The sequence below is a fragment of the Arachis hypogaea genome, chromosome 13 (genome assembly GCF_003086295.3).
Source record: "Arachis hypogaea cultivar Tifrunner chromosome 13, arahy.Tifrunner.gnm2.J5K5, whole genome shotgun sequence".
Taxonomy (NCBI): Eukaryota; Viridiplantae; Streptophyta; class Magnoliopsida; order Fabales; family Fabaceae; genus Arachis; species Arachis hypogaea.
Window position 1 is genome coordinate 85,088,869 of NC_092048.1, and position 72,089 is coordinate 85,160,957.

At 36.5% G+C, this 72,089-nt stretch overlaps 2 protein-coding genes and 2 non-coding genes across 5 annotated transcripts; 3 read left to right on the forward strand and 1 right to left on the reverse strand.

Moving 5' to 3' along the window:
• The first annotated feature begins 23,052 nt into the window (after window positions 1–23,052).
• Window positions 23,053–26,770, forward strand: LOC112732318 (probable prolyl 4-hydroxylase 3). Of its 2 annotated transcripts, XM_025780993.3 has the most exons (8): window positions 23,053–23,444; window positions 23,540–23,624; window positions 23,964–24,061; window positions 24,184–24,281; window positions 24,901–25,030; window positions 25,405–25,592; window positions 25,736–25,850; window positions 26,439–26,770. In XM_025780993.3, exons 1-7 carry the CDS (start codon window positions 23,242–23,244, stop codon window positions 25,804–25,806), a joined length of 873 nt encoding a protein of 290 aa, XP_025636778.1. In that variant the 5' UTR covers window positions 23,053–23,241; the 3' UTR covers window positions 25,807–25,850; window positions 26,439–26,770. The 2 variants fall into 2 exon arrangements, with proteins under 2 accessions (XP_025636778.1, XP_029147478.1); XM_029291645.2 differs by lacking the exon at window positions 24,901–25,030 and having other exon boundaries at window positions 25,410–25,592.
• LOC112732319 (uncharacterized) lies at window positions 26,771–29,929 on the reverse strand. Its single transcript, XM_025780996.2, has 5 exons — window positions 29,462–29,929; window positions 28,701–28,812; window positions 27,968–28,033; window positions 27,671–27,868; window positions 26,771–26,929 (listed from the first exon to the last, which is right to left on the reverse strand). Exons 1-5 carry the CDS (start codon window positions 29,655–29,657, stop codon window positions 26,899–26,901), a joined length of 603 nt encoding a protein of 200 aa, XP_025636781.1. The 5' UTR covers window positions 29,658–29,929; the 3' UTR covers window positions 26,771–26,898.
• Window positions 29,930–47,956: 18,027 nt separating this feature from the next.
• Window positions 47,957–48,064, forward strand: LOC112738630 (small nucleolar RNA R71). Its single transcript, XR_003169579.1, has one exon. It is a non-coding gene; the product is annotated as a small nucleolar RNA R71 (small nucleolar RNA).
• A 17,338-nt stretch (window positions 48,065–65,402) lies between these two features.
• On the forward strand, window positions 65,403–65,510 carry LOC112738590 (small nucleolar RNA R71). Its single transcript, XR_003169543.1, has one exon. It is a non-coding gene; the product is annotated as a small nucleolar RNA R71 (small nucleolar RNA).
• The last annotated feature ends 6,579 nt before the right edge of the window (window positions 65,511–72,089 follow it).

A 72,089-nucleotide genomic window follows, 5' to 3' on the forward strand; every position in this document is an offset into this window, starting at 1 on the left:
GGCACGCGTTCATAGGTTGAGAATGGTGATGAGTGTCACGGATCATCACATTCATCACGGTTAAGTACAAGTGAATATCTTAGAACAGAAACAAGCGTGATTGAATAGAAAACAGAAGTAATTACATTAATTCATCGAGACACAGCAGAGCTCCTCACCCCCAACCATGGGGTTTAGAGACTCATACCGTAGAAGATACAAATTCAGATGTAAAATGTCATGAGGTGCCAAATAAATCTCTAAAAGTTATTTTTATACTAAACTAGTAGCTAGGGTTACAGAAAATAAGTAACTAAGTGCAGATAGTACAGAAATCCACTTCCAGGGCCCACTTGGTGTGTGCTTGGGCTGAGCATTGAGCTTTACATGTGTAGAGGCTTTTTTTGGAGTTAAACGCCAGGTTGTAGCCTGTTTCTGGCGTTTAACGCCAGAATAGGGTAAAGACTTGGCGTTAAACGCCAATTTGCGTCATCATAACTTGGGCAAAGTATGGACTATTATATATTGATGGAAAGTTCTGGATGTCTAATTTCCAACGCAATTGAGAGTGTACCAATTGGGTTTCTATAGCTCTAGAAAATCCACTTCTAGTGCAGGGAGGTCAAAATCCAACAGCATCTGCAGTCCTTTTTTAGCCTCTAAATCAGATTTTTGCTCAGGTCCCTCAATTTCAGCCAGAAAATACCTGAAATCACAGAAAAACACACAAACTCATAGTTAAGTCCAGAAATGTGATTTTTATTTAAAAACTAATAAAAATATAATAAAAACTAACTAAAACATACCAAAAACTATGTAAAAATAATGCCAAAAAGCGTATAAATTATCCGCTCATCACAACACCAAACTTAAATTATTGCCTGTCCCCAAGCAACTGAAAATCAAATAGGATAAAAAGAAGAGAATATACTATAAATTCCAAAATATCAATGAAACTTAGCTCCAATTAGATGAGTGGGACTAGTAGCTTTTTGCCTCTGAACAGTTCTGACATCTCACTTTATCCTTTGAAGTTCAGAATGGTTGGTATCTATAGAAACTCAGAATCCAGATAGTGTTATTGATTCTCCTAGTTCAGTATATTGATTCTTGAACACATCTACTTTATGAGTCTTGGCCGTGGCCCTAAGCACTTTGTTTTCCAGTATTACCACCGGAGACCTAAATGCCACAAACACATAACTTGGTGAACCTTTTTAGATTGTGACTCAGCTTTGCTAGAGTCCCCAATTAGAGGTGTCCAGGGTTCTTAAGCACACTCTTTTTTCTTTGGATCACGACTTTAACCGCTCAGTCTCAAGCTTTTCACTTGACACCTTCACGCCACAAGCACATGGTTAGGGACAGCTTGGTTTAGCCGCTTAGGCCAGGATTTTATTCCTGTGAGCCCTCCTATCCACTGGTGCTCAAAGCCTTGGATCCTTTTTACCCTTGCCTTTTGGTTTAAAGGGTTACTGGCTTTTTGCTCTTGCCTTTTGGTTTAAAGAGCTCTTGGCTTTTTCTGCTTGCTTTTTTTTTCGCCAATTTTTTTCGCAAGCCTTTGCTTTTCACTACTTTTTCTTGCTTCAAGAATCAATTTTATGATTTTTCAGATTATCAAATAACATTTCTCCTTTTTCATCATTCTTTCAAGAGCCAACAATTTTTAACATTCATAAACAACAAATTCAAAAGACATATGCACTGTTCAAACATTCATTCAGAGAAACAAAAAGTATTGTCACCACATCAAAATAATTAAACTAATTTCAAGGATGACTTCGAAATCATGTACTTCTTGTTCTTTTGTGATTAAAAATATTTTTCATTTAAGAAAGGTGATGGATTCATAGGACATTCATAGCTTTAAGGCATAGACACTAGACACTAATGATCATGTAGTACAGACGCAAACATAAATAAACATAAAGCATAGAGAACGAAAACAGAAAAAATAATTAGACAAGAAGATTAAGGAACGGGTCCACCTTAGTAAGGGTGGCGTCTTGTTCCTCTTGAAGAACTAATGGTGCTCTTGAGCTCCTCTATGTCTCTTCCTTGCCTTTGTTGCTCCTCCCTCATAGCTCTTTGATATTCTCTAATTCTCATGGAGGGTGCCATATGGTTATGGAAAATTAAAAAGCGGGGCTTTTTCCACACCAAACTTAAAATGTTTGCTCGTCCTCGAGCAAAAGAAGAAAGAAAAGAGGAGGTGGAGATGTGTGGTGGGTTTGGAGTATGGAGAAGAGTGTTATGGAAAGGTGTGAAGAGGAGAGAAGAAGAGGTGGGGTAGGTGGGGATCCTGTGGGATCCACAGATCTTGAGGGATCAAGGACTTAGCATCCCTGCTCCATTGAGGCGTGTAAAATGCCCTTAAAGTGCAATCCTGGAGTTTAACGCCAGACTGCTGCTTGTTTTTGGCGTTAAACGCCAGCTTTTTCCCCTTTCTTGGTGTTGAACGCCAACTTGGTGATTGTTTCTGGCGTTTAACGCCAGCTTGATGCTTCTTTCTGGCGTTAAACGCCAGTCTGATGCTTCTTACTGGCGTTTAAACGCCAGTAAGCTCTTCCCTCAGGGTAAGCTATTTTTAATTCTGTTTTTGACTTTGCTTTTATTTCTGTGACTCCACATGATCATCATCCTAAAGAAAACACAAAATAAAAAAGGAAAACAGAAAATTAACATAGATAAGTAAAAATTGGGTTGCCTCCCAATAAGCGCTTCTTTATTGTCTTTAGCTGGACCTTGCTGAGCTTTTAATCTAGTCTCAGCTTTGAGCATTCTTTCCCAACATTGCCTTCAAGATAATGCTTGACTCTCTATCCATTAACAATGAACTTCTTATTAGAATCAATGTCTTGAAGCTCCACATAGCCATATGGTGACACACTTGTAATCACATATGATCTCCTCCACCGGGATTTCAGTTTCTCAGGGAATAATCTGAGCCTAGAGTTAAATAGCAGAACTTTCTATCCTGGTTCAAAGACTCTAGATGACAGCTTTCTGTCATGCTACTTTTTTGCTTTCTCTTTGTAGAGCTTAGCATTTTCGAAACCAGTGAGTCTGAACTCCTCTAGCTCATTCAGCTGGAGCAATCTTTTTTCTCCAGCTAATTTGGCATCAAAGTTTAGGAATCTGGTTGCCCAGTAGGCCTTATGCTCCAGTTCCACGGGCAGATGACAGGCCTTACCATACATAAGCTGGTATGGAGAGGTCCCTATAGGAGTCTTAAATGCTGTTCTGTATGCCCACAGGGCATCATCCAAGCTTCTTGCCCAATCCTTTCTATGGGTATTTACAGTCTGTTCCAGGATTTTTTTAGTTCTCTATTAGAGACTTCAGCTTGCCCATTTGTCTGTGGATGAGATGGAGTTGCCACCTTGTAGCTAATTCCATATCGGACCATAGCAGAGTAAAGCTATTTGTTGCAGAAGTGAGTGCTCCCATCACTGATTAGTGCTCTAGGGACACTAAACCTGCTGAAGATATATTTCTGGAGGAACTTTAGCACTGTCTTAGTATCATTGGTAGGTGTTGCAATGGCCTCTACCCATTTGGATACATAGTCGACTGCCACCAGAATATAAGTGTTTGAGTATGATGGTGGGAAAGGCCTCATGAAGTCAATACCCTATACGTCAAACAACTCAATCTCTAAGATTCCTTGCTGAGGCATGGCGTAACTATGAGGCAGATTACCAGCTCTCTGGCAGATGTCACAGTTATGCACAAACTCTTGGGAGTCTTTATAGAGAGTGGGCCAGTAGAAGCCACATTGGAGGACTTTTGTGGCTGTTCGCTTACCTCCGAAATATCCTCCATATTGTGATCCATGACAATGCCATAGGATCTTCTATGCTTCTTCTCTAGGCACACACCTACGGATTATTCCGTCTGCACATCTCTTAAAGAGATATGGTTCATCCCACAGGTAGTACTTTGCATCAGTAATCAAATTTTTCTTTTGTTGCCTACTGTACTCCTTGGGTATGAATCTTATAGCTTTATAGTTTGCAATGTCTGCAAACCATGGTGTTTCCTGAATGGCAAATAATTGCTCATCCGGAAAGGTTTCAGAGATCTCAATAGAGGGAAAGGACGCCCCTTCTACTGGTTCTATCCAGGAGAGATGATCAGCCACTTGGTTCTCTGTCCCTTTTCTGTCTCTTATTTCTATATCAAACTCTTGCAGAAGCAACACCCATCTTATGAGCCTGGGTTTTGAATCCTGCTTTGTAAGTAGATATTTAAGAGCAGCATGGTCAGTGTACACAATCACTTTTGATCCTACTAAGTATGATCTAAACTTGTCAATGGCATAAACCACTGCAAGCAATTCTTTTTCTGTGGTTGTGTAATTTTTCTGGGCATCATTTAAAACACGGCTAGCATAATAAATGACATGCAGAAGCTTGTTATGCCTCTGTCCCAATACTGCACCAATGGCATGGTCACTGGAATCACACATTAGTTCGAATGGTAATGTCCAGTCTGGCGCAGAAATAACTGGCGCTGTGACCAGCTTAGCTTTCAGAGTTTCAAACGCCTGCAGACACTCTGTGTCAAACACAAATGGCGTGTCAGCAGCTAGCAGATTGCTCAGAGGTTTTGCAATTTTTGGAAAATCCTTTATAAACCTCCTATAGAATCCTGCATGTCCCAGAAAGCTTCTGATTGCCTTAACATTGGTAGGTGGTGGTAATTTTTCAATTACTTCAAATTTAGCTTGATCCACCTCTATTCCCTTGTTTGAAATTTTATGCTCAAGGACAATCCCTTCAGTCACCATAAAGTGACATTTTTCCCAATTTAAAACTAGGTTGGTCTCTTGGCATCTTTTCAGAACAAGTGCTAAATGGTTAAGGCAGGAGCTGAATGAGTCTCCAAAGACTAAAAAGTCATCCATGAAGACTTCCAGAAATTTCTCTACCATATCAGAGAAGATAGAGAGCATGCACCTCTAAAAGGTTGCAGGTGCATTACACAGACCAAAAGGCATCCTTCTGTAGGCAAACACTCCAGAAGGACATGTGAATGTTGTTTTCTCTTGGTCCTGAGGATCTACTGCAATTTGGTTGTAACCTGAATAGCCATCCAAAAAGCAGTAGTATTCATGACCTGCTAGTCTTTCTAGCATCTGGTCTATGAATGGTAAAGGAAAGTGATCCTTCCTGGTGGCTGTATTGAGCCTTCTGTAATCAATACACATATGCCACCATGTAACTGTTCTTATAGGAACCAGTTCATTTCTTTCATTATGAACCACTGTCATGCCTCCCTTCTTGGGGACAACTTGGACAGGGCTCACCCAGGGACTATCAGAAATAGGATAAATAATCCCAACCTCCAGTAACTTGGTGACCTCTTTCTGCACCACTTCCTTCATGGCTGGATTTAGCCACCTCTGTGGATGAACCACTGGCTTAGTATCGTCCTCCAATAAGATCTTGTGCATGCATCTTGCTGGGCTGATGCCCTTAAGATCACTTATGGACCATCCAAGAGCTGCCTTGTGTGTCCTTAGCACTTGAAGTAGTGCTTTCTCTTCCTGTGGATTTAAAGCAGAGCTTATGATCACCGGAAAAGTGTCACCTTCTCCCAGAAATGCATATTTCAGAGATGGTGATAGTGGTTTGAGCTCGGGTTTAGGAGGTTTCTCCTCTTCCTGAGGAATTTTCAGAGGCTCTTTTATTTCCTCTGATTCCTCCAGATCAGGCTGAACATCTTTAAAGATGTCTTCTAGCTCTGATTCGAGACTCTCAGCCATGTTGATCTCCTCTACCAGGGAGTCAATAATATCAACACGCATGCAGTCTTTTGATGTGTCTGGATGCTTCATTGCCTCAACAGCATTCATCCTGAACTCATCCTCATTGACTCTTAAGGTCCCTTCCCCTTTTTGGACATCAATGAGGGTTCGTCCAGTTGCTAGGAAGGGTCTTTCTAGAATGAGAGTTGCACTCTTGTACTCCTCCATCTCCAGCACTACAAAGTCAGTGGGAAAGGCAAATGGCCCAACCTTGACAATCATGTCCTCAATTATGCCTGATGGATATTTAATGGTGCCATCAGCAAGTTGAAGACATATCTGGGTTGGTTTGACCTCTTCAGTCAAGCCAAGCTTTCTGATAGTGGATGCATGGATTAGATTGATACTTGCCCCAAGGTCGCATAGAGCTGTCTTGGTACAAGTACCCTCTAGTGTGCATGGTATCATAAAGCTTCCGGGATCCTTAAGCTTCTCTGGTAAGCTTGTTAGGATGACTGCACTGCATCTTCAGTAAGAAAAACTTTTTCTGTTTCTCTCCAATCCTTCTTATGACTTAAGGTCTCTTTCATGAACTTAGCATAAGAGGGTATTTGCTCAAGTGCCTCTGCAAACGGAATCTTTATTTCAAGAGTCCTGAGATAATCTGCAAAGCGAACAAATTGTTTATCCTATTCCGCTTGGCAGAGTTTCTGAGGATAAGGTATTTTGGCTTTATATTCTTCAACCTTAGTTGCTGCAGGTTTAATTCCTACAGAGGCAGGTTGAGAAGCCTTCTTGAGGGAGTTAGCATCAGCACTTGCAGGTGTCTGATCCCTCACTGGCGTTTGAACGCCAGAACTGGACATGGATTGGGGGTTTAACGCCAGATTCCTACCATTTTTTAGCGTTTGAACGCCAGAACTGGACGTGGAATTGGAGTTTAACGCCAGTTTTTCACCTGTTTCTGGCGTTTGATTGCCAGACATATTCCTCTCTGGGCTCTTACTATCCTCAGAAGGATTTTGGGTAGCAGGTTGCTCATCCTCTGTCAATTGTTATTTTCTTGGCTTTCTGCTGCTTTGAGTTAGAGTATTTAACATTTTTCCACTTCTTAATTGAACTGCTTGGCACTCCTCTGTTATCTGTTTTGATAACTGCTGTTTTGTCCGATTCAATTGTGATTCCATATCCTTGTTAGCAATTTTGGTTTCTTGTAGCATCTCCTTAAATTCTGCTAACTGCCTTGTTATAGAAGATAGTTGCTGATTGAGTTCAGCAACTTGTTCCTGAGGACTAAAGTCAGTTGATACTGCCTTAGCTTCTTTTCTCATGGAGGACTCATTACTTATGTACAGATGCTGATTTCTAGAAACTATATCAATAACCTCTTGAGCCTCTTCAACAGTCTTTCTCATGTGTATAGATCCACTAGCTGAGTGGTTTAGAGATGTCTGAGCTTTTTCTGTTAGCCCGTAGTAGAAGATGTCTAACTGCACCCACTCTGAAAATATTTCAGAAGGGCATTTCCTTAGCATCCCTCTGTACCTCTCCCAGGCGTTATAGAGGGATTCATCATCCTCTTGTTTAAAGTCTTAGATGTCCAGCCTTAGCTGTGTCATCCTTTTTGGAGGGAAATATTGATTCAGGAATTTGTCTGATAACTATTTCCATGTTCTTATGCTTGTTGTGGGTTGGTTATTAAACCACCTCTTAGCTTGATCTTTTACAGCAAACGGAAACAGTTATAGTCTGTATACATCCTGATCTACCTCCTTGTCACGCACTGTGTTAGCAATTTGCAAGAACTGCGCCAGAAACTCAGTAGGTTCTTCCTGTGGAAGACTGGAATACTGGCAATTTTGCTGCACCATGACAATGAGCTGAGGATTTAGCTCAAAACTGCTTGCTTTGATGGGAGGTATACAGATGCTACTCCCATATGCAGCAGTAATGGAGTTAGCATATGACCCCAGAGTCCTTCTGGACTGTTCATTTCCACTTAGATCTATAATGGAGAAAGGGAGATGATGTGGATTGTAAAATATTAAAAAAAATTATTATTATTTTTTTTAAATTTTTTTTTAATACCGAAAATTAAAAGGAAAATAAAATAAAATAAAATAATTAAAAAAATTAACTATAATTTTGAAAATTAGAAAAATAGATAAAAAGGAAATTGAAAATTAAAATAAGAAATAAATTAAAAAGATTTGAAAAAGGTATGATTTTAAAATTTGAGATTGGAAAAGATAAGATAAGATTTTGAAAAAGATATGATTTTAAAAATTTTGATCAAATCAACCTAATGAATTCGAAAATTATGAGCAATTAAAGGAAAGGATATATTTATTTTTTTATTTTTGAATTTTATGAGGAAAGAGAAGAACACACAAAAGACACAAGACTTAAAATTTTTAGATCTAATGCTCCTTGTTTTTCGAAAATTTTGGAGGGAAAACACCAGGGAACACCAAACTTAAAAATTTTAAGATCAAAATACAAAGACGACTCAAGAACACCTTGAAGACTCACAAGAACAACAAGAATAAAATTCAAGGACTCAAGAACATAAAAAGAACACCAAACTTAAAACTTTTAGAAAACTAAAAATAAATTTTCGAAAATTAAAGAAAAATAACAAGAGAACACAAAACTTAAAAGTTTGACACAAGATTTAATCAAAAAAAAATTATTTCTGAAAAAGTTTTAAAAGGAAGATACCCAATTACCAAGAACATAAGCACAACGCTCTAGCCAACTGAGCTATAAATTTAACGTGTTTTAAAAAAGGTATTTAATGTATATAAATTTTTTGAATATTGATAAATTGAAAATGCACAAGAAAAACAAGAAAAAGACACAGAACAGGAAAAACTAAAGATCAAACAAGAAAAATAGCAAGAACAACTTGAAGATCAAGAAAAAAAACAATGAACACAAATTCGAAAAATTAAAGGAAAATAAAAACATGCAATTGACACCAAACTTAAAATATGAATCTAAACTCAAACAGAAGACTCAAAGAAAAATTAAAAATTAATAAAGAAAAATAGTATTTTTGAAAGGAAAATAGCAGATGCAATTCTAGTGACTCTAAACCAACAAAAATTAATTATTCCTAATCTAAGCAACAAAATAAACCGTCAGTTGTCCAAACTCAAACAATTCCCGGCAACGACGCCAAAAACTTGGTGCACGAATTGTAAATCACACTTTTCACAACTCGTACCACTAACCAGCAAGTGCACTGGGTCGTCCAAGTAATACCTTACGTGAGTAAGGGTCGATCCCACGGAGATTGTCGGCTTGAGGCAAGTTATGGTTATTTTGTAATTCTTAGTCAGGAAATTAATAATAAAAATGATTGGGTTTATGAAGAGTAAATAACATAAAATAAATACTTGTTATGCAGTAATGGAGAACAGGTTGAGGCTTTAGAGATGCTCTGTCTTTTGAATCTCTACTTTCCTACTGTCTTCTTCTTCACGCATGCAAGGCTCCTTCCATGGCAAACTGTATGTTGGTGGATCACCATTGTCAATGGCTACCATCCGTTCTCTCAGTGAAAATGGTCCAAATGCGCTATCACCGCACGGCTAATCATCTGTCGGTTCTCACTCATGTTGGAATAAGGTCCATTTATCCTTTTGCGTCTGTCACTACGCCCAGCACTCGTGAGTTTGAAGCTCGTTACAGTCATCGCATCCCAGATCCTACTCGAAATACCATAGACAAGGTTTAGACTTTCTGGATCTCAGGAATGGCCGCCAATAATCCTAGCCTATACCACAAAGACTCTGATCCTGAACCAAGAGGCTAAGAGATACACACTCAATCTAAGGTAGAACGGAAGTGGTTGTCGGGCACGCGTTCATAGGTTGAGAATGGTGATGAGTGTCACGGATCATCACATTCATCACGGTTAAGTACAAGCGAATATCTTAGAACAGAAACAAGCGTGATTGAATAGAAAACAGAAGTAATTGCATTAATTCATCGAGACACAACAGAGCTCCTCACCCCCAACCATGGGGTTTAGAGACTCATGCCGTAGAAGATACAAATTCAGATGTAAAATGTCATGAGGTGCCAAATAAATCTCTAAAAGTTGTTTTTATACTAAACTAGTAGCTAGGGTTACAGAAAATAAGTAACTAAGTGCAGATAGTGCAGAAATCCACTTTCGGGGCCCACTTGGTGTGTGCTTGGGCTGAGCATTGAGCTTTACATGTGTAGAGGCTTTTTTTGGAGTTAAACGCCAGGTTGTAGCCTGTTTCTGGCGTTTAACTCTGGTTTGCAACCTGTTTCTGGCGTTTAACTCCAGAATAAGGTAAAGACTTGGCGTTAAACGCCAATTTGCATCGTCATAACTTGGGCAAAGTATGGACTATTATATATTGCTGAAAAGCCCTGGATGTCTACTTTCCAACGCAATTAAGAGCGCGCCAATTGGGTTTCTGTAGCTCCAGAAAATCCACTTCGAGTGCAGGGAGGTCAGAATCCAACAACATATGCAGTCCTTTTTCAGCCTCTAAATCAGATTTTTGCTCAGGTCCCTCAATTTCAGCCAGAAAATACTTGAAATCATAGAAAAACACACAAACTCATAGTAAAGTCCAGAAATATAATTTTTATTTAAAAACTAATAAAAATATAATAAAAACTAACTAAAACATACTAAAAACTATGTAAAAATAATGCCAAAAAGTGTATAAATTATCCGCTCATCATACACCCTCCTCAACATTAATTTCAAACGTCTTTGAAAGAGGCTCTATAACTTGACTTTCCCATGGAGGTTCAGCATCTCCTAAGTCTTCAACCACTTCCTCCTCTTTAGTAATTACTACTTTATCCAGTTGTTTTAGTATAAAATCGTACTCATCCTTGATGATTTTCTTTTCAACTATTCCTTCATCTTCAAGTACAAAATCTAGCTCCTCCTTGTTGTCTTCCTTCACTAATTCTTCAACCACTCCTTCGACTCCAAGGGTCTCTACTACCTTCACCTATAGGGCCTCCTCTAGCTTCTTATGAAGTATGGATTCGCGAAGATGATTCCTTCTTTCTTGTTCCATATCAATAGCATAACTGGGATCATCTTGCTCTTGGATTGATGGATGTGGGTGCTCTTCCATGGAGGGTGGTGATGGGATGGGAAGATTATTATGTGGTTGAAAAAAAAGTGCACTAAAGCTTGAGGGTTGAATATTGGAGGTAGAGGGTTGGTTCATGCAGGATATAAGATTTTGGAGTGTATAGGTGAGACCAATGATATTAGAGATGAGTGTGTTGTTATCCAATGGAGGTTGGGGTGGATAGGAGGGTTCATTTGTTGGGAGAAAGGGCTCATAATACGGAGGTGGTTCTTCTTGATAAGGATATGGAGATGGTGGATATTGAGGTGGTGGTTCTGAGTGTAGTTCATGTGGTAGTTGGTGTGGTGAATGTGGGTTAGGGTCATATGGGGGTGTTTGGTGGTAATGTGCTTGTGAGTATGGTGGTTCAAAGGTATGTTGGGGAGGCAGTTCATAAGCATATGGCGGGGCTTGTTGGTAACTACAAGAGGGTCCACCATATTCATCATCTTGGTACGCTCCCTGGAATGGCTCTCGACCATAGTAATTTGGTGGAGGTTGGTTGTCACGAAAAGGTCCACCATAACTATTGTCTTGGTATGCATCATATAATGGTTGTTGTCCATGGTATCTTGGAAGGTGTTGTTGTCGAAAGGGTTGATCAGATCCTCGTGGCTCCTTCCATCTCTGATTGTTTTGACCTTGATGCATGTTCCTGTTATAATTTCCATTCCTTGCAACAACATTGGAACCAAACTTGAAACCAGAGGGGTGAGAATTCATAGTAGCTAATAAAAATTAAAAATAAAAACAAATAAACAAGCAAAGGAAAATAAAATAAATAAGAAAAAAGGTTTGAAAACGATTTGATTTTTAATATTAGAAAAGATAACATAAGTTAGGTAAGAGAATATAAGTTTTTAAATTAAAAAGTTTTGTAATTTAATTTTTTTGAATTTGAAAATTAAATTTTGAATTTTAAATTTTGAAATTTGAATTTTGAAATTTGAAATTTGAATTTTGAATTTAAAATTTTGAAATTTGAATTTTGAAAAAGTCAACAATATAAGATAAATATTTGAAAAAAAAGATTTAAATTTTGAAAAGGTTTGATTTTTTAAAAATTTAAATTTAAATTTTGAATTTTGAATTTTGAATTTTCGAATTTAATCGAAATTTGAAATTTGAATTTGAAATAAGATAAGATAAGATTTTGAAAAAGATATGATTTTTGAAAAAGATTTGAATTTTGAAATTTAAAACTAAGATAAGATAAGATAAAAATTTTTAAAATAAAAATCTGAAATTTTTTTTTCGAAAAAATAAATTTAAAAGTAAATATTTACAATAACCAATAATAAGGCACACCTTTGCAATTTCCCGGCAACGGTACCATTTTGACGAACAGATTTTCTATCGGTTTAGAATTTTTATAAAATTAATCGCGTTGTAAGTATAGTTTCTAAACCAACAGAGAATCCTTTCGTACAAAAGTTTGGTTGTCACAAGTAACAAAACCTAATAAAATTTATAACCGAAGTATTCAAACCTCGGGTCGTCTTCTCAAGGAATTGCAGGGAGGTATGATTTATTATTGGTTTTGTAAAAAGATATGTTTTTGGGTTTTTTGAAATAGGGAACAAGTAATTTAAATAACAAGAAAAATAAATTAATAATTAATAAAATCTCTTGGCAAGGTATGAGAAATGAAGTCCTATCCTAGTTATCTTTATCAGGTGTGATGAAAATTAGATTTTGCTCCCACTTTTAATTAATCCTTGCTAAACAAAGGAAAGTCAAGTGGACAAATTAATTTGATCCTCAGGTCCTAGTCAACTCCTATGGAGAGACTAGAGTTATTGGAGTACAAATTAACCAGCAAAGAATTCCAATTTCAATTTCAATCAATAGTTGAGTTGATAACTCAAGTGTTATAAATTACTTAACCAAGGCCAAAAGGGAAGAAAATCTACTTGAATGAAAATAATTTGGATACATAAATTAAAGAAAGCAATCATAAGTCTGAAATACCTCAAATAATAGTAAATAGAATATTCAAATCTTAACATGAAAAGGTTCATAAGCCAATTTAGGAACATTAACAAGTAAAAGCATTGGAATAAATAAAAGCAAAAAATAAATTAAAGGAACTTTGAACCTGTGATTGTAGAAGCAATCCTAAAATAAGAGAAATCCTAATCCTAAATCCTAAGAGAGAGGAGAGAACCTCTCTCTCTAAAACTACATCTAAAGCCTAAATTTTTTGTATATTAAAGCTTGATTTTATGAATAAATGGATTTCCCCACTTTATAGCCTCTAATCTGTGTTTTCTGGGCCAAAAACTGGGCCAGAAACAGCTCAGAAATTGCTGGGGGCGAAATCTGCCACGCTGATTTTCGTCACTACGACGTGTCTGTGTGGAGCACGCGTTCGCGTCACCTAGCTGTACGGCCAATATGGCAGATTATATATCAAATCGAAGCCCCAGACGTTAGCTTTCCAATGCAACTGAAACCACGTCATGTGGACCTCTGTAGCTCAAGTTATGACCGTTTTAGTGCAAGAGGGTCAGGCTGGACAGCTTAGCAATTTCTTCAACTTCTTGTATTCCTTCCATTTTTGCATGCTTCCTTTCCATCCTCTGAGCCATTCCTGCCCTGTAAATCCTAAAATCACTTAACACACTTATCAAGGCATCGAATGGTAATAAGAGAAGATTAATATTAGAAAATATAAGGCCAGAAAAGCATGTTTTCAATCATAGCAAAAAATCAGGAAGGAGAATGTAAAACATGCATTTTGTATGAACAAGTGTATGAAAGATTGATAAAATCCACTCAATTGAGTACAAGATAAACCATAAAATAGTGGTTTATCAGTCATTCCTCTTAACAAACTGGATGAAGAGGAAGAAAGCCATGAACAACATGTCAAGCTATTGACATTAAAAGAACACTTGTTGGGAGGCAACCTAACCAAAGGTAGTTTTCTTTTCCTAGTTGTTTCAATAAAAGAGTTAAGTAGACTTCTCTGTATTGCAAGGAGCTAAGTTTGGTGTTGCACACCAAAGTAATTCAAGGGTAAATGTGTAATGCTAAGTTTGGTGTTCCACCATAGATTTTACTAAGAACACATTGTATCCCTCAGCATAATTAGTCACTAGTTCCAAACAATCAGAGAAACTACCTAACAATTGTTTAATTTTTAGTTCATAGTTTATTTTCTTAATAAAATCACTTGATGTTTCCTGTATGTATTCATTCTGCTGCATATAGAAGTAGGCAAGGAACTAAGTTTGGTGTTCTCACACCAACTTAAGTCTAGAAAATCACAATCGTACATGCATGCTAACCATCTCTCAAGTGCTTGGGGAATAAGCAACTTTTAATATCTTTGTAGGAAGTTATTCAATCTCTTGGAGGGTAAGATGCATCATCATGTGGAAAGACAAAGAAAAGACAAGAAAGCCAACAATGATGATGACACAGAGGAAGCAAGAAGACACCAAGAGGTTGTATCTTTACTTGCCTATCTATAGTTTAGATGTGTTAATTGAAAGTGCAATTGTGCCCTTGTTGATTAGTGTCCTATTAGTTATGAGTCATTGACTATTTTTTTGTTTTCAAGCTTGCTAGTCTAAGTGCTTTTATCATCTCATCTTACTTGAACTGTCTGCATTATTCCTCATGCTTGAAAAAAAATTGTTGTGAAACAGAGAAAGAGTAGAGGTCTATTTTGATAGAAGATAGAATAAGGTTATGTGGTGGTATGTGCTAGTTCATTAGTTGATTCATGGATAAGGCTAAAGGTTGGCATGACTTTGAGATATGAACTTGAGCTACATTTCATGAGACTTTACAAATGAAAGAGGTCCATAATAAAAGGAAAAAAAATGCAAGAGAAAGAAACAAAAAGAAATAAACAAGGCTGGGCACCAATGGCTTGAGGTTTTGGATATATGCTTGTGATGCTCTTGTACGAAGATAAGCTTGGATAAATAGGTTCTAAGGGGTGCTTCATCACCTTTCAACTTGGGTTAACTAACCCGGGATTGCCAACCGAAAATCCACTATCAAGAGCTACTTTGAGACAGAGCATTTAGTGACCCAAAGAGGTGCTAGGCATCAATGTCCAAAGAATAAAACAAGCTAAATGCCTGTGATGTGTGTGTGCTAAGGAGAGGCTTGAGCAAGTAAGCCCTTAGGGGTGTTTCAACACCTAGCATCTTGAACGAACTGGGATGGGAATGCTGGCTGAAAACTTACTTTAAGGAGCTGCCTTAACACATAGCATTTAGCCTCAACAAGCAATAAATCTCAATCAAAAGAAAGAGAGCAAGAAAAACTGAGGACCAAGCAATAACAAGTCTCATTTTTTGTGTAACTCAAGTAAGGATCCAAAAGAGTATCAATACTTCAACCGCAAATAAAAATCACTAAGATAGCATGCATGAAAACCCCATTAACCAGAATTGAATGTCTTCCAATAAAGGCTTATACCTCTCTCTGTTTTCATTCATTCTCCTTATGTTTTACTGCTTGCTTGGGGACAAGCAAGATTTAAGTTTGGTGTTGTGATGACAAGTCATCTTAGGCTAGTTTCACAAGTCTTTTTCATTAGTTTTTACTTGGTTTTCATGCATTTCTTAGACAATAAGTAGGTATTTGGATGACAATTTCATGCTTGTTTTGATTCAATCAAACATTGTTAAATTGGTGCATTTTCATGAGATTTATGCAAGATTTACTTGATTATTATGAATGATACAAAATCTTGTGATTTGGCAAGGCATTGATGCATGTGTTTGGTTGATGATAGGTGAAGAAAAGCAGAGGAATGGCAAGGAAGAAGCAGAGAAGGTAACGTTAGAGCCAAAGTTGGTGGTCCAACGTTACCTCAAACGTTGATGAAGAAAAAGAGGTGCATAGTTGGAGCCAAAGTTGGACCTCCAACTATGCCTCAAACATGGCCAAGAAAGATGCATAGTTGGACCTCCAACTATGCCTCAAACTATAAGAAAGAGGCAATGTTTGAGCCCAAAGTTGGACCTCAAACGTGGCCAAGAAAAAGGAGCATAGTTGGAGTCAAAGTTGGACTCCAACTATGGGTCCAACGTTGAGGAAAAAGGGTGCCAACGTTAGACCTAACGTTGGTGGTCCAACGTTGAGTCCAACATCTTCGATAAAATCTCAAAATTTGAAGTTGGAAAAATCGCATCGACGCGCACGCGTGGGCGACGCGTACGCGTGAGCTTGGAAAACTTGCAATCCACGCGTACGCGTGGGTGACGCACACGCGTGAAAATGCCAACGTTGGAGGTAACATTGGTGATCCAACGTTAGATCCAACGTCTGCGATGCCATCCTCGGAAAAATTTGATATGACACGTACGCGTGGGTGACGCGTACCCGTGGAAATGGAAAAATGGCAAGGGACGCGTACGCGTGGGTGACGCGTACGCGTGGATTGGCAAAATTTCAGCCTTCACGCGTACGCGTGGGTCACGCGCACACGTGACTAAGCAAACGTTGGTGCTCCAACGTTGAGTCAAACGTCACTGGCAACATCCAGAATTCAATTTTTTAGTAACGTTTGACTCAAACGTTGGTCACTAACGTTTTCACCAACTTCAATTCAATTTGGCACCCATGCAAGCTTATGAACATTAGTTTGCCAAACGTCTTCATCAACGTCAATTAGAGCCACTCTCAACTAGCTTTAACAGAGGCCAAGGCCCACATCCAAGTACTTGAAGACCCATTTGGGGATGAGAAGAAAAGTTTAAATAGAGAAGTTTTTGAAGATGAAAGGAGCTCTGTTGGTAGGGGTGGCAAGCGGGGAAGCCCGCCCCGCCCCGCCAAAAGCCCGCCCTTTGGCGGGCTGGCCCGCCCCGCCCCGCCCAAAAATCAGATTCAGAGGTTGAAGAAGGACTGCAGATGCTGTTGGATTCTGACCTCCCTGCACTCAAAGTGGATTTTCTGAAGCTACAAAACTCTAAATGGCACGCTCTCAATTGCGTTGGAAAGTAGACATCCAGGGCTTTCCAGCAATATATAATAGTCTATACTTTGTTCGAGTTTAGATGACGCAAACTGGCGTTCAACGCCAGTTCCATGTTGCATTCTGGAGTTAAACTCCAGAAACAGGTTGCAAAGTGGAGTTAAACGCCAGAAACAGGTTACAACCTGGCGTTCAACTCCAAGAGAAGCCTCTACATGTGTAAAGCTCAATGTTCAGCCCAAGCACACACCAAGTGGGCCCCAGAAGTGGATTACTGCATCATTTACTCATTTTTGTAAACCCTAGTAACTAGTTTATTATAAATAGGACTTTTTCCTATTGTATTTACATCTTTGGATCATCGGGGGATTATCTTTTGATCCTTTGATCATGTTCAGGGGGCTGGCCATCCGGCCATGCCTGGACCTTGTTCGTATGTATTTTCAACGGTAGAGTTTCTACACACCATAGATTAAGGTGTGGAGCTCTGCTGTTTCTCATGAATTAATGCAAAGTACTATTATTTTTCTATTCAATTCAAGCTTATTCCTATTCTAAGATGTTCATTTGCACCCAAGAACATGATGAATGTGATGATTATGTGACGTTCATCATCATTCTCACTTATGAACGCGTGCCTGACAAACACTTCCGTTCTACATGCAAACAAGCTAGAATGAATATCTCTTAGATATCTAATATAGAGGACCGAGTCCGAGATATTAGAATCTTCGTGGTATAAGTTAGAATCCATGGACGGCCATTCCTGAGATCCGGAAAGTCTAAACCTTATCTGTGGTATTCCGAGTAGGATCTGGGAAGGGATGGCTGTGACGAGCTTCAAACTCGCGAGTGCTGGGCATAATGACAGACACAAAAGGATAGTAAATCCTATTCCAGTATGATCGAGAACCGACAGATGATTAGCCATGCAGTGACAGCGCATTGGACCATTTTCACAGAGAGGACGGGATGTAGCCATTGACAACGGTGATGCCCAACATACAGCTTGCCATGGAAGGGAGTAGGAATGATTGGATGAAGACAGCAGGAAAGCAGAGGTTCAGGAGGAACGAAAGCATCTCTATACGCTTATCTGAAATTCTCACCAATGAATTACATAAGTATCTCTATCCTAGTTTATATTTTATTTATATTTTTATTATCAATTCACCATAACCATTTGAATCCGCCTGACTGAGATTTACAAGGTGACCATAGCTTGCTTCAGGCCGACAATCTCCGTGGGATCGACCCTTACTCACGTAAGGTTTATTACTTGGACGACCCAGTGCATTTGCTGGTTAGTTGTGCGAAGTTGTGACAAAGTGTGATTCACGTTTGAGAGAACCAAGTCTTTGGCGCCATTGTTGATAATCACAATTTCGTGCATCACCCGCCCCACCCCGCCAAAGCCTGCGGTTTAAGCGGTGCGGGTTAGGCGGGCTTTTGCTATTCGGCGGTCCCAATTTTCTAGCCCAGCCCACTTTTTTGGCGGGTTACGCGGACCGGCCGGGCGGGTTTAGGCCCGTTTGCCACCCCTATCTACTGGTAGTAGTAGAGCACTGGTAGTAGGAGTAGGAGTAGAGGCTGGAGGATTAGAGACTCCACATAGCTTAGCTTAGAATTTTAGTTTGATAGACTTTTTCTCTTCTGCACTTTTACATTTCAGCTTGTATTGAACTTCATTTACTTTATGCAATTTCAATTTCCTGCACTTCTATTCCTCTGCAATTTTACATTTCCGTTCATATTGAGCTTGATTTACTATTCATGCAATTTAAATTTCCTGCAAGTATTCTTAGAGCTATGATCCACTAAACCCCAATTCATTAGGGGGAGGAGCTCTATTGTGATTCTAATGGATTAATAAAATTCTTCTTCTTCTCAATCCGCTTGGGTAGCTAAGAGATAAATTCTGTTTTGATTTGATCCATTCACTCCGGAAGGGGGTTTGGATCCATTGAATTTCCATGTGAGCCTCGGAAGGGGAATCATGGAAATTAGAACTGAAGCTCCATCTCTCACAACTCTCTTGATCAACACTATTCGGGAGGAATTGAGATCTTGAGAATTTGTGTGGCTTATGGATGAGAGACATGCGCTTAACCTCTTTTCATGACAATTGGATCAAGAAATTGAAAAGATTGATTGTGATTAGAGAGATTGGATTGCCAAGGAATTGGGATCCAATCAATTCCAATCCGCCATAGATCTACTCATATGATTGAGAAAGAAGTTGAGACCCATTTGATTCATGATGGACTATGATATCTCCAATCCCTGATGAATCTTGTTCTCTGTTATTTCTCACTTACTTTCAGCACTTTAGATTTCCTGCAATTTATTTTCTGTTGATCCAATTTCACTCAATTCATCACTTGTTAGCTTGACTAGACTAATCATTTCACTATAGTTACTTGATTCATCAATCCTCGTGGGATCGACCTCACTCACGTGAGTTTTACTACTTGATACGACCCGATATACTTGCTGGTTAGTTTGTGCGAAATTCAATTTTCCTCCATCACCCATTAGAGATTTAATAATAATTATTATTATTATTTTACATTTACCCTAAATATTTATTAAATTCATAAGGAATAATCTTAAATTTTTTTTTATCAGTAACTTCATTGCCTTTCTATCCACTAAGTAGGTTGTGGTGATTCAGTGGATACAGGTAAAAAAATTTATGGTTATTCCTTATGAATTTAAAAAATATTTAGGATAAATATGAAATAATAATTATTATTATTAAATTTTTAATGGTCATATTTATAAATAATTTATTGTGCACATAAAAAAACCTCAAAAGACTTGCACTTATTAAATACAAACTCAAATCAACTAATTACATTTTTAAAATTAATATTCAATTTAATAAAACACCCCACATTTGTAGATTGTATCTTTAATTTGGTGTATTGATAATTTTGCATTTTCAAAGAGTGCGTTTGAAATTTTTTTTTAATATGAGATAAGGATTTTATTCTATGAAAAAAAAATTTACTTTTATTTGGAATTCAATTTTTTGATTTGGAATGATCTTAATATATAAATAAAATTGAATTCTATTTGTTGGATTGAAACTATTGTTAAATATGTTAAATTCTTATTTAATTTGTAAATAACTGTATTTGATAAAATTATTTTTGTTAGACACTTATTTATAAAAAAAAAAGATATTTTTAACATTTTATTGTTAAATATGTTAAATTCTTATTTAATTTGTAAATAACTGTATTTGATAAAATTATTTTTGCTAGACACTTATTTATAAAAAAAAAATATTTTTAACATTTTATATTTTTAAAAAAATAAAGACAAGTGAATTGAAATTCTTAAATAAAATAAAATAATCTATTTTATGTATTTCAACGTAAAAAAAAGTGGGGGAGACTCACATCAAGAGGCATGAAACAACTTTTTTTAAAGTTGATAACGTGTCACTCTGTTATTGGTAAATTTTTAATAACCAATTAATAAATTATTCTCCAAACCCAGTTTTTTAAATCCAGTTCGACGCCATTCGGTTTAAATAAACCAGTCCTTGGCATGCTTAATTTTTTTTTTTACCAACCCAGAAAGCAACCTGAACCCCACCCAACCCAACCCACCAGCCAGAAGATCTGCATCGATCTCCTTCTTCCTCGAGCTAGAGGCGTTGGTTGCCTGGTTCCGTTGATCGGTTCTTCTCCCTTATCGCAGATGCCATCCAACTTCTACTCTCTTGCAGTTTCTCGTGCCCCAAATGGTCGTCTCAGGTCTCATTCTTCCTTTCCGTAGCTTCACTTCTCCTTCTCTTGCTTAGTTTAGTTCGTCTTCTTTCCACGGTTCTGTCCGTGTTGGTGCTCCGGCGACGCAACTATTTGGATGAGGGACCCAGCGATGCGATGAGAGAACTCCATTTTCCAATATGCGACTTGCCTCCTCGCCATTTCCCATCCAGTTGCTGCCTCCGTTAGCCTGCTTCCTCGCCTTTGCCTGGATCTTCGCCGACAGTGATGCTGTTTTATCCGAGGCCCATCACCATTTTCGGAGTCTAGTTAACACTCTCAGTTTCTCAGCGGCATCATAATTCCTCCCCTTCTGTGTCGATTCTTCTTTCTTGCTGCTGCTACCGATTTCATCTTCTCCAGGAAGCTCTGCTATGCTGCAATTTACCGATTTCATCATAATTTGCTCTGCTCTGTAATGCCATTTTTTTCTTTCATCAGCTGGCATATCCAATGCATAACCAATAGAAGCAGCAACCTCTGTGACATTCCATGGATTTACCAACACCAACAGCAAAAAACTGTGCAGCACCTTTAAACTGAGAAATAATAAGGAACCTGCAAACTGATGCATAATTTGTAATGAATTTTTTTTGTGAGATGTAAGGATCAATTATGGCTCTTTTCATTGTTTTTTTAACATAAACTTTCCAAGCCAAATATTGTATTTGTCCAAAAAAATCTTATTTTTAATGTAAAAGTAAAAAAATCGGTTAAAATGAACCAAATTAATCAATTCTATCTATAAGGTTTGGTTATAAAATTTGGCTTTTTTTTTATAATAATCGGTTCAAATAAACCAAAACACAACTGAGGACACTTGTCATATTCTCATGCATAATCTTAAAAAAAAGTTATTTTGTGCATCTTGATGTGAGTAGTCCCCAAAAAAAGTTCTATTCTTTAGCAAATTTTAATTATTAAACAAATAAAAAGAATTTATATTTTTTATTTGGGATAATGTTTTCTTATTTTATTGGGAATGGTATGAAATATTATTCACTATGGTCTATTATCAGCCCACAAACAAAAAATATTTAACAATTTCATTAATCATAACTAAACAAAGTGATGGGAACGGAAAATAAACAACATCAACAAAAAAAAGAGCTATTAACTAAGTGTCATGCTCCCAAGTCGTCACGCATTATCATCATCCCATGCTGATAATATAGGTCAGAACGGTAGAATCTCCCTTAAAAATAACGACTAGGAACTTGTGAACTACTAAAAAATGGGTTCGACAGTGGCTGAATAAACTCTGTGGATATCATAGAACCTCACAAAAATTGATTTCTGGGACAAATTTTATCTCTCTGCCACCATCAATATTAGAACTAGCTTTGATTACTCCTCTTCTGTCTTTGATAACTGGTTAATTATTGGTTCTAACAATACCACACTTGGGCCATTAGTATTGCAGGGTTTGTACCTGTCTCAGAATTGCGGTGTCGTCGCCTGTGATATTCGACTAAATTTTTGTGTGTTTCTAACTAATTTACCATGCTATTATTTTTTTTTTTTCATTCAATTGATAAATATACATATTTCAAAACAATGTTAAAATAAATAAATAAATAAAAATTAAGAAGCAGGAGAAAGAGAGGCTAATATTGAAGTCACCATATGTTCTTCAAGTCGCTGCCATTTTCATCTCTAGCGTCAGGAAGTGAGTTTAATTGAATTTTGATATATAAAATCGTTCAAAATATATAAGCCAATTTTCTTTAGCTCTCGTCACAGTAAAAAATCACTAAACAAAGAGAAAATCATTAAAAAAATAAATCTTAGCACTCATAAAAATTTTATTATATTCTTAAAGAATCTTAGATTTATGCAAGTTAAGAAGTCGTTGTACGAGTGAAAACAGAATAAATGGATAAAAAGAAAACAAAGTGACACATAAAAGCAACATATTCTAGCATGGCATTGACCCTAGCAACTTTTAATTTTAATTCTTTCCTACTAATTAAAAATTATTAGACTGCCTCCTCAGAATTATCAAGAAACTAACATGCCGAAAATTTCATGTATGCTCTCAACAAGTGAATACTCTTATTCTATGTTGAATTTAGTTTTTATTGTATTAATATTTTTAATTTGATACAAAAGACAATTAATTATCTTGTTATTCTTTAAGGGTTATAGGATTCAATATTTTCTCACTTTTTTATAAATAATACTACATAACCAATAAATATTATTATTTTTATTAGTATTTAATTACTAATAATTTGTGTTAATATTTATAAAAATTTTATACAAAAAAAAATATATAATTTATATTTATATTTTTTATAAATTACACATATAAATTAATAAATTTATTTATTAAAGATAATTTAAAGTGTATATTAATTAAATAATAATAAAAATATTAAAAATTACCGACATGAAGATGGTTTTTTTTTTTTAACTAAAAATAAAATAAAATTAATAGCAAATACCCTGGTTGCAACTCCCAAGTATTACCGTACCACTCACGCCAACAACGCTTCCAAATTCTGATTTCGTATTTTGAATTTATTTTCATGCAAAAGACGCAAAACAGTGTTACAGATTAAGCTTTTTGGCCTGAAGAAAGGGTAGCGATAGAACTATGATGAAGCGTATATATTCACAAACACCATTCAATTCTACATTATTTGAAGCATGGCGAAAGCAAAATACACGAATCCGAAGGCGCAGTTGAAGAAATGGATCTCGTTGAGGAAGCTGGTTTTGCCGATGCTTTTGATTTTCACGATTGTGCTTCTGGTGTTACTTTCTATCGGAGTTTTTAATCTTCCTATTACCGCTAATGATTCTCCGATCAAGGATCTCGGTGCTCTTAGGCGGCGCAGAACATCTGAGAGGTAGCTTCCACCGCTAACGATTCTGTTTTTCTTTTTCTAGTTATAAGGCGAAAATGCGATTAACATTACTACTTTATGGTTGTTGCTTTTGGAAGAGGTTACGGTTTGGTAGAGCAAAAGAAAAAATGGACCGAAATTCTTTCGTGGGAGCCAAGAGCTTTCATGTACCACAATTTCCTGGTTAGTTTTCCAGATCTTTTAATTCACCTGTTATGGATTAGGCACTGATTTTTTTCATGTACACACCTGTTTGGTGCAACGTGGCGGTTACCAGCTCAGTTCAGATCTAGAATTTTCCTTCAAAACGTGTTATAAGGATGTCTTTTAGGCGAGGCTCAAGAAAATTAGTTATATTCATGAATGGAATACCGAATTGTGACTGAAAAGGTTCAACAGCTTGAGCGTCATGTTTTATTTTGCGATATTAGATTCATGTAGCAGTAAACTGTTGAAAGTGAAGCTCATCTATTTTGTATTAGAATATTAATACTAATTAATTCTGCCTCTCATTTGGATCAGTCCAAAGAAGAATGTGAACACTTGATTAACGTTGCCAAACCACATATGGAAAAATCACAAGTTGCTGATAGTGATACTGGACAGAGTATAGATAGCAGGTTTGCCTCTATTTTGCGTGTTCATTTATGGTAACAATAGTTGTAAGCTGTGTTTTGGTTTAGATACTTGCTCCTGAGAGACTAGTGGTGGTAATGCAATTCTATACAATCCATGCCTCCAGTGATCGTACTAGCTCAGGAGCGTTTCTGAGAAGAGGATTGGACAAAATTGTCCAAAGCATAGAAAAAAAGATTGCTGATCTTACCTTCGTACCAATAGGTATGACTGTATGATGAGTTCCTGTATGCGTCTGCTTATCTCTTTCTTTTGTCTTTCTAAGTTTGATATAGGATGATGTCAGGGACACAATAACCTAAAAGTATCTTATCTAATTTAATGTTTATAATTTTATAAATATAACATCTATAATTATAGACTTATTATTCAGTTATTCCAGCAGTAATTAAAGATTGAAAAATAAAATAATTTTTTATTGTTTTACACTGATTTTCTATTGCTTCCTGAATATTTTTGTTGGTTAAACTAAGAACATTTTAGTGTGTCCGATTCCTTTTTGCTTACTCAGGGTCACTTTATAAAATGCGAGGGTTCTTTCTTGCTCAGTCATATCTTGCTCAGTCATATGAGGCAGTATATGATGAAGTTAATGTAATGAGTTTGTGTCATTTTAATATTTTTGTAGATCCCACTAGTATTTGAATTGTTGTACTTTGGATCTCACTATATGTGATATGGTGGTTAAGCCGGAAATGGAATACAATTTGAATATATTAAACAAGAATGCAAATACCTCCTAATATAGTATACTTATCGTCTGGTATGAATGAATTACTTCAAAAGTTTTTGAGTTAGTAATGAATAACTCATAAATATGTAGAGAATGGAGAAGGACTTCAGGTTCTTCACTATGAAGTTGGCCAAAAATACGAACCTCACTTTGATTACTTCTTAGATAAGGTCAACACTAAGGACGGAAACCACCGTGTTGCTACAGTTCTTATGTACCTGTAAACACATGTCTCTTTTCAATTATAGTTCTATTTTGCGTTAGTTAAATTTTAAAGTAGTCTTTCAAATTGGTCCCGTGCACTAGAATAGTTTCCTAAATTCTAATTGTACCAATTACGTTTCTAAAATCGGCAAAAATGTACAATGTTAGTCCTTATCAGTATTATGAGTTACGCTAAGAGACGAGCGCGGTACACTTTTGCCACACTTTTGCCACTTTCATGGACGTAACTAAGCAATTAAGAACCCAAAGACTATTTTAGTATAAGCGGCTGATCTCAAGTACTACTTTGGGATTTAACTCACTTGTGCTTTATGGTGGATTTTCTTTGGAAATATACTAATTGTTTAATTTTTTATGTGTTTTGTGCAGTTCAGATGTTGAAGAAGGTGGCGAGACCGTATTTCCTGATGCCAATGTAAGTTTTAGTTCTGTTCCATGGCAGAATGATTTGTCTGAATGCGCTAAAAATGGTCTCGCGGTGAAGCCAAAAATGGGTGATGCTATATTGTTTTGGAGCATGAAGCCAGATCTCACCCTAGATCCTTCTTCTCTACATGGTTACAAACTTTGCAAAATTTAATTTAGACTTTGTTATGGTTAATTTTCTAATTCATACTGACCCCAATTTGCAATTTTGTTACTCTACTATCTGTTTCAAATTGGTTAATATTTTTTTTTTTTTTTTGTTTAATGCTTCCAGGTAGTTGCCCTGTTATTAGAGGAAATAAATGGGCTTCAGCAAAGTGGCTACGTCTTGGGGTGTTCAACTAATAAAGATATTATTAAGCCATCTCGTGTGCAGATACCTGTAGAGAGTAAGGATCATTCCAATGCACTCTTACAAGAATTCAAAAATGATTTTTATCTTAAAGTATAAGCGACAATTTCATCCGTTTCGTGCAACAATTTCCTCGCTCAACATATTTGCATCGGATTGCATTATAAAAATATTTTAATTTATTAAGAACGGTACAACTAAATATCCTTTAAATATAATATTTTATTTAGTTTTAAAAAAAATAAAAAATAAAAAATAAATAAATTTTCTAATTTTTTGAATAACCAGAACTGTAAAAGTATTTAAATTAATTAAATAATAATAAATGTTTAAAAATAAGAGACATAATTAATTAAAAAATTAAAATAATATATTATTAAATTTAAAGACTGAATTTTAAAGAATAAATAGTATTTTTCTATTAAAAATAAGACATCAAATTAACAATTATATATTTATATTTATATATGCATATTAATTTATATAATTTTCTAATTAATCAACTTTATTATAACAATAATTAAATCTACAATAGATGAATAATTAAATCTTCTCTCTGTCAAAATACTTTTATTTATGTGATAATATACTTTTTTTTATTCCACGGTATCTCCCAACCCGACAGGTCAAGGACTAATCCGTCGCGGTACTGAGCTCCATTTAAAGGTTTGTCGCTGGCCAATGAGTTGCTGCATGCATAAGGCGGGATGATAATATACTATTTAAATATGTGTGGAAGTGTGGAACAATATTTTTTTAAAATTTCTTTTATGCTGACCATCCTCTATATAAAAAGCACGGGGAAGTAATAATAGATCAGTTTACAAAAGAATTTTAGTGACATCGATATACTAATTTTTCATCTCTGTTTATACCACAAAACTAATGTATTTGGTATTGAGGAACAGTGAAAATTCTTCCAACATTAATAAAATACTCAACCCCATTATTTGACAATTTGGGTTTTTCACCATAGCCATCATATGCTGTTGACACATCTAACTGTTTGCCACTATAGCAACACATGCTAACCGCCATGTTTAAAAGCTTCTCCATCTTCTTTTGACTGAGATTAGACCCACCACCTACTGCGTTGGTTTCAGCCTAAGGGCAGCACTGAAAGAAACATAACACCAAACATAACTTCTCTGGACAAATGTGGCCCTCTCTATGAAAAAAAAAATTGACCAAATTGAAGTAATTATTGGATTCAGAATTTTGGATCCTCTCATGTTCAAAATAAACATGACCTTCTATTGTTTACATCACAATGATAAAATTTGACTTGCTGATTAACCGAATTAAGGCTTTGGGTTAGTTGCTTCATTGGTTCAATCAATTGGTTTTAGGTCAAATCACTTAATTAAATACGATTTAGTAAATAAATATATAACGATATAATATAAATCAAACAGATGCCCCATATGTAATATGAATTTAATTTTGATACATTAACAATATAAAAAAATTTTACACGCACATCTAATTACGTATCACTACAAATAACTACTTTTTTACATGGTCATTCAAAAGAATAAACGTGATTGAATGATTTACGTTGTCAGTGCATCAAAATTAAACTCCTAATATTTGACAAAATATATAACAAATGACTAGCCTGTTTGGAATCGTTAGGTGGTTTGTAATTCTTTTACCAATCTCTCTATATGCCTCATCCAACGGGTCTGGTCTAGGTCTAATAACTATAATTAACATCTCCACATTCTACAATGATTACTAATCTTTTTAACATTTTATAATTTTGAGAGTAACTATATCAATGATGAAGATGTGAACATGACAAAGATCATGCTAATTTTCAACATGAGAGGATCCAAATCCATGATGATTAATTACCTGTTGATACAATAACGCTTTCCAGTGGGTGGAGGACCATCATCAAACACATGTCCAAGATGAGCATCACAGACAGCACAAAGAACTTCCTGGCGCGGCATGAATATAATCGACAGATCTAATTTTGACTTCACATTGTTCCCAATTGGCTGGTAATATGATGGCCATCCAGTTCCACTATTAAACTTAGTAGATGATCTAGAGAGAAAAACAATGCAAAAGAATTAAATCAGTTCAAGATGAATGTGATCAGTGAAAGAAAAATGTAGTTTGGTGAACTGCATATAAAGTACTTACTCAAATAGAGGGGTGTCACAACATATGCAATGGTAAGTCCCCTCAGTTTTGGTATTCCAATACTCCCTGGAATTATTCAAAAAATTGGAAGATAAAACAACAGTTGCATAAAAAAAATTAAAAAAAGAACCTCATATATAGCACTGTGTATTATGTTAACTGTGTATCACCGTGCAATTCTGTAGATTTTAGTAAGATGCAAAATTATACTTGCTATTGATAACCAGAAATTCTAACTACAGCAAAGAAATTTGACAATGATACATGGAGACTTGAAAGTGAAGAAATTGACAATCTCAATCTGCTGGATTATACCAGGCTTATTATTATTAATCATGATCAAATTTATGCAGTACAAAAATATGAATGCCTCTCATGGTGGTATAGAAGATTTTTGGAATATAATATGCAGCATATTGTATCCTTACATAGCCTTGAACAAGAGACAATACATATTAAATTCATATGTACACTGGACTGAACCAACATTCTCTAGCCCCCTGCCAATGGTTCTAGATTTCGAGATATAAAACCAATAATGTGTCTCTAGTGTAGCTTCTAAGAGAGAGAGTTTCGTGGCAAGCATATCAGTAACAATAAGACGAGTCAAATTTGGAAAAAAAAAAAAAATTGTTCAAGAGCCATCTAAAACGAAAACCATGCAATATGCAAGATGAAAGAAATATGTAACAAATGCTTTTATTATCAAATTAGTAATAGAGTTAGAACGTACCCAGTGAAAGCTCTCTCAGTGCCCTTTTGACGGGTAATGTAGAATTGTTCACTTGTTAGGCGCTTCTTCCACTCTTCATCCCTTACAGACTTATAATCAACAATGTCAGCACCTAAAAGGCCCAATAGAGAGTATGTCAGATAAAACACTGGCAAACCTTGCTAGGAAGGGTAATGCTAGAAAAATAATAAGGTAAAATTATCTTATTTAACTTAACATCGATAATTTGGTACCATATAATATCTATAATTTCATATTTATTACATCCAATATTATCCAATTATACCTCATGCATACAAAATAATACAATTTAAAACTGTTCTGAGCTTATTTAATTATATGTTTATTAAATCTAATACTAATTAATTATTCTAATAGTAATTAAGAAATATAAAATAAGACACTTTGAGCAGCTGTGAATTGATTCTCTATTGTCTCCTCAGTGTTTTTGAGCAAGAAATCCCAATAACAAAGCCTATGCCACATTTTGCCTCCATAACCAAAAGCAATTAATGTATCTTAATTCAAATTTAATGTACTAAATTACTCCGTTGAAATTCAAATACAGAGGACCAATCACCAATGACAAATCAAAATCTAAATAACTACCGCCACTTACTCCTGCAATTTTCTACTAAACTAACTGGCTAAGCGAAACTAAATAAAAACCAAAAAGCTATCTCCTAAGAATAAACAAGACCAAGAGGAGAACCCAATTATTATACAAATTAATGTTAGTATTAATATGATAATCAAAATACCTGATTCAAAGGAAGTGTTGTCTGCTTGGTGGGATTGGGAAGAAGCAGAGGAACCCATTGAATGGATTGAATAACAAAATTTCCTTCCGGAATTGTCAATAGCACGTGAAGGAAAACATACCAAGACCTTAGAATTATGAATAAACCTCTGGCAAGGAATACGAGATGTCGGTAAACTCAAAGCACGAGAAGCCATCTTACCCAAAAAGAATACGTGGCCACTTTAATAAATTCATATATCTAAGTAAATTAGTACGTGAACTTTCTTAGTTGACGTTTGGCAACTGAAGAGACTGTCCTTATAGTTTGTAATCACTAATCACTGAAGAGATTACGAGTTAGCCACGTAGAGATTTCCAAGCCACGAAAGTTGAGATGCAAAACTTGTCAATTTTTTTTTGCAATATTACTTCACCAGCAATATTTATCATTTTTTTTTGTCACTATTCACCAAGTACGTGAAGTTGTGGTGGAAATTTAAGGGCAATCAATTTTATACGAACTTAATAATGGAGAATCGTTAAATAAAATTTAGTTAAATTATTTAAATTATTTAATAATTTTTAATTATTAATTTTATATGAAGTTGACTGTATTTAAATTTTTATTTTATATAAAGATAAAAATTTAGGTACAATGAAGTTGACTATATTTAAATTTTTATTTTATATAAAAATAAAAATTCAAGTGCAGTCAATTTAGGTGAAATTAATAATTGAGAGTTATTAGATAAAAATTTAGTCAAATTATTTAACAGTTTTTAAATATCAACTTCACGTAAAGTTACTACACCTGAATTTTTATCTTACATAAATAGTATTTAAAAATTATATTGCTAACAAAAATAATTTTAAAAGATGTTAACGATAAATAAATTTTAAAAATATGATAAAAAAAATAAATATTAAATATATATTTTAAAAAAAGATTTAAGAGATATATTGCTCTGCAAATATTATTAAAAAATAATATTTTTCATCCTTAAATTTTAATAATTTTATGTCCGTTAAATTTTTTAAAATTATTTTATTGTGATGACCATATTTTAAAAAAAAACAAAAAGTCTAAAGATTAAATTTTGTTTCGAATGTTTTTTGTGCACCTTTTAAATATTTATTTAAATGTTGTCACAAAAATTTAGATCAAATAATAGATAAATTATTTACTAAATACAAAAATTTTTTTCACTTATAAAAATATAATATTTATTAATTATTTTTGTCGCATTTTTAAATTATTCAAGTGTTGTTTAATCGATAACATCTTTTAAAAATGATTTTATTAATAGACAGTAACTAATTTTTTTTGCCTACTAAATTAGTAGTTAACTCTATTCTAAACTCTAAGTACTAAATTATAAATTTTAAATTATAAATTTTAATAATACAATAATAAAATATCAATTAAAATATTGACTAATATTGATAAAAAGTATTAATGCTAAACATTTTTCTTTTACAAACTATCATTAAACGATATTATTAAATGTATTTTTGTGTAATATTTTTTCAGGTTTTCTAATTTAAAAAATATAATAAATAATTACATTTGATAAGTGAAAATTTTTGAAAATAAAATATTAACAAAAAATGTGGATTAGAATAAATCCTCAAGATGCACTTTGAAAATTGGCGAAAGCTAGTGCACTCTAGGTAAAGTAGGGAGTGCAACACTCTTTAAAAGTTAACCTGCTATCAAAAGTAATTAGGTAAATTAAATTTATTTATTATTGTTATTTTTTTTGTCATGGGCTAAACAAACAAAGCGGCACTAACAATAAAAACTAATTCGCTCGTTTAACACAGAACTATTTTACACCAGAAAAGTATTCAGAAAAATTTAATCGACTTCCTCCGTTATTTTGCTAGCAGGTGCTTCCACTATTGTTCTGTCTAGCGACAGATTTTGACGCTCTTGAACCCACCTCATTCCACATCTACCATAAATGGACCTTCAAAGCCCGAAAAATTGCTGCCATAGAAAAGGAAGACGCTGTCTGTCGCCGCTGCTGGTTGGCTAACTCCAAACGTAAAACTGATTTTATAGAAGAACCCGGTCTCCATGAAGGCGCCATGATTCTCAGATGACAACGCAATCAAAGCACAAAATACATGACAGTTAAAACAAGTCCATTATCTTTTATTTCAAATTATCCTCAACGACGTAATAGAATGAAAAATTAAAATACAATTATATTTAAACAATTATTTGTATTATTTTTATTAATTTATTCAAAAAATAATTAAATTTTGAAGCTAATTGGTATAAAATATTACATATATAAAATTAAGAAAAATTTTTATTTGTATAAGAATGAGCCTAATAAATAATTATTTTATTTAATATATAATTAAGAGTATTTCTTTCTTTGCCAACGAGTTATAGTTCAAATGACAGTCTCTATATTCACCTAAGAGTTAGTAAAAAAAATACTTTTTTTTATTAACTTTTTTAAACATTAATTATTTATTTTACATACAATATAGAAATAAATGAATATAATATTTATTGAGTAGACACAGTTACGTAAAAAAAATTTATTGTCATAGTATTTGAACCAAAGAAAAAAAGTATTATTTTAAGAAAAACTAATAATATATTTTTAATAATATTCTTAATACAAAATAATAAATTTTAAATATTTTTTTAAATAATATATATTAACTAAAATAATATAATTATCCCAAATAATATATGTTTTTTAATTAAATTAATATAATACAAAATCTTTTATCATTCTATTCATATTTAATGTTTTAATTTTGTTTCTCACAAAATAAAATTATATATATATAACACAAAATTTTTTATCATTGTGTTTATATTTAATATTATATATATATAACACAAAATTTTTTAGCATTGTGTTTATATTTAATATTATAATTTTATTTCACACAAAACAAAATTTATTTAAAATTTAATATTATATACATAATATATATTTAATATTATTTTTTTTAAGATTCTAATATATCTTTTTTTCTAGATTTAGTACATAAATTTTCAACTTATTTTTTATGTATTATTTATTTTAATTCTAAAGTCCAATAATTTTTTTTACAGACATGTTGTTTTTAATATTTATATACTATTTTTTTATTTTGAACTTCAGTCTAATACCTGAGACTTACAAAAAAATCTAAAACTTATCAAAAAATGATTAACCTGATTAACAGGTTACCTTTTTAAATTCAGACCATTCAAATAAAATATAATAAATGAAGAGTTCAGATTTACGAATTCATAAGGTGTGCAGCACTTCATACTTAGGAAGGAGCGTTTAAGAATGAGCCTGAAAATTCTGATATTAATAAAAAGGTTTTGAGAAAAATTAAAAAAAATAAAACTAGACAGTTAAAGTGATCAAATTCATTTAGTCCGTTTTTTCAATTTTGGTTAACAAAAAATAATCTTATAATATAAATTCAATTTGTCATCTAATCACCTGTTAGTCACATCATCATTTTTCCATAAAGGTAGGACAAACTAGTAACGGATTTTTTTTATATTTAAATTAAATAAATATAATATTTATAAAAATCGGTAAATAATAAAGTATTTATTGTTATACACAATATATTATATTTCAAATACAGTGCCAAAAATTATATTAAAGGCACATTTTATTTACTCAATACCTAAGTTATGACATAAAAATTTAAATAACATCTGGATTACATTTGGGATAAAAAAAAAAAAAAATGAGTACTAAGTATCCAAAAAAATTCTCAAAAAAAATTTTAGATTTTTTTTCCAAAGATAATAGGTTATATTTCATTAATTATTAAAAAATGAAATACAAAGATGTCTAAAAGTAGAACAGTATAATAAAAGGTGGGGATTTTCCAAAGACACTACACTGAAGGTATTCATCCAACAGTGCGTGGTCGAAAAACGAAGAAAAATCTTAAAGAAGAAATAAAGATAAATCAAATTGAATGCAACTAAGAGCTTGTCTCATGGAGATAACGACCTAAACTGAGAGTTCTTTGGATTTCACGGAGCAACTTGACAGAGCTTGCTAGAATGGCAGACGGCATTGAAGTAGAACCTTCAAAAATCAACTGGTTGCGAGCTTTCCAGCAGTTCCAGCAAATGATGGCAAGCAATTGAGGATTACTGTCAGCATTCTTCAACGGGTTAAGTATCTCTGTTGATGCAGTCCACCATGTCCAAAAATCGTTAGAACTCTGAGGGGGAAGACAATCACGAAGATAACTCTGAGACCACACGTCTTTAATTCTAGAGCAATCGATCAAACAATGAGTGACTGTTTCCGTTGCTTCATGACAGCAAGGGCATATTGGTGATATAGATGGGATGCGGTGATGAATCTGAGCAAGCACCGGAAGTCGGCCATGGAGAGCTTTCCAGATAAATAGCTTAATTTTGTGAGGCAAGTTCAACTTCCATAGATCAATCCACGGCTTTTTCTGCTGCATATAATTAGGGCAAAGCTCCAGAGGCGGATGGTAAAATAAATAGCCAATTCTGTAACCTGAAGCTGTATCATATTGCTTGGATTTATTCAAATCCCATTGCAATTTGTCCCTACTCTGCTGAATTTTAACTGACAAAATCATGTTTGCAACGTCTTGGGCAAATAATTCTTGAATGAGATTCTGATTCTAATTTCTATCTTCAGTAATTAGATCTTTAACTCTTGGAACCAACTCAGAAATAGCCTGTCTATTTGGCATGTCAGAAATCATTAAAGGATACGGAGGAGGTAGCCAAGGATCCTCAAAGGTTCGGATATTCTCACCAGTACCCACAGCCCAATTAAGACCTTTTTCAACAATCTTTCGGCCTTCCAGTATGCTCCTCCATCCCCAAGAAGGTAAGACTCCAATTTCTGCCGTTATAGCATTACCATTGCCAAAGTATTTACCTCTTAAGATTTTGGATAATAAGGAAGTAGGCTGTGTTACAAGTCGCCAAAACTGTTTGCCTAAAAGCGCCAGATTTTGGATTCTGAGATCTTTAAATCCAAGGCCTCCTTCTTTTCGTGGGCGAGTCATAGTGTCCCAGCTAATCCAAGCCATCCTCCTTTCAGAACCTTTTTGTCCCCACCAGAACTGAGAAAGTAGAGAGTGAATTTCCGAAATTAAACCATCAGGAAACTTGAAGCAAAATAATGTATAAATAGGAATAGCTTCTCCCACTGCCTTAAGCAATACGTGTCTACCACCTGACGAAAGAAGATTGCGCTTCCACCCTTGGATTCTTTTTCGAACCTTTTCTTTGATCATACTAAAAGAAGCCTTTTTCGATTTAGAGACTGTAGAAGGCAAACCAAGGTATTTATCCTGAGCCCCAATATGATTAATATTCATAGAGTTAGCCAGTAGTGTACGAGTAGTGGACGGAGTGTTGTGGCTAAAGAATACAGCAGATTTATTAAGATTTATCCTCTAGCCACTGATGCTTTCATAAGAATTCAATAAATGCAGGATATTTGAACATGCTTCAGGATTAGCCTTACATAATAAAATGGAATCATCAACAAACAGGAGGTGGTTGACCTTGGGACATCGCCTATGTATCTGAAGACCCTGAATTAGTCTGTTTTGTTCTGTCTTGTGTAGCAAGAAGGAGAGACCTTTTGCACAAAAAAGAAAAAGATAGGGGAATAGAGGATCTCCTTGTCGAATACCTCTATTTGGTTTGAAGAAACCATAAGGTTGTCCTTCCACAATAACAGAATAAGAAACAGTTGTCACTAATTCTCGAATCCACATGATCCATCGGGAGTCAAAACCAAACTTCTCCAATATAAACAAAAAAAAGTGCCATTCCACCCTATCATATGCCTTACTCATATCTAATTTTAGCGCCATTTCATTTTCAAGACCCCTTTTTTTGTTCTTCAAGTAATGCATATACTCGTGAGCAATTAGGATATTATCAGATATTAATCTGCCTTTAATAAAAGCACTCTGCGTAGGGCTAATTAGTCTATTCATCATACCCTGAAGCCTATGTACAAATACTTTGGAGATAATCTTGTAAAAGACTGAAGAGAGGCTTATTGGTCTTACCTGAGTCATATCTTTAGCATCAGAAATCTTGGGAATAAGACAGATCTGAGTGTGGTTAAAACCCTTCAAGATTCTGCCCCAGAAAAAAAGCTCTTAACTGCTCGAAACACATCACCACTAAGTATGTTCCAGAAGCTTTGAAAAAATTTTGCTGTCATACCATCATCTCCTGGAGCACTTTGAGGATGAATGCTAAATGTTGCGCGTTTCACTTCCTCCATAGTCACTGGTCTTTGAAGCCTACGGTTCATGTGAGCTGTAACCTTAGGTTTAAAATCAATAAACAGAGGTTCAGGGTTCTCATGACAAGTGGAAGAAAAGATGTCCTTGAAATAAGATTCAGCCATAGAAGCAATACCAGCATTTGAAGTAGCCACTTCACCATCACTGCCAGTTAGTTGACAAATTCTATTCCTTCGAGTTTGATTTCTAAATTTCTGATGGAAGAAAGCTGTATTTTGATCACCAAATTTGAGCCATTTGACTCTAGACTTATCTTTCCAATAAGATTCCTCATTTTGCAATGTTTTTTCAAGTTTGTCCTCTATTTCTGAAATGATGTCGCCTCCATGAATTCCTGCTAAACGAAGTTCCTCTAATTCCGACTGTAGTAAATCAATCTCCACCTTCGAATTAGATCTGTGTTCTTGCTGCCATCTGACAATCTTATGCCGACAACACTTTATTTTTTGAGCTAGGATATACATGGCTGAACCATCAATCTGTTCATGCCAAACCTCTCTAACAATCTGCCTTATTTCATCATTGGAACACCATCTTTCTTGGAATTTGAATCGGCATTTAGATCTCTCAGTTCTCGGATTAGAGTCTAGGAGAAGAGGGGCATGATCCGAGCCTGATTCTGACAGTCTAAGAGCCGTTGCATTGGGATAGAGTTGCTGCCAATCAACTCCTACCAGGAATCGGTCCAGTCTTTCCTATATCAACTCATCACCCCTCCGTCTATTTGACCAAGTGAATGGTCTTCCGACCATACCAATATCAATCAGGGAATTATCATCAATAAAACTATTAAAGATTTCAATAGAAGAAGGAGATTTAGCATCCCCACCTTCTTTCTCCAATTGATTAGAAATGACATTAAAATCCCCCATTAACACAACCTTACCATCGAACTGTTGGGTGACTGAAGTTAATTCAGCAAATTGAGTCATTCTATGTTGATCATTTGAACTGAGATAAACACCTAGAACACCATAGGGATCATTAGAAAGTATTTAAAAAATTATGTATTATTATAATGATTTAACTATAATATTACGTATTTGTATTATTATATTCATATAATTGATTAAAAATATTTAATTTGAAAAAAATAATGATTTAAATTTTTTAAATTAAAAAATTATCAATTTAAAATTTTTAAATTATCTAAGGTATGTGCAAAATTTTGATATAATGTTTTGAACAATGCCATGTTAGTTTGATTTTTATTTTTTTATTTCACTAATTTTATTCAAATAATTTTAAATTTTAAAATTATAAAATATTCAATTTAAAATTTAGATGATTATAATTTAAATTAATGATTTAATTTACTCCAATAAAAATAAATGTATTCGTATTATTGTATTCTTATAGTTATTTATGAGCACTGCCAAATTAATTTTTAAATTTGTTTTAAATATAAGTTAAAACATTGAATAAATATTTGATAATTGAAAGAGTATTATAGTTAATAAAATTTTTATCTTAGACATTTTTGTGTGATATTATTAGATTAATTTTATATGAAATGAATATTATCTTACCATACAAATATAAAAAATGACGTCATTAGATTAAGTCATGCGCTAGAGTGTAACCAATTTGTTTCTATAAGCATATAACTTTTTTTTGGTGACTCTATACGCATATAACTTAATTTAATAATGTTATTTTTTTAAATTAATTTGACAGTCTTCATAAATAGCCATACAATGTAATATAAGTATTTTATTTTTATTAGATTAAATTAAATCATTAATTTAAATTGTAATCATCTAATTTTTAAATCAAATATTTTGTAATTTTAAAATTTAAAATTATTTAAATAAATTAGATAAAATAAAAAAATAAAAATCAAATCAACATGATACTGTCCAAAATATATCAACGTATAAGAAGGTTTTGCATATATCTTAGATAATTTTAAATTATTAAATTTTTAATTAAAAAATTTAAATCATTATTTTTTTTCTCGAATACTTTTCATTAACTATATGAGTACAATAATACAAATACGTAATATTATAATTAAATCGTTACAATAATATAAAATATTTTTAGTACTTAGTCTCTACACATATTGACAATTCTTTGAGAGTATATTTCAGATATTCAGTACCCATATCTTTCTTTTGTTTTTATCGTGAATGCAACCGAAATGTCATTTAAATTTAAGTGTCATAATCTAGATACTGAGTAATCGAGATATGCTTTTAATATGATTTTTAGCATTGTACTCGGAATATAATATATTGTGCATATTGATAAATACTCTACTATTTATGTATTTTTGTAAATATTACATTTATTTAATTTAAATATAAAAAATTTCAACTAACAACGGTATGATTTCATTACACTTTATCTACTTTGAGGTTTTGGGTTCTTTCGATTTTTGTTTAAATAAAAAAACTTAAATATTTTTTTGACATATATAAAAGATGAAAAAGTTGCATAATTACATAATAGATATTATTTATGGATGGATCTACAGGATATGAATCCAACCCACTTTCTTCTTAACATGCAAGCTACATTTGAAATTGGACATAACAAGATTGGTCCAATAGCATTAAATTTAAAAACAGAAGACCTAGTCCACATGGGTCAGACTTGCTTGGAAATAGGTCCCTGAAGGTCGTAATCAACCCAACTTGGGGGCAAGGTAAGCGCTTCCCCTTCTCCCACCCTCCACTACTTCGTTTATCACTCTCAAATTACCTTAAATAGGGGAATAACCTCTCACTCTATAAGGGAGTAACTATCCATGATATTAAAAGTCATTTCTAAAAAATTACTAAGTCCTACATTACTACTCTATAAATACTCAACACACAAATTTTTTTTTTTCCAATTCAATCTCACTTAAAAGCTGCTTAAACTCTCGCTGATTTTTTAGGCATCGAAATTCTTTATTGGTATATCCTACAACCATCTAGGAGAAGATGTCGAATAAAATACCGTTCTGGTGTCTAAGTCAGAATTCTCCCTTAAAACATTTGGACCTACGTTTAGACCCAAGACTACCTTAGTTTTAGGTAATATTTCAGAACATTGGCGTAGTTGCTGAGGAATCTGAAGTGTCACTCTTACAAATGGTAATAAAAACAATCATGAAAAAATCTTTGACTCTGGTTCCCACTCTAGAAATCATAGTCGAAATCATAATTCTCCATCCATACCACCTTACCTCCTCTACATTCCTATCACCATCATAGACCACGTTCTCCCCAACCTTAAAAATCCACAGGTTAAATTCAACCATCTATTTTTCCCACACTGAAGGGGAAGGACGTAGTACTACCGAAACTCTAGGGTTAGTGTACAACCACCTGGGGTGGATTGAACAACTAGAATCTGAGCTAGCCCAACAGAAAGACGCTGAGCATCAACGTAGAAAGGAGATACAATGGTGAAAGAGGTCGATGACAAGATAAAAAAGATGGAGATGAAGTTAAAGCAGAAGGGAAATCGGGAAGCGTATGACAACTCTAATTATTATTGCGGCAGAGAGGATCCATTCTCAGAGGCCATCATGCGAGCAGAAGTTCTTAAAGACTTCAAAAGTCTTGAAATGAGTTTGTATGATGGAACTACGGATCCAAGGAACCACCTCAGTAACTTCAAAAGCCGGATGTACCTTACAGGAGCATCTGAAGCAACTCAGTGCAAGGCTTTTCCGACTATCCTTACCAAGGCAACCTTCAAATGGTTTGACGGGTTGCTACTCAAAACAATCATGTGTTTTAATGATTTAGATCATGGTTTTCTAACCCACTTCTCAATCCAGAAGGACAAAGTTAAATACGCTTTGAGTTTACTAGGAGTAAAAGAAGAAGTTGGAAAATCACCGCGAGCCTTATATGGAAAGATACAATAAAGCTTACATGGAAATCCAACACTTACTTACTAAAATAGTCATCATAGGTTTAATAAACGTGCTAAGGGATGGACCATTCTCCCAATCCATCTCTAAAGCCATCTGACTTCCTTGGCCTGTGTGCAAGTAAAGAGAGGAAAAATACATCAACATGGAACAAATCACACAACTAAGGAGATTTCATTCAAATCAGGATACTAAAGAAGCTCGTGATGGTGGCAAGGAGACGGATTAGAGGAAACGAGAAGACGAGTCTTCTTGGAGGCAAAGGTACCACTCTTACACCCGCTTAGAGTCTCATTAGTAGAAGTTTACAAGGATATTTGCAATGTGGAAAAACTCCTACCACCTCGGCCTATCAAAAGTAAAAAGGAGGAAAACAAACTCTAGTACTATGAATATCACTGCATCTACGACTATCACACCAATGACTGTTACGATCTCAAAAACATAATAGAAAAATTGGCTTATAATGGCTTATTAGATAAGTATGTTGTTCCTGCAAGATTGGAACAAACAAGAAGAGGAGACTCAGGAGATGAAAGAAACTTTTTCGACAAAGACAAGAGCAAGGATAGAGAAAAGACCTGCAAAGGCACATCCATGTCATATCCAGAGGGTTTGCACCTGGAAGAACCTCTAAGTCATCCAGAAAAAGACATCTTAAGGAGGTTTACCAAGTGAGAGAAGAAAGTTGGGAATTCGACATTCCCAAAATTGTTTTTACCATAGAAGATGCTAAAGGATTATCCCAGACCATGACGACCTGGTTGTAACCACCATCATATTGGTAAATGCCAACTTGTATTGCACTTTGATAGATCAGGAAAGCTCAGCAGACATCCTTTTTAAGCCGACCTTTTAGATGCTCAGCCTCGAGATCAAAAGCTTGATGGCTTACCTAGACACCCTGTTCGGATTAGGACAGATCCCTATCTAGGCGATGGGATGTATCTGTCTCTACACAACCTTTAGGAAAGGACCAAGGAGTACAACTTTGAAGGTAGATTATGTGGTCGCGAATATACCAACAACATACAACGCAATGATAGGTTGGAACACACTAAGTCGACTTTCCACTATGGTTTCAACCACTCACTTATGTATGAAGTTTTCAACCAAGAATGGGGTGGCCGCAGTTAAAGGAGATCAAGCATTAGGCCAAAGGTGTTACAATGAAAGCTTGAACTTTAGGGGATAGAAAGCCAGAGGACAAGTTGCCATCCTCGAGCTCGAACGACCTAGAGAAAAAGAACAACTTCAACTGCAATTTGAGGGAAGACTCGAAGAAGTTCAAATTAGAGATCATCTAGAAAAAAACCACTAGCATTAGAGCAAATCTATGAGAAGATCTGAAAAAAGAACTTATCCAAATACTACAGGATAATGCCGATCTCTTCGCTTGGAAGTCCTCCAACATGTCAAGTATCAAACTCGAACTCATGACTTATAAACTGGCAGTGTTTCCAGGATCTAAACCTATCCAACAAAGAAGGAGAAAACTGAGTGAAAAAGGAGCCAAGGTCATCAAGGAACAAGAACAAGCCTTGTTAGAACCTGAATTCATCAGGGAGGTCAAATACTCATTATGGTTGTCTAATGTACTTTTAGTTAAAAATCAAAATAGTAAATGGGGAATATGGCTAGACTATATAAACCTCAACAAAGCCTGTCCGTAGAATTCATACCCTCTCCTAGGCATTGATGCTCTGGTTGATGATAAACCCCAATTTCGTGGTTTATCTTGTTCTTATTTTAGGGAATTTTATCACCTTTTCCCACATTTATTCAATGAAATAGCATGGTTTTGTAATTCTCCCTTGAATTGTGCTTAAGTGTAAAAACATGCTTTTAGGCCCTTAAATTGGTGATTTTGATTCACTTTAATTCTATTTGATGCCTTGATGTGTTTGTTAAGTGATTTCAGGTTCATAAGGCAAGTATTGGATGGAAGAAATGAGGAGAAAAGCATACAAATTGGAGAATGCATGAAGAAACAAAGATTGGGAATGCATCAATGGGCACGCACGCGTACAAGGCGCGCATGCGCCGAAGTGATTTCACATAAGGACGCGCACGCGTACAAGGCACGCACGTGCAGAAGTGGTTTCGCATAGAGACGCGCACGCGTACATGCTGCATCTGCGCGGATGAAGAAATAACCAAATCGACGCGCACGCACACATGGCGCGTACGCGCCGATACTCTCACGTGACCCACTTACAGGCAAAACGCTGGGGGCAATTTCTGAGCTGCCCAGGCCCAAATCCAACTTGTTTCTGAGTGTATTTCATGCAGAATTGAAGTCCAAGCAAGGGGGAAGTAATTGTTTGGTAGTAGAGCATCATGTAGGTTAATTTCTAGAGAGAGAAGCTCCCTCTTCTCTCTAGAATTAGGTTAGGTTAATTTCTCTTAGATCTAAGTCCAATTTCATGTTTCCATCTTGTTTCCTTATGATTTCTTGCTTCTACTATTTCATTCTCATGGTTTGTAGTGTTAATTTTACTTTTATGCTTCTTTCATGTTTATGAATACTCATGTTGGATTTAGATTTTCTATTAATGTAATTGATGTTTGATGTCTTTTATTGTGAATTTGAGTTGTTGATCTTGTCTCCTTGCAATTTGTAGTTGGTAGATTTTACTGTTTCTTGTCATTTATTATGCTTTCCTTGTACACCCATGGTGCGCAGAAATTGTGATTACACTTTGATTATGTAAAATTCATCGCTCTTTCTTTCCCTGGTAATGGCGCCAAAAACATGATGCCAATACCATGGTTCACAACTTCGCACAACTAACCAGCAAGTGCACTGGGTCGTCCAAGTAATACCTTACGTGAGTAAGGGTCGAATCCCACGGAGATTGTCGGTATGAAGCAAGCTATGGTCACCTTGTAAATCTCAGTCAGGCGGATATCAAATGGTTATGGAGTTTTCGAAAATAATATAATAAAATAGGGATAGAAATACTTATGTAATTCATTGGTGAGAATTTCAGATAAGCGAATGGAGATGCTTTCGTTCCTCTGAACCTCTGCTTTCCTGCTGTCTTCATCCAGTCAGTCTTACTCCTTTCCATGGCTGGCTTTATGTGATACATCACCATTGTTAATGGCTACTTTCAGTCATCTCTCGGGAAAATGATCCAATGCCCTGTCACGGCACGGCTAATCGTCTGGAGGCACCACCCTTGTCAATGGCTTCATCTTATCCTCTTAGTGAAAATGGTCAACGCACCCTGTCACGGCAAGACTATTCATCTGTCAGTTCTCGATCATGGTGGAATAGGATTTACTATCCTTTTGCGTCTGTCACTAACGCCCTGCAATCGCGAGTTTGGAGCTCGTCATAGTCATTCATTCATTGAATCCTACTCGGAATACCACAGACAAGGTTTAGACCTTCCGGATTCTCTTGAATGCCGCCATCATTCTAGCTTACACCACGAAGATTCTGGTTAGGAGATCTAAGAGATACTCATTCAGTCTAAGGTAGAACGGAAGTGGTTGTCAGGCACGCGTTCATAGGGAATGATGATGATTGTCACGTTCATCACATTCAGATTGAAGTACGAATGAATATCTAAGAAGCGAAACAAGATGAATTGAATAGAAAATAGTAGTACTTTGCATTAATCTTTGAGGAACAGCAGAGCTCCACACCTTAATCTATGGAGTGTAGAAACTCTACCGTTAAAAATAAATAAGTGAAAGTCCAGGCATGGCCGAGAGGCCAGCCCTCAAATGTGATCTAAGATAGCATACAACTGATCAAAGATGTCTAATATAATAGTGAAAGGTCCTATTTATAATAAACTAGTCACTAGGGTTTACAGAAATAAGTAATTGATGCATAAATCCACTTCCGGAGCCCACTTGGTGTGTACTTGGGCTGAGCTTTAAATTTCCACGTGCAGAGGCCATTTGTGGAGTTGAACGCCAGGTTTGGATCCATTTCTGGCATTCAACTCTGGTTTTTGATCCATTTCTGGCGCTGGACGCCAGATTTGGGTAGAAACCTGGTGTTTAACGCCAGTTTACATCGTCTATTCTTGGCCAAAGTATGAACTATTATATATTTCTGGAAAGCCCTGGATGTCTACTTTCCAACACAATTGGAAGCGCGCCATTTTGAGTTCTGTAGCTCCAGAAAATCTACTTTGAGTGCAGGAAGGTCAGAATCCAACAGCATTAGCAGTCCTTCTTCAACCTCTGAATCTGATTTTTGCTCAGGTCCCTCAATTTCAGCCAGAAAATACCTGAAATCACAGAAAAATACACAAACTCATAGTAAAGTCCAGAAATGTGAATTTAACATAAAATCTATTAAAAACATCCCTAAAAGTAACTAGATTCTACTAAAAACATACTAAAAACAATGCCAAAAAGCGTATAAATTATCCGCTCATCACAACACCAAACTTAAATTGTTGCTTGTCCCCAAGCAACTGAAAATCAAAATAGGATAAAAAGAATAGAACATACTATAAATTCCAAACTATCAATGAAACATAGCTCCAATCAAATGAGCGGGACTTATAGCTTTTTGCCTCTTGAATAGTTTTGGCATCTCACTTTATCCATTGAGGTTCAGAATGATTGGCATCTATAGGAACTCAGAGTTCAGATAGTGTTATTGATTCTCCTTGTTTAGTATGATGATTCTTGAATACAGCTATTTTATGAGTCTTGGCCGTGGCCCTAAGCACTTTGTTTTCCAGTATTACCACCGGATACATAAATGCCACAGACACATAACTGGGTGAACCTTTTCAGATTGTGACTCAGCTTTGCTAAAGTCCCCAATTAGAGGTGTCCAGGGTTCTTAAGCACACTCTTTTTTTGCTTTGGACCTTGACTTTAACCGCTCAGTCTCAAGTTTTCACTTGACACCTACATGCCACAAGCACATGGTTAGGGACAGCTTGGTTTAGCCGCTTAGACCAGGATTTTATTCCTTTAGGCCCTCCTATCCACTGATGCTCAAAGCCTTGGGATCCTTTTTATTTTCCCTTGCCTTTTGGTTTTAAGGGTTATTGGCTTTTTGCTCTTGCCTCTTGGTTTTAAGAGCTTTTGGCTTTTTCTGCTTGCTTTTTCTTTTTCTTTCTATTTTTTTCGCCTATTTTTTTTCTGCAAGCTTTGTTCTTTGCTGCTTTTTCTTGCTTCAAGAATCATTTTTATGATTTTTCAGATTATCAAATAACATGTCTCCTCGTCATCATTCCTTCAAGAGCCAACATATTTAACATTCTTAAACAACAACTTCAAAAGACATATGCACTGTTCAAGCATACATTCAGAAAACAAGAAGCATTGTCACCACATCAATATAATTAAGCTAAGTTCAAGGATAAATTCAAAACTCATGTACTTCTTGTTCTTTTGATTTAAAACATTTTTCATTTAAGAGAGGTGATGGATTCATAGGACATTCATAACTTTAAGACATAGTTACTAACTACTAATGATCATGTAATGAAGACATAAACATAGATAAGCACATAACATAGAAAACGAAAAACAGAAGAAATAAGAACAAGGAATGAATCTACCTTAGTGATGGTGGCGTTTCCTTCTTGAGGAACCAATGATGTCCTTGAGCTCTTCTATGTCTCTTCCTTGTCTTTGTTGCTCCTCCCTCATTGCTTTTTGATCTTTTCTTATTTCATGAAAGATGATGGAGTGCTCTTGATGTTCCACCCTTAATTGTCCCATGTTGGAACTTAATTCTCCTAGGGAGGTGTTGATTTGCTCCTAATATTTATGTGGAGGGAAGTACATCCCCTGAGGTATCTCAGGGATCTCTTGATTTGCAGCCACATGTTCTACCACTGAGCTATAGACCCTTGAGATGAATCTTTCCATCTCCCATGACTCGGAGGTGGAAGCCTTTGTCTTCCCTTCCCCTCTTTTAGAGGTTTAGGTGCCATCAATGGTAATGGAAAAACAAAAAGCTTATGCTTTTACCACACCAAACTTAGAATGTTGCTCGCCCTCGAGCAAAAGAAGAAAGAATAGAAGAAGAAGAAGATATGGAGGAGATGGAGGGATGTGTGTATGGATGTGAGTGGTGAATGGAAAACAGAAGGGATGGTCATGAATGGAGAGAGAGAGAGGGTGAGGTGGGTGGGGATCCTGTGGGATTCACAGATCCTGAGATGATCCTGTGGTGTCCACAGATCTTGAGGTGATCCTGTGGTGTCCACAGATCCGGAGGTGTCAAGGATTTACATCCCTGCACCCATTAGGCATGTAAAATGCCCTTGCACACAACTCTGGGCGTTCAGCGCCAGGTTGGTGCCCATTTTGGGCGTTCAACGCCCATTTGCTGCCATTTCTGGCGTTGAACGCCAGAACCATGCTTGTTCTGGGCGTTCAGCGCCAGGATGCTGCCCATTTTGGGCGTTCAGCGCCAGAACCATGCTCTGTTCTGGCGTTTGAACACCAGACAGATGCTCCTCCAGGGTGTGATTTTTCTTCTGCTGTTTTTGATTCTGTTTTTGATATTTTTTTTGTTTATTTTCTGACTCCACATGATCATGAACCTATAAAGACATGAAAAACAAGAATAATAGAGTTAGATAAATAAACATTGGGTTGCCTCCCAACAAGCGCTTATTTAATGTCAATAGCTTGACAGTGGGCTCTCATGGAGCCTCACAGATGTTTAGAGCATTGTTAAGACTCTCCAACACCAAACTTAGAGTTTGGATATGGGAGTTCAACACCAAACTTAGAGTTTGGTTGTGGCCTCCCAACACCAAACTTAGAGTTTGACTGTGGGGGCTTGGGTTGACTCTGCTTTGAGAGAAGCTTTTCATGCTTCCTCTCCATGGTTGCAGAGGGAGATCCTTGAGTTTTAAATACAAGGGAGTCCTCATTCCATTGAAGGACTAGTTCACCTCTGTCAACATCAATCACAGCTTTTGCTGTGGCCAGGAAAGGTCTTCCTAGGATGATAGATTCATCTTCTTCCTTTCCAGTATCCAGGACTATGAAATCAGCAGGGATGTAAAGGCCTTCAACCTTTACTAACACGTCCTCTACTTGTCCATATGCCTGTTTTCTTGAATTGTCTGCCATCTCTAATGAGATTTTAGCAGCTTGCACCCCATAGATTCCCAGTTTCTCTATTACAGAGAGGGGCATGAGGTTTATTCCTGAACTAAGGTCACACAGAGCCTTAAAGAGCATGGTGCCTATGGTACAAGGTATTATGAACTTTCCAGGATCCTGTCTCTTCTGAGGCAATGTCAGTTGATCCAGATCACTTAGTTCATTGATGAACAAGGGAGGTTCAACTTCCCAAGTATCAATGCCAAATAATTTGGCATTTAGCTTCATGATTGCACCAAGAAACTTGGCAGTTTTCTCTTCAGTAACATCCTCATTCTCTTCAGAAGAGGAGTACTCATCAGAGCTCATGAAGGGCATAAGGAGGTTCAGTGGAATCTCTATGGTCTCTAGATGAGCCTCAAAGTCCTTTGGTTCTTCAGAGGGAAGCTCCTTATTGGTCATTGGACGTCCCAGGAGGTCTTCCTCCTTGGGATTCACGTCCTGCTCTCCCTCATTGGGTTCGGCCATTTTGCTTATGTCAATGGCCTTTCACTCTCTTTTTGGATTCTCTTTTGTATTGCTTGGGAGAGTACTAGGAGGGATTTCAGTGATCCTTTTACTCAGCTGGCCCACTTGTGCTTCCAAATTTCTAATGGAAGACCTTGTTTCATTCATGAAACTTACAGTGGCCTTGGATAGATCAGAGACTAAGTTTGCTAAGCTAGATGGATTCTGCTCAGAATTCTCTGTCTGTTGCTGAGTGGATGATGGAAAAGGCTTGCTATTGCGAAACCTGTTTCTTCCACCATTATTAAAGCCTTGTTGAGGCTTTTGATCCTTCCATGAGAAATTTGGATGATTTCTCTATGATGGATTATAGGTGTTTCCATAAGGTTCACCTAAGTAATTCACCTCTGCTATTGCAGGGTTCTCAGGATCATAAGCTTCTTCTGCATAAGAAGCTTCTTGAGTACTGTTGGATGCGGCTTGCATTTCATTCAGACTCTGAGAAATCATATTGACTTGCTGAGTCAATATTTTGTTCTGAGCCAATATGGCATTCAGAGTATCAACTTCAAGAACTCCCTTCTTCATAGGCGTCCCATTACTCACAGGATTCCTTTCAGAAGTGTACATAAACTGGTTATTAGCAACCATGTCAATGAGTTCTTGAGCTTCTGCAGGCGTTTTCTTTAGGTGAATGGATCCATCTGCAGAAGTATCCAATGACATCTTAGCTAATTCAGATAAACCATCATAGAATATATCCAGGATGGTCCATTCTGAAAGCATGTCAGAAGGACACTTTTTGGTCAACTGTTTGTATCTTTCCCAAGCTTCATAGAGGGATTCACCATCTTTTTGTTTGAAGGTTTGAACATCCACTCTAAGCTTGCTCAGCTTTTGAGGAGGAAAGAACTTGGCTAAGAAAGCCGTGACCAGCTTATCCCAAGAGTTCAGGCTATCTTTAGGTTGAGAGTCCAACCATATTCTAGCTTTATCTCTTGCAGCAAATGGGAAAAGCATGAGCCTGTAGACTTCAGGATCTACTCCATTAGTCTTAACAGTATCACAGATCTGCAAGAATTCAGTTAAGAACTGAAAATGATCTTTAGATGGAAGTCCATGAAACTTGCAGTTCTGCTGCATCAGAGAAACTAATTGAGGTTTCAGCTCAAAGTTGTTTGCTCCAATGGCAGGAATGGAGATGCTTCTTCCATGTAAATTGGAATTAGGTGCAGTAAAGTCACCAAGCATTCTCCTTACATTATTATTATTTTCAACTGCCATCTTCTTTTCCTGTTTGATAATTTCTGACAGGTGCTTGCTGGTATGTTGCAATTCAGCTTCTCTTAGTTTCCTCTTCAGAGTCCTTTCAGGTTCTGGATCTGCTTCAACAAGAATATTCTTGTCCTTGCTCCTACTCATATGACAAAGAAGAGGGCACAGAAAAATAATAATAATAGAGATCCTCTTTTTTTTTTTTGAGTGAGGGAGAGATGTTAGTAGATGAATAAACAAATAGAAGGAGATGAGAGAGGGAAAATTTCGAAAATAATTTTTGAAAAAGAGTTAGTGATTTTTGAAAATAGTTTTTGAAAAAGGTTAGTAATTTTCGAAAATTTTTAAATCAAAGATTAAAATAATTAATAAAAAAAAAGAAATTTTGAAAAAGGGGGTATATATTTTCGAAAATTAGAGAGAGAGAGTTAGTTAGGTAGTTTTGAAAAAGATAAGAAACAAACAAAAAGTTAGTTAGTTAGTTGAAACAAATTTTGAAAATCAATTTTGAGAAGATAAGAAGATAGGAAGTTAGAAAAGATATTTTGAAAATCAACTTTTTGAAAAAGATAAGATAAGAAGATATTTTTTTGAAAAGATATGATTGAAATTAGTTTTGAAAAAGATTTGATTTTAAAAATTACAATTAATGACTTGATTCATAAGAAATCACAAGATATGATTCTAGAACTCAAAGTTTGAACCTTTCTTAACAAGTAAGTAACAAACTTGAAATTTTTGAATCAAAACATTAATTGATTATGTTATTTTCGAAAATTTGATATAAAAATAAGAAAAAGATTTTTGAAAAATATTTTTGGAATTTTCAAAAATAACTAAGAAATTTGAAAAAGATTTTATTTTTGAAAAAGATTTTGAAAAAGATAAGATTTTCAAATTGAAGATTTGATTTGACTCACAAGAAACAACTTGATTTTAAAAATTTTTGAAAAAGTCAATCCAAATTTTCTAATTTGATGAGAGAAAAAGGGAAAGATATTTTTTGATTTTTGAATTTTTTAATGATGAGAGAGAAAAACAAGAAAAATGATGCAATGCATGAAATTTTTAGATTAAAATAATGAATGCATGCAAGAATGCTATGAATGTCAAGATGAACACCAAGAACACTTTGAATGTCAAGATGAACACCAATAACATATTTTTGAAAAATTTTTAATGCAAGGAAAACATGCAAGACACCAAACTTAGAATTCTTTAATGCTTAGACACTAAGAATTCAAGAATGCATATGAAAATCAAGAAAAGACACAAAACATGCAAATGCAAAGATCAAACAAGAAGACTTACCAAGAACAACTTGAAGATCATGAAGAACACTATGAATGCATGAGAATTTTCGAAAAATGCAAGATGCACATGCAATTGACACCAAACTTATAACATGACTCAAGACTCAAACAAGAAACACAAAATATTTTTGATTTTTATGATTTTCTAAATTTTTTTTGAAAATTATTTGAAAAAACAAAAATAAGGATTTCAAAATCTTTAATATGAATTCCAGGAATCTTGTGCTCTTCAGTCCAAAGCTCCAATCAAAGGGTCAGACATGGCTTAATAGCCATTCAAGCTTTAGAATGGATTTACATCCATTGAGGTGATTAGTTGAAGACCAATCCCAAAGGAGTTTGGGTATGGCTTTTCAGCCAGATAGGATTCAACAAGTTACCATGAAACTTTAGAATTCATTCTTGAAGGTTTTGAAGCCATAGAATAATTTATTTTTGAAAACATTTTTATTTTAAATATTTTTTTTTCGAAAACAAAGGAGAAAATTTTGAAAGAGTTTTGAAAAATTTTTGAAAAGAAAACAAAAAGAAAATTTACCTAATCTGAGCAATAAGATGAACCGTCAGTTGTCCAAACTCGAACAATCCCCGGCAACGGCGCCAAAAACTTGGTGTGCAGAAATTATGATTACACTTTGATTATGTAAAATTCATCGCTCTTTCTTTCCCTGGTAATGGCGCCAAAAACATGATGCCAATACCATGGTTCACAACTTCGCACAACTAACCAGCAAGTGCACTGGGTCGTCCAAGTAATACCTTACGTGAGTAAGGGTCGAATCCCACGGAGATTGTCGGTATGAAGCAAGCTATGGTCACCTTGTAAATCTCAGTCAGGCGGATATCAAATGGTTATGGAGTTTTCGAAAATAATATAATAAAATAGGGATAGAAATACTTATGTAATTCATTGGTGAGAATTTCAGATAAGCGAATGGAGATGCTTTCGTTCCTCTGAACCTCTGCTTTCCTGCTGTCTTCATCCAGTCAGTCTTACTCCTTTCCATGGCTGGCTTTATGTGATACATCACCATTGTCAATGGCTACTTTCGGTCATCTCTCGGGAAAATGATCCAATGCCCTGTCACGGCACGGCTAATCGTCTGGAGGCATCACCCTTGTCAATGGCTTCATCTTATCCTCTCAGTGAAAATGGTCAACGCACCCTGTCACGGCACGACTATTCATCTGTCGGTTCTCGATCATGGTGGAATAGGATTTACTATCCTTTTGCGTCTGTCACTAACGCCCTGCAATCGCGAGTTTGGAGCTCGTCATAGTCATTCATTCATTGAATCCTACTCGGAATACCACAGACAAGGTTTAGACCTTCCGGATTCTCTTGAATGCCGCCATCATTCTAGCTTACACCACGAAGATTCTGGTTAGGAGATCTAAGAGATACTCATTCAGTCTAAGGTAGAACGGAAGTGGTTGTCAGGCACGCGTTCATAGGGAATGATGATGATTGTCACGTTCATCACATTCAGATTGAAGTACGAATGAATATCTTAGAAGCGAAACAAGATGAATTGAATAGAAAACAGTAGTACTTTGCATTAATCTTTGAGGAACAGCAGAGCTCCACACCTTAATCTATGGAGTGTAGAAACTCTACCGTTAAAAATACATAAGTGAAAGTCCAGGCATGGCCGAGAGGCCAGCCCTCAAACGTGATCTAAGATAGCATACAACTGATCAAAGATGTCTAATACAATAGTGAAAGGTCCTATTTATAATAAACTAGTCACTAGGGTTTACAGAAATAAGTAACTGATGCATAAATCTACTTCCGGGGCCCACTTGGTGTGTACTTGGGCTGAGCTTTAACTTTTCACGTGCAGAGGCCATTTGTGGAGTTGAACGCCAGGTTTGGATCCATTTCTGGCGTTCAACTCTGGTTTTTGATCCATTTCTGGCACTGGACGCCAGATTTGGGTAAAAAGCTGGCATTGAACGCCAGTTTACATCGTCTATTCTTGGCCAATGTATGGACTATTATATATTGCTGGAAAGCCCTAGATGTCTACTTTCCAACACAATTGGAAGCGCGCCATTTTGAGTTCTGTAGCTCCAGAAAATTCACTTTGAGGGCAGGGAGGTCAGAATCCAACAGCATCAGCAGTCCTTCTTCAACCTCTGAATCTGATTTTTGCTCAGATCCCTCAATTTCAGCCAGAAAATACCTGAAATCACAGAAAATACACAAACTCATAGTAAAGTCCAGAAATGTGAATTTAACATAAAATCTATTAAAAACATCCCTAAAAGTAACTAGATTCTACTAAAAACATACTAAAAACAATGCCAAAAAGCGTATAAATTATCCGCTCATCAACCCACCAAGTGTTTAACAAAATGTTTGGTTGGGCTTTAGAGTAGACTTTGAGCATTCTTAGCTTGGGAAGAGTAATTGGGCAATCTTAAGTCATTAATACCCAATTTAGATTGGTGATCTAGAGTTGTTAGTTAATATCATTTTCAATGACTCTAATCTCTTGCTAATTCAATTAGTGAGTTGATTAGGACTTTTGATTTGAGATTAACTAGTCTTGTTTGACTTTCTCTAATGGAAGATAACTTATACCTTCTTCCAACACTGGGGATGACGAAATAAGATAAATTCTTGTTAAGTGTTGTTATGATTAATGACTAGGATAGAAAGCCTATGATCTCAACCTTGCCATGAATGTCTCTCTTTATTAATTGCTTCTCTTTAATTGCTCTCTTTACTTTTCTTGTCATTTACTTTCTTGCAAAAATACAAAAATCAAACCCCCCCTTTTGTTCTTCATAGCCAATAATTGAGTACTTCATTACAACTCCTTGTGAGACGACCCGGAGTATAAATACTTCGGTTAATTTTCATTGGGGTTTGCACTTGTGAGAACCAATATTTTTGATTGGGAGGATTGTTTGTTGGTGTAGAACTATACTTGCAACAAGAATTCATTTTGTGTGAAATTCTATACCGAGACAAAAATTTTCTTAAATCAGTTGACTCAGTATTTAGGTATGAATTCTTGACTTTCATGGATGCTTAGTCGAGATACAATCAAAACTCGATGTATGGCCTGGACGAGGAAAAAACATCCTTCATCACACTAAAGGATAACTTATCTATGTCTAATGAATAAGGTTTTTTGACCTCTCCTAGGGAACCTTATGAAAGTCTATGTGGATGACATGCTGGTAAAGAAAAAAAAGGCTTTCTCATTAACATCTGACCTCTCAGAAGTGTTCTCTATAGTAAGGAAGCATGAGATAAGGTTAAATCCCACTAAGTGCACCTTTGTTGTATAAGCTAGGAAGTTCCTAGCCTTCATGATGACTCAACAAGGAATAAAGGCAAACCCCGAAAAGTCTTTAGGATCATCAATATGAAAAGCATGGTTCTAAAAATCAAACCGGACCAACCAGTCGAACCAATTTAACTATGGACTGATAGCTAAGACGGTTCAGTCTACATGGTAAAATTGTTGCCACCAAAACCAGATGTGATCGGGTTGAACCGAAAACCGGCCAATTCTCCAAAAATAATGTCGTTTCTACTCTACTGAGCCCCTTCTCTCTCCTTCTCCACTCTCCAGAAAGATAAAGTTAAAAACCCTAACCTCAATCATCGTCCATTTGTGCCTCGAGCCACTGCCATCATCTGTCCGTCGAGCCATTTTCTCTGTCCGTCGCACTTAGCCCTTTCTCTTTTTGTCTTGTTCTTGAAGTCTCCACAACCCCTGCTCTCTCCTTTCGTGAACTCGGCCCATCCATTGTCTTCATCTGCCTCACCGTCGTATAGGTGGCATTGTCCGTCGTGACAACGCACTCTGCCTAGATCCCCAGACTTCGAAGGTCAGTTCATTGCTCACTTTTTCTGCGTTTTTTATTTATGTTATGTTCAATTATTATTTGATTACTGATGAGCACTAGTTTTGCTGTGTTGTTGTTTCTATTTTGTGGTTTTTTATTGAATGAGCTCTGGTTCTACTGTGTTGTTCTGGTTCTGGTGTGTTGTTGTTTTGTATGTTCTTAGTTTCTTGTTGAATGATTATTTTGCTGATTATTGATTATTGAAAGTCTTGTATCTGATAATTGATTTTTTAATGTCTTTTGATTATTGATTATGATTATTGATGTGCTGTTGGCTTTGCTGTGTTGTGTTTTACTGTTTTGTGATTTAATTGTGCTTATATTGTAATTGTCTTGATGATTTATTGATTTCAGTTATAGATGATAGTATCAGTCAAGAAGCATTTGCCGATAATAATACATCTGTGTTTATTTAACCTAAATTCTCTATCTCTGTTTAAGCCTTGAAATGTATGATAAAACATACTTTTCTTTATAGTGTGATTTTTATTTATTTTTTTTAAAAAAATAATTTTCTTAAATATATATTTTGTTGTAGCTGTTGCGTTGATTCATAAATATCTGATTAATTTTTCAAAATTTCTTTGGTCCATGGGCAAAAGAAGATTAAGTGAAGGTAATTGGACATATTGTTTGTATCATAAATCGTATTTCCTTAATACATTTTAGGCTGATACAGAAGAAATTGTGTGTAGACTATGATTGATAGAAGAAAAAATATGAATTTATAACGGATTGAATATGAATCTAAATTCATTGAATTTTCACTTAAGTTGTTGTTATGTTTATCATCTAAATTCAATGAATTATTGATTTATATTTCATTTAGATCATTGAATTGTTCTAAAAATTTTATCCTTAAGCCGTTCTGCTTGTTTACATGCGATTAGAACTTTTTAGTCTTATTATTTCTTGATTTCATCTATAAGCCCTACTGGTTATGTTTGATGGTTCTGGAAAGTATGCCTCTGCTTTTTATGTTATAGTAGTGAAAGCTAATTCAGTGGTAAAAGTTGAGTATGAGATTCTTCAGTTTGTTGAGGCAATTAAGAACAGTACTATAGTTTATTTAAAACAGTACTACGACTAGACCGGTAGACCGATGAACCAGAAAACTAGTGACTAGAGTGGTTTAATGGCCGGTCTAGTTTTTAGAACATTGAAGTCTGACCTCTATCAAGGAAGTGCAATATCTAAATGAGACTCATCACGCTATCCAGGTTCCTCACAGGCTCAGCACTGAAAGCATTACCTCTCTTCTCCATCTTAAGGAAGGGGCCTTAATCGGGGTGAGGAGTACACGAGAAAAATATATTTAGCTCCGTTTTCACCGAAAACCCTAACTTACATGAGTTCTAGGGTAGGATACACCCTCCAAATTAAAGAGCGACGAGTGTGCTTTCCAAACTTATGGTATTTTTCATATGGACAGAGGAGTGTGAAAAAGCTTTCCTGCAATTTAGAGAATACCTGGCACTGATGGATTAATTCCAAACTATTGACAAGTGCATCAAGTTGTCTCAAGTAATACCATGGGAGTGGATTATCATTTCCACAAGGATTAATGGACTAAGCAAGCAATGGTTAACTAGTTATTCTAGTTAGAACAATAAAAAACTAGGGTTTCAGAGGTATGTAGCATAAAAAATGAATTAAACAAAAGCAAGTTGTAAACGATTTAGAAGGTAATATGATTAAAAAAGTTAAGGTTTTAGAGATATTAAGACTTTAGGAAGAATGCTTTTCACTCTCTACTATGATCATGCAAAGATGTATTTATGGCAAATCATATATAACCGAACCCCAATCTCTTGGTAATTCAGTTTCTCTTTTCCTAATAAACTGTCAATTCCTTTATCAATTGATTATGATAAGAGGTGAGGTATGTGATAAACCACTATTTTATAGTTTATCTTGTACTAATTTGAGTAGTTTTTATCAACTCTTTACTCACTTATTCATATAAATTGCATGGTTTATATTTTCCTTCCTAATTTTGTTCTATAATTGGAAACTTGCTTCCCAAGCCTTTAAATTACCAAAAATTAATTCCCCTTTATACCATTCGATGCCGTGATATGTGTGTTAAGTGACTTCAGGATCTATAGGGCAGGAATGGCTTAGAGGATAGAAAGGAAGCATGCAAAAGTGGAAGGAATACAAGAAGTTGAAGGAATTGCTAAGCTGTCCAGCCTGACCTCTTCGCACTCAATCGACCATAACTTGAGCTATATAGGTCCAAATGAGGCGGTTCCAGTTGAGTTATAAAGCTGACATTTGGGGCTTCGAAATGATATATAATTTGCCATAGTTTCCTTGAAGATAAGTGACGCGCACGCGTGAATCTATGCGCACGCGTGGTTCTGCAGAAATTCCAGCGACCTGCACGTATTTGAATTCGCCCCCAGCGATTTCTGGGCTGTTTCTGACCCAATTTTTGGCCCAGAAAATATAGATTAGAGGCTATAAAGTGGGGAAATCTATTCATTCATCAACACACAACTCAATAATTCACAATTTTAGATTTTAGATGTAGTTTCTAGAGAGAGACTCTCTCCTCTCTCTAGGTTTTAGGATTTAGGATTTCTCTTAGGTTAGGTTTACTTCTTCTCCATTCCAGGTTCAATGTTCCTTTAATTTAGTTTCTCTTCTATTTTTATTTATTCTATTACTTTAGTTTGTTTATTTTCCCAATTTGGTTTATGAACTCCATGTTAGATTTGATTTCTTTATTTAATACAATTTGAGGTATTTCAGATTTATGGTTGCTTTCTTCAATTTATGTGATTGATGCTTTCAATATTTAGATTTCTCCCCTTTTGGCTTTGGTTAAGTAATTGGTGACACTTGAGTTATCAAATTCCTTTGTTGATTGATAATTGGAATTTGCTGGTTGATTTGGATCCCTCTAAAGCTAGTCTTTCCTTAGGAGTTGACTAGGACTTGAGGAATCAAATTGATTAGTCCACTTGACTTTTCTTTATTTAGTAAGGGTTAACTAAGTGGGAGTAATGAACAATTCTCATCACAATTGATAAGGATAACTAGGATAGGATTTCCAGTTCTCATACCTTGCAAAGAGCTTTATTAGTTATTACTTTAATTCTTGCAATTTACTTTTCCTGTTCATTATTCAAAAACCCCAAAAAGATAATCTTCCATAACCAATAATAAATCATACTTCCCTGCAATTCCTTGAGAGACGACCCGAGGTTTAATTACTTCGGTTATCAATTTTATTATGGGTTTGTTACTTGTGACAACCAAATTTTTGTACGAAAGGATTCTTTGTTGGTTTAGAAACTATACTTTCAACGAGGATTTATTTGTGAAATTCTTTACCGACAGAAAGTCCGTTCGTCAAAAATGGCGCCATTGCCGGGGAGTTGCAAACTTGTGCCTTATTATTGGTTATTGTAAATATTTGCTTTTGCTTGTTTATTTGTTTTTGTTTTTAATTTTTTTTATTAGCTACTATGAATTCTTACCCCTCTGACTTTAAGTTTGGTTCCAATGTTGTTGTAAGGAATGGAAGCTATAATGAGAACAAGCATCAAGGTTGGAAGAATCAAAGATGGGAGGAGCCACAAGGATTTGATCAACCCTCTTGGCAACAACCCCCTCCAATGCGCTATAACCAACAACCATTCTGTGATGCATACCAAGACAATAGTTATGGTGGACCCTTTCGTGACAAACCACCTCCACCAAATTACTATGGTCAAGAGCCATTCCAAGGAGCGTACCAAGATGATGAATATGGTGGACTCCCTTGTAGTTACCAACAAGCCCCACCATATGCTTATGAACCACCTCCCCAACATACCTTTGAACCACCATACTCACAAGCCCCTTTACACCATTCACCTCCATATGACCCTAACCCATATCCACCATACCAACTACCCTATGAACCGTATGAACCATATATAGAACCACCCCAATTCCAATCCAATTACTTCCAAGAACTACCACTTCCATATGCACCATGTCCATGTCCATCGACCCAAGAGCCATATGATCCTAATCATGCAATCCGAGCAAAACAAGAATCACAGGATCGTCTCAAGGAAACAGTGGATCAATTTCATGCAACCCTTCATCAACTGGAGCAAGCAATAAATCAATTAGCTTCCCGACATTCGGACACTCAAGAAACCCCCATGGCTTCCTGTGGAGAATCTAGTAAAGAACGTAGCATGAAGGAGACACTAGAAACTCCGGTAGACAGTAAGGAGCATGACTTTGTATTGGAACAAGTGGAGGAAGCCGGAATTATCGAAGAAGAAGAATTGGTCAAAGACTTAGGAGATGCGAAACGTCCATAGGAAAGCCCAGTCATAGAGCTCCCTTCTAAGGAGTTTGAATTTGATGTTGAGGAGGGTGTACAACCTCCAAGGCATATCATGGTTGAAGACTTTGAAGGGGAAGATCAAGAGATGGATTCAATCATTGATGAATTCTTATCTACATTTGAATACTCTTCCATTGGACTTGACATGGAGATTAAAGAAGAAGAAGCACAACCTCCCATGCCCTTGGTGAACAATGAAGAAGAGATCGAATTGGAAGAAAGCTACCAAGAGGAAGAGGTTGATATTGAAGAAGCTTGCAAAGAGGTGGAAGTTGTCAAAGAAGAGCCCAAGGGAATGGAGCTGGAGATCACCTTGCTAAGGTTGTTGGAGACCTCTCCCCAAAAGCCATCACCATCCATCTATTCATTCAAGTGGGTAAATCTCTCATCTCTAAGCTTAATTAGCCTACTTGAATATGCTTTGCTTGAGACGGATGGGCAACTTAGAGCTCTTTGTGGCTATAAGAGTAAGAGGGAGATGGTCAGTGGTTGGCAACACAATCCTAGGTTCATTGTGGTAGGAAGCTCACGGCTGAATTATCATGGTTGGAAGAATACTAAATTGTATGGGTCTAGGAAGCTGTTTGGATGCCTCAGTGAGAATTCGGATTGCTTACCACCCGGTTGGAACAAAGATGGTCAACAAGAAGACGGGTGCAAAAGCAAGGTTTGGGACCCCGGAATTCAGTCTAGCAATCAACACTCTTGGGGCCTTGTCACTTGCTTAATCTTGCTTGAAGGCTCTTTGCGCCTAGTTTGGGATCCCGGAGGCCATTGGAATTACAAACATTGGTGGGGATTCCTGGATGAGTTCAAGCACAAGCCACCATAACAAGGGGCTCACCGAATGTCCAACTTAAGGACTATAACTAAAAGTGCTAGGTGGGAGACAACCCACCATGGTATATCCTTCCTTTTTATTCTTAATCTTATTTTATTTTATTTTTACTAGTGTTCATTAATAATTTCTGCATATTCACCTGCATTCTGCATACACACACAAAAAAAGGGGGGGGGGAGGGGGCAAACCACGCGTGCGCGCAGGCCACGCGTGGGCGTCGATAGCAATCTCGCTCCCCCATCCAACGAACAAAAGGTTGTGATGGAATCGTGCGGCTGGTGTGCTCTGCGCACAATTTGACCCATGCGTACACGTCTATAACGCATGCGCATCATCTGCCACAAGGGAAATCCACGCGTACGCGTCAAGCACGCACACGCGTGGATAGGAAAATTGGCGTAAATAGCATGTTGGACAGAAAGTTGTGCTGCCCCCTCGCTGGAACTGTGCTATAGGCACAAGGTCATCCATGCGTACGCGTCCCTGACGCGTGCGCGTCCTTTTGCTTCCAAGACCACCCATGCGTACGCGTGGGCGATGCGTACGCGTCGCATGGCGAATACAGTCTCACGCGCATGCATGCCTTGCCCGCGCGCGTCGCGTCCTGCTTTTCATTCCCTTCTCCTTTCTTCCTTCATTTTTCTTATTGCATTTAATTACTTTTCTTTCTTCAAAAATTTTTCTCTTTCATGCTTAGTTATTTATGGTTTCTTTTCATTCTTTTCTTTTTCTTCATGCATTAATTTTTATATTGGTGTTGGAGCTTTATTTGGGTCTTATATTATTATACTCATGCTTATGGATATATTAGAGAGTGATTTGACAATTAATATTAATTTTTTGGATTGCATGCATGTTTGGAGTTCTTGCTTTCCCTAGCATACTTTACATGCATACCAAGTGTTTGTGAAAAGCCCGTATGGCATTGTGAATTCTTAATTATTTTATCCTTCTACTCTAATGCCTGTTTTTCAAAAAAAAAATCCTTCCAATATTTTATTAATTAAATATGATTGTCAATACAAACATTATTGTTAGTTTGTTACGAGTGATAATTGGTGTGCGAAATCGTGATCATTCCTTCCTTGGTAATTGCGCTAAAAATGCAATACGCACGTTCATGTTCTTAATTCTGTTTCACAATTTCGTACAACTAACCAGCAAGTGCACTGGGTCGTCCAAGTAATAAACCTTACGTGAGTAAGGGTCGATCCCACGGAGATTGTCGGCTTGAAGCAAGCTATGGTTACCTTGTAAATCTCAGTCAGGCGGATTAAACTGATTTTATGAATTGATAAGTAAAAGATAAATAAAATATAAAATAGGATAGTGGTACTTATGTAATTCATTGGTGAGAATTTCAGATAAGCGTATAGAGATGCTTTCGTCCCTCTGAACCTCTGCTTTCCTGCTGTCTTCATCCAATCTTTCCTACTCCTTTCCATGGAAAGCTGTATGTTGGGCATCACGGTTGTCAATGGCTACTTCCCGTCCTCTCAGTGAAAATGGTCCAAGATGCTCTGTCATGGCACGTCTATTCATCTGTCAGTTCTCGATCATACTGGAATAGGATCCATTGATCCTTTTGCGTCTGTCACTACGCCCAGCACTCGCGAGTTTTAAGCTCGTCAAAGCCATCACTTCCCAGATCCTACTCGGAATACCACAGACAAGGTTTAGACTTTCTGGATCTCAGGAATGGCCATCCATGGGTTCTAACTTATACCACGAAGACTCTAATATCTCGGACTCGGTCCCCTATATTAGATATCCAAGAGATATCCATTCAATCTAAGGTAGAACGGAAGTGGTTGTCAGGCACGCGTTCATAAGTTGAGAATGATGATGACTGTCACGATCATCACATCCATCATATTGAAGTACGAATGAATATCTTAGAAGTGGAATAAGTTGAATTGAATAGAAAAACAATAGTACTTTGTATTAATTCATGAGGAACAGCAGAGCTCCACACCTTAATCTATGGAGTGTAGAAACTCTACCGTAGAAAATACATAAGAACAAGGTTCAGGAATGGCCGAGAGGCCAGCCCCCATGAAAGTCTAAGATAGCATAAAACTAATCAAAGATCCCCTATAAAGAGAGTAAAAAGTCCTATTTATACTAAACTAGTTACTAGGGTTTACAGAAATGAGTAAATGATGCAGAAATCCACTTCCGGGGCCCACTTGGTGTGTGCTTGGGCTGAGCATTGAGCTTTACATGTGTAGAGGTCTTTCTTGGAGTTGAACGCCAGTTTGTAACCTGTTTCTGGTGTTTAACTCCATTTTGCAACCTGTTTCTAGCGTTTGACTCTAGAATGCAGCATGGAACTGACGTTCAACGCCAGTTTACGTCATCTATTCTTAATCAAAGTATGGAATATTATATATTTCTGGAAAGCCCTGGATGTCTACTTTCCAACGCAATTGAGAGCGCGCCATTTGAAGTTTTGTAGCTCCAAAAAATCCACTTTGAGTGCAGGGAGGTCAGAATCCAACAGCATCTGCAGTCCTTCTTCAGCCTCTGAATCTGATTTTTGCTCAGGTCCCTCAATTTCAGCCAGAAAATACCTGAAATTACAAAAAAACACACAAACTCATAGTAAATTCCAGAAATGTGAATTTTAATTAAAAACTAATAAAAATATACTAAAAACTAACTAAATCATACTGAAAACTATGTAAAAACAATGCCAAAAAGCGTATAAATTATCCGCTCATCACAACACCTAACTTAAATTGTTGCTTGTCCCCAAGAAACTGAAAATCAAATAGGATAAAAAGAAGAGAATATACTATAGATTCTAAAATATCAATGAAACTTAGCTCCAATCAGATGAGCGGGACTTGTAGCTTTTTGTCTCTTGAATAGTTTTGGCATCTCACTTTATCCATTGAGGTTCAGAATGATTGGCATCTATAGGAACTTAGAATTCAGATAGTGTTATTGATTCTCCTAGTTCAGTATGTTGATTCTTGAACACAGCTACTTTATGAGTCTTGGCCGTGGCCCTAAGCACTTTATTTTCTAGTATTACCACCGGATACATAAATGCCACAGACACATAACTGGGTGAACCTTTTCAGATTGTGACTCAGCTTTGCTAGAGTCACCAATTAGAGGTGTCCAGGGTTCTTAAGCACACTCTTCTTTTTGCTTTGGACCTTGACTTTAACCGCTCAGTCTCAAGTTTTCACTTGACACCTTCACGCCACAAGCACATGGTTAGGGACAGCTTGGTTTAGCCGCTTAGGCCAGGATTTTATTCCTTTAGGCCCTCCTATCCACTGATGCTCAAAGCCTTGGATCCTTTTTATTACCATTGCCTTTTGGTTTTAAGGGCTATTGGCTTTTTGCTCTTGCCTTTTGGTTTAAAGAGCTTTTGGCTTTTTCGGTTTGCTTTTTCTTTTTCTTTCTTTTTTTTTTGCTATTTTTTTCTTCTTTTTTTTGTCTGCATGCTTTTGTATTCACTGCTTTTTCTTGCTTCAAGAATCATTTTTATGATTTTTCAGATCATCAAATAACATTTCTCCTTTTCATCATTCTTTCAAGAGCCAACATATTTAACATTCATAAACAACAACTTCAAAAGACATATGCACTGTTTAAGCATACATTCAGAAAACAAAAAGTATTGCCACCACATCAAAATAATTAAACTAGTTTCAAGGATGAATTCAAAACCATGTACTTCTTGTTCTTTTGTTTTTAGAACAGTTTTCATTTAAGAGAGGTGATGGATTGATATTTATAACTTTAAGGCATAGACACTTAGAAACTAATGATCATGTAATAAGACACAAATATAATTAAACATGAAGCTCAAAAACTAAAAAAACAGAAAATAAATAGACAAGGAGATTAAGGAATGAGTCCACCTTAGTGAGGGTGGCGTCTTCCTCTTCTTGAAGAACCAATGGTGCTTTTGAGCTCCTCTATGTCTCTTCCTTGTCTTTCTTGCTCCTCCCTCATAGCTCTTTGATCTTCTCTAATTTCATGGAGGATGATGGAGTGCTCTTGATGCTCCACCCTTATTTGTCCCATGTTGGAACTTAATTTTCCTAGGGAAGTGTTGATTTGTTCCCAATAATTCTGTGGAGGAAAGTGCATCCCCTGAGGCATTAGTGGTTTTGGAAAAACAAAAAAAAAAGTAGTGCTTTTTCCACACCAAACTTAAAATGTTTGCTCGTCCTCGAGCAAAAGAAGAAAGAAAGGATGAGAAGAAGAAGAGATAGAGGAGATGGAGGTGTGTGAATGGTTCGGCCACTGGGGGTTTAAGGTGGTTATGATGTGTGAAAGGGAATGTGTGATGGTTTGAATTTGAGTGGGTGGGTGTAGGTGGGTGTATGATGGTTTTGGAGGGGAATTGGAGGTGATTGATGGAGGTTATTTTGGGAAAGAGAGTTATGAAAAGGTGTGAAGAGGAGAGAAGAAGTGGTGGGGATCCTGTGGGGTCCACAGATCAAGTGGGGTCAAGGACTTAACATCCCTGCTCCAATTAGGCGTGTAAAATGCCCTTGCTGTGCAATCCTGGCGTTTAACACCAGACTGCTGCCTGTTTCTGGCGTTAAAACCCAAATGTAGCTTGTTTCTGGCGTTTAACGCTAGGTAGATGCTTGTTTCTGGCGTTAAACGCCAGCTTGGTGCTTGTTTCTGGCATTAAACGCCAGACAGATGCTTGATTCTGGCGTTTAAACGCCAGACTGCTCTCCTCCAGGGTGTGCTGTTTTTAATGCTGTTTTTCATTCTGTTTTTGATTTTTCAGTAGTTTTTATGACTTCACATGATCATCAACCTAATAAAACACAAAATAACAAAAAGAACTTAAAATAAATATGAATAAATAACATTGGGTTGCCTCCCAACAAGCACTTCTTTAGTGTCAATAGCTTGACAGTGAGCTCTCATGGAGCCTCACAAATGTTCAGAGCATTGATGGAAACTCCCAATACCAAACTTAGAGTTTGAATGTGGGGGTTCAATACCAAATTTAGAGTTTGACTGTGGGGGCTTTGGTTGACTCTACAGTGGGAGAAGCTTTTCATGCTTCCTCTCCATGGTTACAGAAGGAGATCCTTGAGTTTTAAACACAAGGTTGTCCTCATTCAGTTGAAGGATCAATTCTCCTCTGTCCACATCAATCACAGCTCTTACTGTGGCTAGGAAGGGTCTTCCAAGGATGATGGATTCATCCTCATCCTTCCCAGTATCTAAGATAATGAAATCAGTAGGAATGTAAAGACCTTCAACCTTTACTAACATGTCCTCTACTTGTCCATAAGCCTATTTTCTTGAGTTGTCTGCCATCTCTAGTGAGATTTTGGCAGCTTGCACCTCAAAAATTCCCAGTTTCTCCATTACAGAGAGTGGCATGAGGTTTATCCCTGACCCAAGGTTACATAGAGCTTTCTCAAAGGTCATGGTGCCTATGGTACAAGGTATTAAGAACTTTCCAGGATTCTGTTTCTTCTGAGGCAATCTCAGTTGATCCAGATCACTCAGTTCATTGGTGAGCAAGGGAGGTTCATCTTCCCAAGTCTCATTACCAAATAATTTGGCATTCAGCTTCATGATAGCACCGAGGTACTTGGCAACTTGCTCTTCAGTAACATCTTCATTTTCTTCAGAAGAAGAATATTCATCAGAGCTCATGAATGGTATAAGGAGGTTTAATGGAATCTCTATGGTCTCCAGATGAGCCTCAGAGTCCTTTGGTTCCTCAGAGGGAAACTCCTTATTGATCTCTGGACATCCCAGGAGGTCTTCCTCACTGGGATTCACATCCTCTCCCTCCTTTGTAGGTTCGGCCATGGTGATTAAATCAATGGCTTTGCACTCTCTCTTTGGATTTTGTTCTGTATTGCTTGGGAGAGTACTAGGAGGAGTTTCAGTGACTCTTTTTCTCAGCTGGCCCACTTGTGCCTCCAAATTTCCAATGGAGGACCTTGTTTCATTCATGAAACTTAAAGTGGTCTTAGATAGATCAGAGACTATATTTGCTAAGCTAGATGGGGTCTGCTCAGAACTCTCTGTCTTTTGCTGAGTGGATGATGGAAAAGGCTTGCTATTGCTAAACCTGTTTCTTCCACCATTATTAAAGCCTTGTTGAGGCTTTTGTTGATCCTTCCATGAGAAATTTGGATAATTTCTCCATGAAGGATTACAGGTGTTTCCATAGGATTCACCCATGTAATTCACCTCTACTATTGCAGGGTTCTCAGGATCATAAGCTTCTTCTTCAGAAGATGCCTCTTTAGTACTGTTGGATGATTCCTTCATTCCATTCAGACTCTGAGAGATCATATTGACTTGCTGAGTCAATATTTTATTCTGAGCCAATATGGCATTCAGAGTAACAATTTCAAGAACTCCCTTCCTTTGAGGCATCCCATTACTTACAGGATTCCTCTCAGAAGTGTATATGAACTGGTTATTTGCAACCATGTCAATGAGTTCTTGAGCTTCTGCAGGCATTTTCTTTAGGTGGATGGATCCACCTGCAGAATGGTCTAGTGACATCTTTGATAACTCAGACAGACCATCATAGAATATATCCAGGATGGTCCATTCTGAAAGCATGTCAGAAGGACACTTTTTGGTCAGTTCCTTGTATCTCTCCCAAGCTTCATAGAGAGATTCACCTTCCTTTTGTCTGAAGGTTTGAACATCCACTCTAAGCTTACTAAGCTTTTGAGGAGGAAAGAACTTGGCTAAGAAAGCCGTGACCAGCTTATCCCAAGAGTTCAGGCTGTCTTTAGGTTGAGAGTCCAACCATACTCTAGCTCTGTCTCTTACAGCAAACGGGAAAAGCATAAGCCTGTAGACCTCGGGATCAACCCCATTGTTCTTAACAGTATCACAGATCTACAAGAATTCAGTTAAGAACTGATGAGCGGATATTTTATACGCTTTTTGGGGGTAATTTCATATAGTTTTGAGTATGTTTTAGTTAGTTTTTAGTCTATTTTTATTAGTTTTTAGGAAAAATTCATATTTCTGGACTTTACTATGAGTTGTGTGTTTTTCTATAATTTCAGGTATTTTTCTGGCTGAAATTGAAGGAGCTGAGCAAAAATCTGATTCAGGCTGAAAAAGGATTGCTGATGCTGTTAGATTCTGACCTCCCTGCACTCAAAGTGGATTTTCTGGAGCTACAGAACTCGAAATGGCATGCTTCCAATTGCGTTTTAAAGTAGACATCCAGGGCTTTCTAGCAATATATAATAGTCCATACTTTGCACAAGGATATACGACGTAAACTGGCGTTTAACGCCAGTTCTCTGCCCAATTCTGGCGCCCAGCGCCAGAAAAGGATCAAAAGCTGGAGTTGAACGCCCAAACTGGCATAAAAACTGGCGTTCAACTCCACAAATGGCCTCTGCACGTGAATTGCTTAAGTCTCAGCCCAGCACACACCAAGTGGGCCCCAGAAGTGGATCTCTGCATCATCCATCATAGTCTACTCATATTTTGTAACCCTAGGCTACTAGTTTAGTATTTAAACAACTTTTAGAGACTTATTTTGCATCTCATGACATTCTAGATCTAAACTTTGTATTCTCTGACGGCATGAGTCTCTAAACCCCATTGTTGGGGGTGAGGAGCTCTGCTGTGTCTCGATGAATTAATGCAAGTATTTCTGTTTTCCATTCAAACACGCTTGTTCCTATCTAAGATGTTCATTCGCGCTTAACTGTGATGGAGGTGATGATCTGTGACACTCATCACCTTCCTCAAATCATGAACGTGTGTTTGACAACCACCTCCATTCTATATACGATTGAATGAGTATCTCTTAGATTCCTTAATCAGAATCTCCGTGGTATAAGCTAGAACTGATGGCGGCATTCATGAGAATCCGGAAAGTCTAAACCTTGTCTGTGGTATTCCGAGTAGGATTCAAGGATTGAATGACTGCGACGAGCTTCAAACTCCTGAAGGCTGGGCGTTAGTGACAGACGCAAAAGGATAGTAAATCCTATTCCAACCGGATCGAGAACCAACCGGTGATTAGCCGTGCTGTGACAGAGCGCGTGAGCGTAGTTTTCACTGGAAGGATGGAAGGTAGCCATTGACAACGGTGATCCACCAACACACAGTTTGCCATAGGAGGACATGCGTGCGTGAACAAGAAGACAGAGGAAAGCAGAGATTCAGAAGATAAAGCATCTCCAAAGCTCCAACATATTCTCCATTACTGCATAACAAGTAACCTTTAATCCATGCTCTATTGTTTATTTGCAATTCAACTGATAAACATAATTGACTTCCTGACTAAGATTTACAAGATAACCATAGATTGCTTCAAACCAACAATCTCCGTGGGATTCGACCCTTACTCACGTGAGGTATTACTTGGACAACCCAGTGCACTTGCTGGTCAGTGGTACGAGTTGTGAAAAGTGTGATTCACAATTCGTGCACCAAGTTTTTGGCGCCGTTGCCGGGGATTGTTCGTGTTTGAACAACTGACGGATTATTTTGTTGCTTAGATTAGGAAAATTTTTCTTTTTGGTTTAGAGTCTCTTATTATTGTTCTTGGTTAAAAATATCCTTCTTTAAAACAAGCGTTACATTTACTGCCCAATTGGCTAGAGCGTTAGTCTAAGCCCATGGCAGTTTGGTACACTCTTTTTAAAACCTTTTTCATAAATAATATTTTCTCTATTAAATTTTGTGCCAAACTTTAAGTTTGGTGTTTTCTTGTTGATTTTGCTGTGTTTTTTTTTTTTTTTTGAAAATTTATTTTGGTTTTCTAAAAATTTTAAGTTTGGTGTTCTTGAGTTTTCCTTGTGACTTGATCTTAAAATTTTTAAGTTTGGTGTTCCTTGGTGTTTTTCCCTCCAAAATTTTCGAAAATAAGGAGCATTAGATCTAAAAAAATTTTTAAAACTTGTGCCATCTTATTGTTTTTCTCCTTCCTCTTAAAAATAAAAAATATCCTTTCTCTCTATTTTGAAAACAATTTTTCGAAATATACCTTTAAAAATTCAGATTTTTATTTCAAAATTTAAAACCTTTTTCAAAAATCATCATATCTTTTTTTAAAAAATCTCATAACCACTTTCTCTCTCCTCACTTTTCAAAAATCTTTTACTCATTTTTATTTATTATATTTTGATTTATTTTATTTTCGAAATAAATTAATAAATAAATAAATAAAAATATTTTTTCTATCTTACATCATCTCCCTTTCTCCATCATGGATCTAAGCGGAAATGAACAGTCCAGGAGGACTCTGGGGTCATATTCTAACCCCTCTACTGCTTCATATGGGAGTAGCATCTGCATATCCTCCATTGGAGTCAGTAGCTTTGAGTTGAATCCTCAGCTCATTATCATGGTGCAGCAAAGTTGCCAGTATTCCGGTCTTCCACAGGAAGAACCTACAGAGTTTCTGGCACAGTTTCTACAGATTGCTGACACGGTACATGATAAGAAAATAGATCAGGATGTCTACAGACTATTGCTGTTTCCATTTGCTGTAAAAGATCAAGCTAAGAGGTGGTTAAATAACCAACCTAAGGCCAGCATAAGGACATGGAAACAGCTGACAGAAAAATTACTGAATCAATATTTCCCTCCAAAAAGGATGACACAGCTAAGGCTGGACATCCAAGGCTTTAAACAAGGAGATAATGAATCTCTTTATGATGCTTGGGAGAGATACAGAGAGATGCTACGAAAATGCCCCTCTGAAATGTTTTCAGAGTGGGTTCAGTTAGACATCTTCTACTATGGGCTTACAGAAGGAGCTCAGATGTCTCTAGATTACTCAGCTGGTGGATCTATCCATATGAGAAAGACAATTGAAGAGGCTCAAGAGCTCATTGATACAGTTTCCAGGAATCAGCATCTGTACCTAAGCAGCAACCCTTCCATGAATGAAGAGGTTGAAACAGTAACTGCTGAATTCAGTACTGTAAAACAAGCTGCTGAATTCAATCAGCAATTGGATTTTCTAACAAAGCAGCTAGCTGAATTCAAGGACAGGCTACAAGAGACAAGGATAGCTAATATACATATGGACGAACAGTTTAAGCAAACAAAGCAGTAGCTATCAAGGCAAATAGCAGAAGAATGCCAAGCAGTTCAATTAAGAAGTGGGAAAACATTAAATACCCCACCTCAAGGCATCAAAAAGTCAAGAAATGAGCAACCCACCAAAGATTCACCTGAGGACAGTAAGAGCCCAGGGAAAAATAATTCTGACGCTAAAACGCCAGAGAATTGGTGGAAGGCTGGCGCTGAACGCCCAGACCATGCCCAAAACTGGCGTTCAAAGCCAGAAACAAGGCAGGATTGGCGTTCAACGCCAGAAATGGGCAAGAATCTGGCGTTGAACGCCCAAATAGGGCAGAATTCAGCGTTGAACGCCCAAAATGGGCACAGTTCTGGCGTTCAGACGCCAGAAGCAGACAAGGAGCTGGTGTCCAGTTTCGCTCTAGCTTCTGACTCTGGCACTCAATTGCCAGTGAGGGATCAGACACACACAAATGCTGATAACAACCCCTCTAAAAAGGCTTCTTTAGCCACTAAGGTTGAGGAATATAAAGCCAAGATACCTTATCCTCAAAAACTCCGGAAAGAGGAGCAGGATAAGCAATTTGCTCGCTTTGCAGATTATCTAAGGACTCTTGAAATAAAGATTCCATTTGCAGAGGCACTTGAGCAAATACCTTCTTATGCCAAGTTCATGAAAGAGATCTTGAGTCATAAAAAGGAGTGGAGAGAAACAGAAAGAGTTCTCCTCACTGAAGAATGCAGTGCAGTCATTCTGAAAAGCTTTCCTGAAAAGCTTAAAGACCCTGGGAGTTTTCTGATACCATGCATATTAGAAGGTGATTGCACCAAGACAGCTTTATGCGATCTTGGGGTAAGCATCAACCTAATACCTGCATCCACTATCAGAAAGCTTGGTTTAACTGAAGAAGTTAAACCAACCCGGATATGTCTTCAACTTGCTGATGGCTCCACTAAATATCCATCAGGCGTGATTGAAGACATGATTGTCAGGGTTGGGCCATTCGCCTTTCCCACTGACTTTGTTGTGCTGGAAATGGAGGAGCACAAGAGTGCTACTCTCATTCTAGGAAGACCCTTCCTAGCAACTGGACGATCCCTTATTGACGTCCAACAGGGGGAAATAACCCTGAGAGTCAATGATGATGAGTTTAAGTTGAACGCTGTCAAAGCCATGCAGCATCCAGACACATCAACAGACTGCATGAAAGTTGATCTTATTGACTCCTTGGTAGAAGAGATCAACATGGCTGAGAGTCTCGAATCAGAGTTGGAAGACATCTTTAAAGATGTTCAGCCTGATTTGGAGGATTCAGAGGACATGAAAGAGCCTCTGAAATTTCTTCTAAAAGAGGAAAAACCTCCTAAACCCGAGCTCAAGCCATTACCACCATCCTTGAAATATGCATTTCTAGGAGAAGGTGATACTTTTCCAGTGATCATAAGCTCTGCTCTAAGTTCACAGGAAGAGGAAGCACTTATTCAAGTGCTAAGGACACACAAGACAGCTCTTGGGTGGTCCATAGGTGACCTTAAGGGCATAAGCCCAGCTAGATGCATGTACAAAATCCTATTGGAGGATAATGCCAAACCAGTGGTTCAACCACAGAGGCGGCTAAATCCAGCCATGAAGGAAGTGGTGCAGAAAGAGGTCACCAAATTACTAGAGGCTGGGATTATTTATCCCATTTCTGATAGCCCCTGGGTGAGCCCTGTTCAAGTCGTCCCAAAAAAAGGAGGCATGATAGTGATTCATAATGAAAAAAATGAACTGGTTCCTACAAGAACAGTTACAGGGTGGCGCATGTGTATTGACTATAGAAGGCTCAATACAGCTACCAGAAAGGATCATTTTCCTTTACCATTCATAGACCAGATGCTAGAAAGACTAGCAGGTCATGACTATAACTGCTTTTTGGATGGCTATTCAGGCTATAACCAGATTGCAGTGGATCCCCAGGATCAAGAGAAAACAGCATTCACATGTCCATCCGAAGTGTTTGCTTATAGAAGGATGCCCTTTGGGCTATGTAATGCGCCTGCAACCTTCCAGAGATGCATGCTCTCTATTTTCTCTGACATGGTGGAAAAATTTCTGGAAGTCTTCATGGATGACTTCTCAGTATATGGAGACTCATTCAGCTCCTGTCTTGATCACCTAAAACTTGTTCTGAAAAGATGCCAAGAAACCAACCTAGTTTTAAACTGGGAAAAGTGTCACTTCATGGTGACTGAAGGAATTGTTCTTGGGCATAAAATCTCAAACAAGGGAATAGAGGTGGATCAAGCAAAAATAGAGGTAATTGAAAAATTACCACCACCTGCCAATGTTAAAGCAATCAGAAGCTTTCTGGGGCACGCAGGATTCTATAGGAGGTTTATAAAGGATTTTTCAAAAATCGCAAAACCTCTAAGCAATTTGCTAGCTGCTGACACGCCATTTGTGTTTGACACAAAGTGCCTGCAGGCGTTTGAAACGCTGAAAGCTAAGCTGGTCACAGCACCAGTCATTTCTGCACCAGACTGGACATTACCATTTGAGCTAATGTGTGATGCCAGTGATCATGCCATTGGTGCAGTATTGGGACAGAGGCATGACAAGCTTCTGCATGTCATTTATTATGCCAGTCGCGTTCTAAATGATGCCCAGAAAAATTACACAACCACAGAAAAAGAACTACTTGCAGTGGTTTACGCCATTGACAAGTTCAAATCATACTTAGTAGGATCAAAAGTGATTGTGTATACTGATCATGCTGCTCTTAAATATCTACTCACAAAGCAGGATTCAAAACCCAGGCTCATCAGATGGGTATTGCTTCTGCAAGAGTTTGATATAGAAATAAGAGACAGAAAAGGGACAGAGAACCAAGTGGCTGATCATCTGTCCCGGATAGAGCCAGTGGAAGGGACGTCCCTCCCTTCTCTTGAGATCTCTGAGACGTTTCCTGATGAGCATTTATTCGCCATTCAGGAAGCACCATGGTTTGCCGATATTGCAAACTATAAAGCTGCAAGGTTCATACCCAAGGAGTACAACAGGATACAAAAGAAGAAATTAATTACTGATGCAAAGTACTACTTGTGGGATGAACCTTATCTCTTTAAGAGATGTGCAGACGGAATCATCCATAGGTGTGTGCCTAGAGAAGAAGCACAGAGGATCCTGTGGCATTGCCACGGATCTCAATATGGAGGCCATTTCGGAGGTGAGCGAACAGCCACCAAGGTCCTCCA

Excerpts from the sequence above, each read along its gene's own strand:
- LOC112732319 (XM_025780996.2), bottom strand. The coding sequence starts at position 29,657 with ATGGCTTCTCGTGCTTTGAGTTTACCGACATCTCGTATTCCTTGCCAG. Across the intron at positions 28,813-29,461 it reads CAACACTTCCTTTGAATCAG|GTGCTGACATTGTTGATTAT; the intron begins GTATTTTGATTA and ends TGGGCCTTTTAG. Across the intron at positions 26,930-27,670 it reads AAGCGTTATTGTATCAACAG|TGCTGCCCTTAGGCTGAAAC; the intron begins GTAATTAATCAT and ends TGTTTCTTTCAG.
- LOC112732318 (XM_025780993.3), top strand. The coding sequence starts at position 23,242 with ATGGCGAAAGCAAAATACACGAATCCGAAGGCGCAGTTGAAGAAATGG. Across the intron at positions 23,625-23,963 it reads TCATGTACCACAATTTCCTG|TCCAAAGAAGAATGTGAACA; the intron begins GTTAGTTTTCCA and ends CATTTGGATCAG. Across the intron at positions 24,062-24,183 it reads GGACAGAGTATAGATAGCAG|TGATCGTACTAGCTCAGGAG; the intron begins GTTTGCCTCTAT and ends CCATGCCTCCAG.